The sequence below is a fragment of the Eubalaena glacialis genome, chromosome 5 (genome assembly GCF_028564815.1).
Source record: "Eubalaena glacialis isolate mEubGla1 chromosome 5, mEubGla1.1.hap2.+ XY, whole genome shotgun sequence".
Taxonomy (NCBI): Eukaryota; Metazoa; Chordata; class Mammalia; order Artiodactyla; family Balaenidae; genus Eubalaena; species Eubalaena glacialis.
In genome coordinates, this window is record NC_083720.1 from 95,046,184 (window position 1) to 95,118,272 (window position 72,089).

The window sequence follows — 72,089 nt, forward strand, 5'->3', positions numbered from 1 at the left end:
CATTTACCTAGAGAATATTGAGATCAGTGCTGATCAAGGAATCAAATTCTTGAGGGCTGTATTGAAACTCCTTTTATTGGAAGTAATGTAAACCCCGTTAAGCAAAACGATTTTTATTGGGTCATCATGGGAAGGGCAGGGGCATGCTGGACCATAGCGATTACTGGGACCAGGACAGGAATGGAGCCAGGAACCCTTTCTCCATCTCTCAACACTGTCTCTCTCTGCTTCTTTGTCTTCCTGAAATCCATAGACTGAGAACTAGTCTCTGGTTGCAAGTGCAGAAATCCCAGGGGAGGCTTCTAATTGGACTGACTTGGGTCACATGCCTTCTCAGGTGGCCAGTGAGGCACTATGGTTGGTGGCAGCCTAGAATCACCAACTGCAGTGGGGAAGGGGCAGTCCCCCTCAAAGAAGGGATGCCTTTCCTGGAAGAAAGGAGGGTGCTGGATAAGCAATCAAGTGCATTTCCAGGGACCAGGGAGTAGTCATAGAAACCGTGGACTGAAAGAGAGTGATTGCTGACTAAGAAGCCCTGGCTTGCTCCTAAATGTTCAGAGGAATGCATTTAACTTCAGCAACTGCAACTCTGTGCACTTGGATAAGTAGAAAAAGAGCCAAGAAATAGAAAAATAGCAATATAAATGGTGCAATGAATTCAGCTTGACGTTCCACTTACTGAGTATATGTCCTAACATGAGAATGCATGGGTGACATGAATCTCATTGGTCTCATCTCCCCACAGAACAAATATCTCTTCTCCCTGACTAAGTGTACTCTTTAAATATATATGTTTTTCATAGAACTTGGCACTTAAATTCAAGCCAACTCTTTTATTTAATACTGTGTCAGAAAAGCAGACATCATTTCCAACACTGGAGGGAAACCGTGCTGGGCTTACAAAGAGGCAGTTGCCAAGGTGGTGCCTTCCTAGATTTCTCTGGGCAATTTTGTCTATATGTGATTTTTACCATATACACTGATGGATTTTAGAAATTAAACTCCTATAAGATAAGGTGCTTCTTATGTTTTTGTAGGTGCATCTGAATGTATTATTCAGTTGAAATCTCTTTACTGCAGCTCTTTCCTGTTTGTGTGGGTATCTGGTAGAAATGGGAAGAATGACTAATGAGTGGGTTTGGGAGATGTAAGTTGTGACATTATTGCAACAGAGGAGTTTTTCATTTGTGTAGTTTCTTATATTTTACTCATTCTTTAAAATTCTGGTTGATGCTGTAATGGTGTATTTAAGGATAGACTCACAAGGCTAGGTTCTTTTGAATCATCTGATTTAGTTTTCCAGCCAGCTCTTAAATCCCAAAGGACCATCCAAGGTGGGATTGAATACCCCAGTAACCTAGGACACCTCTCACTAAGAGCAAGCCTCTGATCTTCAGATAATTCTAACCACTGAAACGATGTTCCCCATGTATTGAGCCTGATTCTGAATTCCTGTAATTTATACCCTTTGATGTAGTATATGTGCTCCCAGAGTCACATGGAAATCATCTAATCCCTCTTCCTCTTGGCAGCATTTCAAGCCTTTGAAGACACAAGTTATGTCCCTACACGTCTCATTGTCCCCTGCTTTCTTCTCACCATTTGTTCCTGATGATGCTGGTGATGATAATGACGACACTAGAAATAATAAATAATCAACATTTATTGGTTACATATTATATGCCAGGTGTCATTTTAAGCAGCTTATATATATTAACTCATAAATATCTTCTAACAACCCTATGAAGTAAGTATTGGTATTATCCCCATTTTATACATGAGGCACAGAGAGATTAAGTAATGTGCCCAGAGTTATACAGCTAGTAAGTAACAGAGCCTGACTTGAACCAGCTGGTTTGGCTCCTAAGACTTCCCTCTTAACACCATTGCGAGGTGACACTCCTCTAATGTGATCCAGGCTGTCCGCATTCTCTGTTAGAATGATGTCCAGGAGTGGATACGGTGCTACAGGCGCTGTCTACGGATCGCAGTTTTCTACTCAGTAAATTTCTATTAACGCCACCCAATTTTCCATGAGCTGCATGCGGTACCCTGTAAACACTGAAGCAAAGGGGAGTTCATCAACTCTCTTTACCAGTGTGGTTATGCCTGTGCCTCATTCAATGTGTGAAGTTAACTCAGACCAAGCCAATTAGAACAACCACTACAGCTTTTCCCCCGTATCTGAGCACCTAAAACTAGGAACCACAAATCATAGAAGAACATTCTCATGTGTGTGAGAATCGACCACTTCTCTTAAAGCAGTCAGGGTCCATCATTTTTGGATCCCGGGTAGCTTTCTGTAGCTGCCGTTCAAATCAGGAGAGTTGGCTAAATCACATGGCTTCATCAGTGTTTGGTTCTATAACAAGAGCCTTTTATTTTTGAAATCGTTCATGATCTAATGTCTGACATTCCCTTTAAGGATTTGATTAAAGTTGAGAATCTTTGTGAAAATAGTGACCAATGATTAAATACAATGAACAGAAGCAGATTTACAGGCAATAAGCCCTGGGGTTTTAAGCAAGGCTGGATGTGTATTGAAAGATAAACATACAATTTTCAGAATTAACATTTCATAATGTTGCTATTACAAACATATTAAGTAACTCTGGAAACTGGCCTAAATTGCTGGGACCTAAATAAAATATCTTGGAAGCAAATAATGATGTTCAAGTCAGTAAGACGTCATTTGCTTTGTTTTTGAGTGTTTCATGCAGCCATCCAGAGAGCTATGCTCGAAGGCTCCTAAGCTCACAGTTGAGTTTTATATAAGCCAATACCACTCTGCCTGCACAATAGATTGCACATTTTAGTGTAGAACATAACATTGTAGAAGTGGGGCTGGCAAACTCACTGTGCCCCAGTGATGTCCACGAATAAGAGGTGATGTAGATGGTTAATAAGAAATTGCATATTTTGCCAAATTTTCAAATTTTTTAGTTTCAGTACAGACCACTGTAATCCATCAGTCTCATTCATTCATTTAATGAACAGTTAAGGGCTCACAGGCCTATTGATAAGTATTGGGAATACAATAAGACACAGTGTTCCACCTTAACCACATGATCAAACTTACCAATTCCAATAGTGGACACTGGTAATCAAATCAAATGTCACAATGTCCCTCCTGATGTCATGCACAAGAAAGGGCACAGTATCACCCTGGTAGTTCCTGCCAAACTTGCTTAACCTGAATCTAATCACAAGGAAACAATTAGACAAATCCAAATTTGGGGGCGATGTACAAAACTGACCTGGACACTCTAAAAATGTCAATGTCAAGAAAAGAAAAAAGAAAAAAGGCAGGGAACTATTGCAGGATAAAGAGATTCTAGAAACGTGATAATTAAATACAATGAATGAACCCTGATTGATCCTGAATTTTTTAAAAAAGCTATAAATGTCATTGTTAGGAAGTTTGGGAAGTTTGAATATCTACTCTATGTCATATTATTATATATTATATTCTCTATATTATATATTGTCTATATTACATATATTCTACATTATTGTATAAATGTTACATTTTTGGAGTATGATAATGATATTGTAACTTATAGGAGTAAGTTTTTATTCTTAGAAGATACATATTACTAAAGTATTATGAGGTAAATGTCACAATGCCTAAAGCTTACTTTCAAATGGTTCAGTAAAAAAAAAAAAATGTATATCTGTTAATATAGTAGTATCTATTTTCTTTATACATTGATTTTATACTAATAGCTATATTAATACCTATGTTGTATATGTATATATGTGTATACACATATAAGATTATTTTATTAGTTTCCTAAAGCTGCTGTAACAAATTACCACAAGCTAGGTGGCTTAACACAACAGAAGTTTATTTTCTCATCGTTTTGGAGGCTAGAAGTCTGAAATCAGGGTGGTGACAGGACCACGTGTCCTCTGAATCCTGTAGAGGAGGGTCCTTCCTTGCCTCTTCCGGCTGGACTGTGTGTGGCTGCCAGCAATCTTTGGCATTCCTTGGTTTGCAGCTACATCTTTGCCTTTGTCTTCATGTGATATTCTTTCTGTGTGTCTTTGTCCAAATTTCCCTCTTCTTATAAGGACACCAGTCATTGAATTAGGGCCCATCTTAATCCAGTATGTCTTCATCTTATCTTGATTATTCCTGCAAAGACCCTATTTCCAAATAAGGTCATATTCACAGGTACTGGGTAGACATGAATTCTGGGGGGATGCTATTCAACCCAGTACAGTCTATAAAGGTTTTATAGAGGGAGGGCAAGAGGGAGATGAAGGAAATGTGCACAATGGGGCAAAACGTTAACGAATGGTGAATTTTGGTGAAAGGTATATAAAAGTTTATTGTTCCATTATTTCAAATTTCCTAACGATTTGAAGTATTTCAAAATAAAATAAAATCCGAGAAAAAGTGCTATGCAAAAAAAGGTGGGGGACATTACCCTTGCCTGTGAGTCTAGTTCAGCGTCATGGAGGACACAGTGGAACCTGAGGCCAGCGCAGGAGTCAGTGGCAGGGGTGAAGTTGCACTTGGGGAACTGCCAGCGGGTGAGAATGGTTGGAGCCAAGGGCATGTGTGTGATGGGAGTGGAGCCTGGAGAGAGGCAGGAAGCATGACCTCGAGGATGCTGCATCGAGACAGCTGTTTTTCACCAGGAAGACCAGGAGGAGACAAGGAGAGATTTTCAGCAAGTATAACCAGACCAAATTTTTGTTTGTGTGGAGAAGCCCGGGGAAAAACCAGTTGGGAGTCTGGTGGAACAAGCCAGATAACGAACAAGGGGTGTCAGAATAGGGGAGGGTGTGGGAGAGCTGTGAAAGCTAAAACTGGAAGGGCTTAGTTTGGATGGAGGTTGAGGAAGAGGGAGGCAGGGTGACCGGCTGGTTGGTGCCACCCTTCCCTTCAGGGGATACAGGAGGAAGAGAAGGAAGGGCTGCAGACAGAGGGTGGTGGAGGGGATAAAGGCTCTGCTCAGTTTGGACGTGATGAACTTGAAGGGCCAGGCGGAGGCCTCAGGGAGTTGCCTGAAGCGCAGGAAACATGGACCTAGCCTGGTGACTCATGCACTTACTGGTGTTAAGTGAAATCATGGATTTTGAGATTTCCCAGTTAGAGTGTAGAGGCGAGTAGAAGGCTGGGCATGGAACCTGAGAAGCAGGGCAGAAGGAGAAGCCCCAGCCAAAGAGACCAAGGAGAAGTGGACGGAGAGGTGGGAGGAAGGCCAGGAGCCCGACGTCAGGAAGTCCAAGAGGAGGGTGATTTGGGGAAGGAGTGGACGGCAACGTGAGACGGTACACAGGGCCCAAGGGTAATGAGACTGACATGAGTCCTTTCCATTTTGCAATCGGGAATCCCAGCCGTTTCAATAAGGCAGAGGCCAGATGGCTGAGGACCGGGTGTTTCATTAAGGGGAGGAAGCACAGAGCCAAACAGGGCAGAAGATTCTTACCAGAAACTTGGCCGACAAGAGCAGAGAGATAGAGCAATGGTTAGCAAGAGGCAAAGGGTTGGGGCATATGTTAGTTTTTATAAGAGGAGAGAAACTTGAGTCTGTGTGTCAGCGGAGAAGAAGCCAGCAGGGAGGTCAGGCTGAAGACAGCAGAGAGCGGACATCACTGACACAGCGAGTGCTGGGGACTCGCACCTGGGGCGCAGGTGGAGGGAACCCCGTTCTCACGGAGATGGTGAGGTGGGGGCCAGAGGAGAGGGGAGGTGTGGGCCTGGGACCTCCTCGGAGCCTCATGAGCGACAAGGGAGAGGAGAATGGAGACCAGGCCGAGTCAGAATCCCTGGAGGCTATGATTGGAGCGGACAGGAGACAGGAGGCGGAGGGGGTAACCAAAGGAGGTGAAAACAGGGCTACACACGAGGGCATTTGGAAGCAAAATGATCAGCAAATACAACGTGAAAGTGAAAAGTCAAAATGAAATGTGGACTTGGAGGGAGGGATGGGGGCCTACATGTTATCAACTCAGGGGATCAGTGTTCCCCCTTAATTAATGAAACATGACTTCTCCCTGCCTCATCCCTCAGGTGCTTGGAAAACCCTGGGCTGGGAGTGGCAAAGAGTGGCACAGTGAACAGGAGATCATTGGTGAAGGGGCATTGGGCAGCCCAAACTACAGAATTCACAGCGTCTGGCTCAGGTCCAGGAACTCTTAGTAGGGTTTAAAAAATGTATTTAAAAAAAAAATTATAGGTTCACGGGAAGTTGCAAAAAATAGTACAAAGTGATCCGGTGAATTCTCCCCCCAGTCGCCCCCCATCTTACATAATTACAGTACATTATCAAATCCAGGAATTTGACATTGGTACAAATGCATGTGTATAAATCCATGCCATTTTATCACATATATAAAATCATGTAATCACCAGTGCAGTCAAGATACAGGGCTAGTCCATGACCACAAAGATCCCCCTTATTCTACCCATGTATGTCATATCACTCTCCCCATCCCTAACCCCTGGCAACCACTAATGTTTTCCATTTCTAATTTTCTCATCTTGAGAATGTTATATAAATGTCATTCCCTGTTATTGCTGAATGGTATTTCATGGTATGGATTGTTGACCTAAAAGAAATAGACTGCCAGATTATTTCTCCAGCAAAGATGGGTTTATTTGGTATCAGCAGAGAATTGCATTTTGGGGTTTGCAACCTCGGTGAGCCACGTGCAAGTCCCCAGGCAAGGGACAAATACTTACTGAAGGAAGAGGAGGTTGGGAAGGCTACAGTAAACGGAGAGTCCATGGCTTTTCATTGGCTGAGTCCTTGACAGGAACGAAGAGTTTTTTTCTTCCCTTTGGGCGTGGCTGTCATCTGGGGAGTGAGAGCTCCCCCTTCTGGATTCTATTTAATTGAGGTTTCTGTTTATTAATTTTTTACAGGATGTACCACAATGTGTTTAACCACTCAGCTACCGAGGGATATTTTGGTTGTTTCCAGTTATGGGCTATTTTTAAAAAATTTTTATTGAAGTGTAGTTGATTTACTTTAGCCTCAGATGTCCTCCTGACCTCATCGTCAGCTTTGGAATTGAAACCAAGTCTGGAGAATTGTACCTCTTTTCCAGGATCCACATGCCTCTGGATGCAAAAATAAAGAAATAAAGAAATGCTAGTAAATAAGTAAACAAACAAACAAACAAATAAATAAATGCTAGTAGGTTCCTGTGCATTGTTACTCTGTGCCCCAGCCAGTTTGGGATTTGTCTGCTCTCCCAAAAAGGCAAAGAGTAAATGGGAAAGGGCAGAAACTTAAAAATCTGACATCCTAAAGACAGTGGTCCCCTTTGACTATCATCAGTTTGCAGCCACAGAAAGGAAATAGAAGAATGTGCACTACGAAGTGACACAAGCCAGAAAGAGAAAGACACATATCATATGGTATCACTTATACGTGGAATCTAAAATATGACACAAATGAACTTATTTACAAAACTTTCTTACAAAACTTATTTACAAAACAGGCTCACAGACATAGAAAACAAATTTATGGTTACCAAAAGGGAAAGAAGGTAGGGGATAAATTAGGAGTTTGGGATTAGCAGATACAAACTGCTATAAGTAAAACAGATAAACAACAAGGTACTACTGTATAGCACAGGGAACTATATTCAGTATCCTGTAATAAACCGTAAAGGAAAAGAATATGAAAAAGAATGTATGTATGTATAACTGAATCACATTGCTGTACACTTGAAATTAAGACAACATAGTAAATCAACTATGCTTCAATAAAAAAAAGTTTTTTTAAATGAATAGAAAAGAAGAAGAATGTGGGAGAGGAGGCCTTGAGGAGGAAGTCTTGGGCACACCACACAGGACAACAGCCTTCCCTGACGCACTCGGAGGTCTGGCAGGTTATTTTTAACTGCCACATTGTAAAGTCAATGTTTGCACTTTGATAAGTGTCCTGTCCAGTGGCTTGTTCTAAACTCTGGCCTGGGAGGTGACTGGAAGAGTCTAGGAGTGGTGTGTGAGAGGGAAACCGGGTGAGTGAAATATAATAATCCTGTAGCCACCAGCCCTGATATCCCTGACAGATCGAACAATCAGTGTGCATTGTGTTCGCCTGCTTGCATCACCTGGTCATGAGTTGTTGGTGGAATTTGTGGAATGGATTGTTCTCTTGGAGTCACCCAATACCGCCAAACAGTGGGCGTACACATTCTTAGTTTTATGTAAGAGCTAATAAGGAATGTTCCATGCACCCGATCAGAAGCAGGAAGCTGGTGCCTGACTGCCTGCTGACCTGCCTTCTTCCTCTCTCTTTCTCCCCCTCCTCCTCCCCACACCCTTCCTCCTCCTCCTCCTCCCCTCCTGTCTTTAAGGAAGAAAAGAAGAGGGAGGAAGGGAAAGCAAGATAGATCCATTGCGCAGAGGTCACTGGGAGAATTATGCCACAGGTTGGAGGGAAGATAAGTATGGAAAATAAGGGATACCCTGGGGTTTTCACTTCATAGAGTTTGCTTTTATTCCTTTGTTGTTTTTTCTCACTGAATACTCTTCTAGAAAAAAGGCATTAAAGTATGAGGTAACTATTGTGAGGCCCTGCCTTACTCATACGTTCAGATTTAGGAGCTGAGAAAGTCCCCTCTCCAACTGCAACATTTCAGGGTTTTTCGGTTGCACGTAACACAAAGCCCAACTCAAACTGGGTTAAACAATAAAAGAGATAGATTGACTCAGCACGAGAAAGGTCAGAAACAGTGGTCTCAGAGTCAATTTGATTTAGTAACTTGTCAGACATCTTTTCTTTACCATCTATGGTGACAATTTCAAACTGAGACCGGCTCCATGTTTCAGTGTCCATCTCCAGAGAGAGGAGGCCAGTCCTCAGGGCTGGCTGGTCGCCTATAACCAGCCCCTCTGACCTGGGAAAAGTCATGTGCCAGCTGGCTGAGGCTTGGCTTTCCTGAACCGGTCCCTGCAGTGTGGAGGTGGGCTCACCCGGAGATGCAATCACCACGGCTGCTTCACAGTGAAGGAAGGATGGCGTGGATCCTGGGGTGACAACTGCAATGCCCACCACTACATCTTCTAGAAAGGTCCCTCTGATTCCTGCATTGAGGGTGAAAACTCCTTTAAGAGGGCATCAAGCCTCTCATCCTGAAATTTGAGATAAAATTGAAACAGTAACAGTGAATTTACATTAAAATATATTGAGAGAGTAAGTTTTTACTAACACAAATGTCAATGAGCTGAGGAGTAATTTTATTCTCTATAATTGAATTAAATTAACTCACGAGCCCTAACTTCTACTTGGTAATAGAAAACTAAATTTTTCTAATTCAAGATAAATTCAATTACTTATGGTTTAAATCCTAGCCCTTTTTTTAAAAAAAAAACACACAGGTTAGCTTTTTTTTTTTAATTTATTTATTTACTTTTGGCTGCGTTGGGTCTTCATTGCTGCGCGCCGGCTTTCTCTAGGTGCGGTGAGCAGGGGCTACTCTTCGTTGCGGTGCACGGGTTTCTCATTGCGGTGGCTTCTCTTGTTGCAGAGCACGGGCTCTAGAGCTCAAGCTCAGTAGTTGTGGCGCACGGGCTTAGTTGCTCCGCGGCATGTGGGATCTTCCCGGACCAGGGCTCGAACCCGTGTCCCCTGCATTGGCAGGCGGACTCCCAACCACTGCGCCACCAGGGAAGTGCCACAGGTTAGCATTTAAACAAACCTCCCTCCACGTGACTTCAAGCCCCCATACATACACTTAATCTTCTCAGCTCTTCTGCTGGAGAATTTGCCCCTTGCCATGGCAGTCTGCTTTGGGAGCGTTTCCTTCCCCAGAACTTTGTAGTAGCCATAGAAGAAAGAGAATAGGGTCCTTAATACACCATGGCAGGTACCAGCCTCCTGAGGGCTTTGAGGAAAGGTGCCTGACAACCCACTCCATCTAGGAGCCAGCAAGGGCGTTTCTGATCTGGGCACTACTGGGGGCACTGATTGCCCTCGCCAGTGAATCAAGACCAGCAGATGCTCTCCGAGGCTCCAGCACACCATGACGAGAGCCATCAGGATGTGACTCTAGACACAGGAAACCCAGTCCTTGAGTAAATTCTCAGTCAAGATTTTTCTTCTCTTCCCACTTTTTTTTTTTTTTTTTTAATTTTCTCCCAAAGAATGATCTTGGTTCCTGGCACTCTTATGTATGACCTTAACATTTAGGGGATGAGCACCTGAGAGGTCCTTCTTGGGAAGAGGCTCTTCTGAGCTGGCTTTGGCTTTGGGCATCTGTCCTCACTGCCACCCACTGATGATGTCTGTAGTCTACCCCTCCCTGTGGCTTCCAGGTCTATCCACTATAAGGCTGTTCTCAGTCCATTGTCTTTTTCTCAGCCAAACTCTTGCCCCATCTCAGGGAGAAGGGGAGGAGGGAAGCCATGGGAAGACGTTTGCTGCTTTTCTGAGCTGCTCTGATGCTGAAGGAAATGGAGGGGGGGCGTCCATCTCAGAGGGTCCCTCTGGCTGGACTTGCCCTGTGGCCATTGCTATTCTGGGATGGCCCTGCATGTTGCCACAGGGCTCTCTGTGAGAATGTTTCCTTGCAGGACTCTCCATTGGTATGGAGGCACAAGTCTTCCTGCTCCCAGATCCTCAAACCCTTTGGAGGGTTTCTCTCCCTCCTACCCCTGCAGTTGGACTTTCCATCAGCCATCCTGACCAATGATTTACTCTCTTGTTCTTTTTCTTGTTTTTCTTTCAGCCCAGCAAAAGCAAAGTTTCTTTGTTTTATTTTTTTAAAATCACCTCTCTGTCAAGTTTGGAGGGAGGGGCAGATTTACGTAATTTTCATTCTTTTAAATCTCTTGGTTATGGTGTAAACCCTACTGTTTAGTAGTTTTGCTCTAGGTCTGGGCATTGACTATAGTCATGTGATTTGGAACCATTTTCTCAGCTTTAACAATGCAATGGAACTTTCTCACAAACTGAACAGAATTATACTCCGTTTTATTTCTTACTGATTTTGTTCTTGGAAACACATTTGGCACAATTTCCCCTTTGCTGGGTGGGGCTCCTGATCCAATTCTCTTGAGGTGAGTAGTGATATATATAGATCAGATATTCACTTTTTTCTTCAGAGATTCTCATTTTTCACGTTGAAAAAAATGGCCTTGTCTGAAAAAGCCCCTGCTTTCAAGACAAACCGGAAGGCATTTAGTAGTAAACAAGAACTGTTTCTGTTGCCAGTAATGGGCCGGTTTTCTAAGGCACAGGTTAAGGAGGTGTTGGGTAAACATTGGGTAAAGTCTGGCTAAATACTTTTAGTGTGGGGTGTTGCAACTTTGTGTCCATGTCCCTTTTTCTGCTGGGGAATCGGCTTCATGAAGAGGCACCTCCAAGTTCTAGGCTCCTTGAACAAGGCCTAGGTCAGCTGCTGTGATGGGCAGCTCACAGCCACAGCTTGACTCTCCATCCTTCATGGTCTTGTTAATAGATACACACCTCTTGCTTCCTTCAATGCTTAACTGAGAGTAAATACCACTGAAATGGGAGGAGTTTCCTTAGGATTAAAACTTGTGTATAGTCCTGTTATCCTTAACATATTTAGTTGCTTTTCCTCTTTTCTCTGTTGACATTGAATCTAACATTCTAGGTGAGTAAGCAGTAAACACTCACAAGATGAAAAATATAACTTGGAGGAAGAAAACCCAGGGAAAGATTTTGTCTCCAGGTAGAGGGACAAAGCACATGAGATCTTTAACTTTCACACCCATACAAGCTTCTAGTCAACTGAACACAGAGCAGGGAGGACCAGACTAACAAGTAACACTCAGATGAGAAGCCCTGCTCACATTTTGCGTCTGTGTCCTGTGGACGGGGATGGTCACACGTGGGAGGCTAGATACTGACTAGCTGGTCTTTGGAGGAATATCCTCCTTATCCTCCTACCAGCTTCTCAGTGGACTCAGATGTATAAAAAGGAAAAATTGGGGCTTCCCTGGTGGCGCAGTGGTTGAGAGTCTGCCTGCTAATGCAGGGGACACGGGTTCGGGCCCTGGTCTGGGAAGATCCCACATGCCGCGGAGCAACTAGGCCCGTGAGCCACAACTACTGAGCCTGCGCGTCTGGAGCCTGTGCTCCGCAACAAGAGAGGCCGCGACAGTGAGAGGTCCGTGCACCGCGATGAAGAGTGGCCCCTGCTTGCTGCAACTAAAGAAAGCCCTCGCACAGAAATGAAGACCCAACACAGCCATAAATAAATAGATAAATAAATAAATAAAAATTTAAAAAAAAAAGTACTTAGGTCACTTCTAGGCCCAGTGAAGCTATTTAAAAAAAAAAAAAGAAAAATTGCCAGGGAATGTACTTACTTTCCCAGATTACCTGGGGTACATTAAATTAGCCTGAAGGAGTGATTCCCCCCATCTTTTTAGTGTAGTAGAGGCTGTGCTGTTTGTTTGGCTTTGCAATTTCCACCTCCAATACCCTCCCACTCAGAGTGACCATACAGTGGAATCTTCCTGCAAGGTAGCCAATGAGATTTCCATTAAAACATTAGTCAAATGGTAACCCTAAAAGCACTGAACATTCAAAATATAATCTAATAGGATAACCCAATAAAGTGAGGGTTTGGCCAATGTCCCAACACCAGCATCATAGAGGGATTCAGCTGTATTCACTCTTAAGATAAAGGCAAGTATAATCCATCCTTTGGGGATGTTTGTGAGAATTTTACAACGCCATACATATAATTTGATGGTACACTCTAGTACAGGGTAGTGATTAGGAGCCCAGTTTTTATAGTCACAGCCTTGGGTTTAAAACTCAGCTCAGGGGTGAGTGGTGGTGTGATGAATCGGGAGATTGGGATTGACATAGATACACTAATATGTATAAAATAGATAACTAACAAGAACCTGCTGTATTAAGAAAAATAAAATAAGATTAAAAAAACAAAATTAAACTCCGCTCAGCCTCATTCTTACCTCAGGCAAGATACTTAACCCTGTCCAAACTCGAGCTCTCCCTCCAGTGCACCATGAGAGGTGTACACGTGAGCCAAGAGGCTGGTCCTCTCAGCCCTCAAGGAGGTGCTGTGATGGGAAAAAGATTGGAAACACCGCCATAATCTGAGCTTCCACATCTGTCAGTCATAACTGTTTTATCCTCATGGGGTTGGTTTAAGGCTTAAATGCAGATCCCCCCGCAACGTGTTCAGTAGAGCACTTAGTGAGTGGTTAACAAATGACAGCATATCCACACGGCCCTTGCCCAGCCCTCCCATTTAGCCAGCATTTGAAAAATGTCTGAAAGGTAATTACCTCCCACTCCATTGCACAAAAAGAATACTGAAAGCCATGAGCAAGGCCATCAAAGAAATAATTCCTTTCCAGGAAGGTCAATGTTGATGGCCATTGGAACCAACCCCCGCTCTCTCCATCAACTTGCTCTTGAAAGCTTCCTTCTTTTACAGTAAGTAGCTGGAAAGTATAAACACTTCAACCTCCTGTTGCATTGGGAATAAAATAATTTCCTCAAATATGAGAGTCTGCTGCAGTTGATTTTTTTTTCTTTTTTTAAAATTAATTAATTAATTTTTATTTTTGGCTGTGTTGGGTCTTCGTTTCTGTGCGAGGGCTTTCTCTAGTTGCAGCGAGCGGGGGCCACTCTTCATCGCGGTGCGCGGACCTCTCACTGTCGCGGCCTCTCTTGTTGCAGAGCACAGGCTCCAGACGCGCAGGCTCAGCAATTGTGGCTCACGGGCCTAGTCGCTCCGCGGCATGTGGGATCTTCCCAGACCAGGGCCCGAACCCGTGTCGCCTGCATTAGCAGGCAGACTCTCAACCACTGCGCCACCAGGGAAGCCCTGCAGTTGATTTTTAATACACAGGAAGAATTAGAGCCAGGCTTTATCTTTCCTCATATAGCAGGTCTTGATGAGCTATCGTTTTGTTTTGTTTTACTTATGGACAACTTATAAGAATTTACTTCACTATTCTGTGCTGACTGCAGGGGTATTATTAGGGTCAGAGAGGTGGCAAGTCTATCTATAAAAGGCAGAAGTAAAGTTCACTTGAAATGGACACTTTATAAACCTAAGGGAGGTTTAGTGATTTCCCAGAGAAACCCAAAGCAGATGTCACTGGAGTCAGAAACCCTTGTTCCCATGACTCTAAAGCCTGTTTTCAGGCTGCTCCCATTGGCTCCAAGAGGCTGGCTTCTCCAGTAACTCAGCAGATAGGTGACTGTGGGCAAAAGACAGAGGCGAAGAGTCTCTGGGCATCACCTTAAAGAACACTGCTGTCGGGCTTCCCTGGTGGCGCAGTGGTTGAGAATCTGCCTGCCAATGCAGGGGCCACGGGTTCGAGCCCTGGTCTGGGAAGATCCCACCTGCCGCGGAGCGACTAGGCCCGTGAGCCACAATTGCTGAGCCTGCGCGTCTGGAGCCTGTGCTCTGCAACGGGAGAGGCCACGATAGTGAGAGGCCCGCGCACTGCGATGAAGAGTGGCCCCCGCTTGCTGCAACTAGAGAAAGCCCTCGCACAGAAACGAAGACCCAACACACCCAAAAATTAATTAATTAATTAATTAATTTAAAGGGAAAAAAAAAAAAAAAGAACACTGTTGTGGAAAAGCCAAGAGTGAGCTCACAACTGGGGCAGGATGTTTAAAAGTAACACACCCTGCACAGGTTTTGTATTTAAAAAACAAAGTGATAAGCATATAAAACCAAGACCTCTCTTCTTGACCCAATTGGCTGCTTGAATGTAAAAAATAATAACCCAATATACGCACTTAATTGTTTTAAAAGCAGTTTGCACACAATCTGGGAAGCTGTCAGTTAAGTGGCAGTTAAGCGAGTCTTACTTTAGCCAAGTTTTATTTTTGCAAATGCAGACCACACTCCTGTGTCTGGGTAGTTAGTGTCTTACAGCAGAGATGGGAATCTGGAGACTGCTTTTCTAATGCCTACTCTGCAACTGTTTAGCTCTATGGCCCTGGGGAAAATGAAGAAAATCTTGCATCATTATCCACCTATAATATTATTACTTATAAGGTTCAAGTGTCCATGGAGTGAAATTCAGAGACCTGGGGATCCAGTCAAGGAGATTATGCATAGAAAGACCTGGCCCAGTGTGTGGTATGCAGTAGGTGCACCATAGGATAGTCTTCTGGTGTGAGCGTAGAGCACAGAGTCCCAGGATTTCAGAGCTGGGTGGTGCCTTAGAGGTTATTCCATCTTCATTTGTCTTTGCTTGTCTACTCTGACCCATTGTGCATTGATTTTATAGATTAAACGCTCATGAACTAATCTATTTCTTGCATTTCTAAGCTATTGGGGGTAAGGCATGACCCTCATTGGAGCTCCCAAGTTCAAATATGTGTGCTTACTGTGGTCACAGCACGTACCACATGGCAGAGGAATTGTCTTTTTAGTTGTCTCTTTCCCCTTGGCTGAGAATTCCTTGCCATATGGGGTGTCTCACTATTGGAGCCTCTATCTCCCTGGGACCTAGCAAAACTTCTGACGCAAAGCAGACGCTCAATAACTGTTTATTGTTGTCATTGTTGGTTGAAACGTAAAGAAAGATGTAGCCCAAGCCAATTGAATTTAGACTTACCTGGAGAGACAGTAAGTTGGTAGAAGAGTGGTTTCCTCATGGAGCCTAGACAACAATGGGACACCCAAGGGCAACTTGTCACTGTTACCCCGCAGGGATGGTCAGCATTGTTAGCCCGTAGTTTCTTATGATGGTCACAAGAGAAGTGCAATCTCTGATGGGTGCTCTGCCCATTGTCCTGGGTCTTTGTGCCCTAAAGCCAGTCCTGGCTGACCCCTGCAGGCTTCACTTCTCAGTCTTCCCAGTCAGCTGGCTTCTGGCAGGGTGTAGCCAATGGGAGATGGATACTTGGATTGGATGGTGGGAGGAAGGCAGAGTCAAGGTCCTGTCTCTTGATCTGAGACAAGTGTCTGTGACAATGTTTTGTCTTTTCCATTAGATCCTGCCTGCCTTGGTTCCACTGGGCAGACCCCCTGCCCCCTGGGACTGGGGGTGGGTGTAGTGGCTTCCCGTTGTGCCTGGGGAGCTCATCCTTTACCTACACAACCAATTCCCTGTGTTCCATTCTCTCTGTTTTAAATACTTAGAGTGATTTCCGTTTTCCTAGATTGACTCTGATACGTGAACCATTCTAGCTTCCCACAACTGGCAAGAAATCCATCCAGCAACATGTATTGAACACTTATTTTATGCCACAAACTGTGCTAGGCGCTCAGGACACAAAAATGAGTAAGGTGTCGTTCCTGCCCTGGAGGAGCTTACAGTCTGATGGAGGAGACGGACATATAAGCTAAGAATCTATGAGGCAGTGAAACAAATTTACTAATGACATTTACGAAGTTCACAGTGGTACATGAGCCTGGAGGGAGACATGACTAACTTGTAGGAAGGGTAAGTCAAGCGGGGAGGGTTTTAAAGAGAAAGTAGTTTCATATAGTGTTAAGACATTATACAGGTTCCGGAAACTGCTAGATTCAAATCCTGCCTCTAACAATTTATTAACTATTGGACTGGAAACAAATGGGTTTTTTTATGTCTCGATGCCTCATTATGTCTCGATGTCCTTATTGGTTAAACACGAGTAATAATAATAAATACACCATAGTGCTACGTGAAGATTAAACGTCTTAATAGATATAAAGCATTTAGTCCAGTGCCTAACTCATAGCAAGTCCTAAAAAGTATCAGCTATCACCATGATTATTTTTGCTTGAACAGCGAGGGAAGTGTACGTGTTCAGCTGCCAATACAGTACCTGGCACACAGTAGGTGCTCAAACGATATTGAGTGACTCAACGAATGAATGGACTAAATAAAAAATGGATGAATGAGTTTACTAAGCAAATGGTGAGGGATGGGAAGAAGGGCATTCCAGGCACTGGGCAAAAGCTTGGTGGCTTGGAACATCACAAGTCTGGTTGTTTTGAATATATGTGTCAGTCTTTTATGAGTTTGATTCATATGAGGTTTTCTCCTCTGAACTCACCTCTGGCTGCAATGACCAAATCAAGGTCCTGGCCTGCAAAGTTGAACCATCTCCTTCCCCTTTCCAAAGGTTCTTCTTTTCAGAGTCAATAAAAACATTCAAGGAAGGCAGTCCTGAACTGGATGTGGTGGTGAGAATAGGGCTGCCAGATGTAGGAAACAAATATACTGGACTTTGAGCTAAATTTGAATTTCAGATAAACAACAAATAATGTCTACACATTAAGACAGTTGTTTTGAAGTCTGTGCCATGAACACACAGTCCATGACCCATCAACATGTTTCTAAAAGGAAAAATTGGCCCTTAATATGACACATGCTCCACTGTCCTTGTTTCAATTTCCTCCTTGGGGACCATGGAAAAGATTTACTCTCTGGCCCAAGTTTTATATAATTCAAGAACCCTATAGCAAGTGGCCTAGGAGGTTTCCAGGTACAGGTCAATATCCTCTCCCCACAGAAGACCATCCTAGTCCTGCCTGGCCTCAGTGACTTCTCTCTGGTCTGAACACACACACTGCATTGCCTGTTTCTAATTCATGTTTGTTTGTTTGTTTTTAATTTTATTTATTTATTTATTGGCTGTGTTGGGTCTTCATTGCTGCATGCGGGCTTTCTCTAGTTGTGGCTAGCGGGGGCTGCTCTTCGTTGCGATGTGTGGGCTTCTCATTGCGGTGGCTTCTCTTGTTGCAGAGCACAGGCTCTAGGTGCACGGGCTTCAGTAGTTGCGGCACGCGGGCTCAGTAGTTGTGGCTTGCGGGCTCTAGAGTGCAGGCTCAGTAGTTGTGGCACACGGGCTTAGTTGCTCCGCAGCATGTGGGATCTTCCCGGACCAGGGCTGGAACCCGTGTCCCCTGCCTTGGCAGGTGGATTCTTAACCACTGCACCACCAGGGAAGCCCTCTAATTCATGTTTGACACTTGGATATACTACCCACCTTGCAATGCTGGTTATCTTTCTCTTTTATAGGCCTTTCATTTTCAACTAGATCACAAGGGAGTGAAAATCAAATGTTTTTGTATGTTCTGAGCCCAGGACAGAGCAGTTGCTCTCTCTCTCTGTCTCTCTCTGTCTCTCTCTCTCTCTCTCTCTCTCTCTATATATATATATAGACCAGTACATGTAGAAAGAAATTAATATTTTCATTGGATGTTGCCAGCCATCGGAAGGTGTGTTGCCTAATGGATTTGGAGTTAAACTGAGTCTGAATTCCCCATATTTAATACTGGACTTTGGGGCAAATTATTTCACATTCCTCCTTTGTAAAATGGGTGCAATACTAACTGACCTCTCAAGATTGTTATTTGTGTTAAATTGATTAACTTTAGATTAATTAGTACCTGGGAAGCGTTTCCAACTGGAAGTTATCGTTATATTGATGGCAGTTTGGTTTTTTTTTGGCCGCACCTCAGGGCATGCAGGATCTTAGTTCCCCAAGCAGGGGTTGCACCCGTGTCCCCTGCAGTGGAAGCACAGAGTCCTAACCACTAGACCACCAGAGAAGTCCCTATTGATGGCAATTAATAAAACTTAGGGGACTGCTCCATAATATCCTGACCACCATTTAATTTCCAAACTTCAACTGTCGGAGATAACCAGAAAGGATAAGACATTTTAAATCGGCTATTTTATTGAGCTGATTTAGTGTTTATAGAAAACTGGCCTACAATAGAAACCGGCCTCTCACTGATGGGTCATGGTCATTTAATGAATAACCCATCGCCATTAAATCAGCAGGGAGAGGTTGACCAGGAGGCACGGCACAAACAATTCCGTATAAGTCTCTTGGTTGTCGCTGCTCCCCCCGCATTCATCTCCATCCTCACAGCACAGTTTTTGAGTGATTGAAGTTAGTTTGAGCAAGGATTCCAAACAGGGAAAAGCAAATACATAAGTCAGAGGTCAGGGGAAAAGAACAGGCCGGGGCAAGGAAGAAATGCCAAGCTGATAACTGAAAGATAATGAATGTGGGGATGGGTTACGGCAGCATAGTAACAGGGGGAGCCGGACACCCCAAGCTTCCTTAGGCATCTGTGTGAGACCCAGGCTTACAACTCATCGTTAAAGGTCTACGGAGCGTGGATTTCTAAATATTTGGGCCACCCAGCATGGACTTTTGGAAATGGCACTGTTGAGTAAAGCCATTAACAAATTACTTTCCTTCCATTTCCTTCACTGACAGGACCTTCTGTTTATGCCTCCTTAGCAACTGGAAGGAGTGAATTTGCTGACAAGCATCTGGGTGCAGTGGGCCACTCGATGGAATTTTTATCATGCAAAAGTGATCCCAGATGATTACTTGAGAGATTGCCAGGAATCTCTGGAATCTAATTAACCCACAGTTGAGCACACAGAAGAAGTTTCATTTTAGGGTAGAGTCAAGGTGAAGAATTTGTAAAAATAAGCCATATTGATTTCCTTACTATTGCAAATATTTGAATTTTGTAATGGGCATCCATTCCCAGCTTGTTCTCTACTAAATAGGAAGCTGGATATCTGTGATGTCGTGGGCCAAGGATAGGTTTTGAGGTTCGATTTTTGATTGGATACCAAGCTCTACCATTTACTAGAGATTTGTTAGGGTTATGACTTAATGCCCCTGTACCTTTGTTATCTCATCTGTAAAATGGATATATAATCATCCTCATCCTGGAGGTTGAGGATTAAGCCAAATAATAAGCAACTAGACCCTGGCCTTTAGGAGAACCTCAAAGTTTAAATATCCTTTTTCTTTTCTCTTCTTTCTCTTATTCCAACCTCCTCTAACCCTGCCCCAGCAATTTTCTGATTTGGAAAATCAGAATCAGTTTAGGCTTTGCTAAACTTCTGAAAAAATGCAGGAGACCTGAAGGAGGAGAGGGAGCAAACCGTGTGGCTGCCTGGTCTTTGCATCGAGACTTTGAATCAAGTGCAAAGACCATGTAGTAGATGTGTTCTTGGACAGTTCAGGGAATCTCAGCAAAGCCAGGGTGGCTGAGGTAGAGTAACCCCAAGGGAGAGTGATAAAAGAAAGGTCAAGGAGATACAGAGGGGCAGGTTGTAGGATTGCATAAGGCCTTGAAGGCCATTAAGAGGACTTGAGCTTTTACTCTAAGTGGGTTGGGAAGCCATTAGATGGTGCTACGCTGAAGAGTGACATGTTTGACTTAATTTTAAAATGATCACTCTGGCTGCTGTGCTGAAAATACATTATGGGACATATATTAAATCACCGCATTGTACACGTTAAACTTACGTATGTTGTATGTCAGTAATATCTCGATAAAGCTGGGAAAAATTAAAAAGAAAGGAAGGAAGAAAATACTTTATGGAGTAGGGATGTGGAATCAGTAGACGGGGCACAAGGGCAGAAACAGGAGCACCAGTTAGGATCCCACTAAATATCCAGGTGAAAGATGGTGGCAGGTCAGAGCAGGTCAGTAGCAGTGTAGGTGGTGAGAAGTGGTCAGATTGTGAACATATTTTTGAGGTAGTAATTTAGGCTTTGCTGATAGATTCAGCGTCTAATGTGAAAGAGAATTCTTAAGGTTTTTGGTCTGAGAAATTGGAAGATGGTGATGCTATTTGCCATAAAAGAGGTTCAGGGGGAACACCAGGAGCTTAATTTTACCCTTGTAAAATTTGAGATGCCAAATAAATATCCAACAGCAGGCAATTAGATATATGAGCCCGCAAAACAGAAATAGAGACACAGACGTAGAGAACAAACGTATGGATACCAAGGGGGGAAAGAGGTGGTGGTGGGATGAATTGGGAGATTGGGATTGACATATATACACTATTGATACTATGTATAAAATAGATAACTAATGAGAACCTACTGTATAGCTCAGGGAACTCTACTCAGTGCTCTGTGGTGACCTAAAGGAAAGGAAATCCAAAAAAGAGGGGATATATGTATACAGAGAGCTGATTCACTTTGCTGTACAGTAGAAACTAACACAACATTGTAAAGCAACTATGCCCCAATACAAATTAATTATTAAAAAAAAAAATATGAGCCTGAAGTTCAGATGAGATGCAGGCTATAGAGAGAAAAGGGAATATAGCTGGAGGAAGATGTAGGATTGGAAGGTTGCTTTTTTTAACATGGGAGAAATAATAGAATGTTTTTCAGTAATGAGAATAATCCAATAGAGTGGGAAAATGTGCTAATGCCTGAGAGGGGACAATGGTTGGAATAGAGCTTATGAGTAGGTGATAAAGGATGGGATCTTGGGCACAAAAGGGACCATCGCTATAGCTGGTCCAGCCCTAGCAACAAAAAAGATGATAAAGTAAATAGAGAAGTCCATGTGGAGGTATGAGTTTGGGGCATTGTCTTCTGATTGCATCCCTTTTCTTGGTGAAATAGGAAGCAAAGTCAGTGTGAGGTTGGTGGTGAAGGGTTGAAGTTGACAAAGCTATGAAATTGACCAGGGAAGTGGAAGAAAGAATGGCTTTGGGGATTGTCGAGTGAATGGGTTTAGCATTGCCAGGTAGCATTAAGGGCTGACTTGAGGTTGAAGGTCGTGGATTTAAACTGAGACCAGCTACTTTCAACTGTGCAGATAAAAGTGTGGTGTAGATGGGGAGCTTGATTCTACCAAGTCTGGGGTTTTGCCAGGTGAGTATGAGGAAGAAAGAGAAGAGCAAAAGAGTTGATGGTTTATGAAAATGACTGACTATAATGACAGTCCATGGACATTAAGATGGATAAGGAAGGAAGTGAGCACTTCCTTGAAATGGGTGAGAAACAGTGAAAGAGCCATAGGAACAATGAATGGAATCAAAAAACTGCTGGAGTCAAAGTATTAGAACAAATGAACTGAAAAGAGAGGAGAGGGAATGCAAATCGAAACCACACGAGATATCATTTCATACCCACCAGGATGTCTGTAATAACAGAGACAAACAATAAGTGTTGAGGAGGATGTAGAAAAGTTGGAACCCTCATTCACAGCTGATGGGATTATAAAATAGTGCAGTGACTTTGGAAAACAGTCTAGCAGTTCCTCAAAATGTTAAACATAGGTTACCATATGACCCGACAATTCCACTCCTAGGCACAGACCCAAGAGGAATGAATGCATACATCACATAAAAAGTTTTACACAAATGTTTATTGCAGCATTATTCATAATAGCCCTAAAGTGGAAATAACCCAAATGTCTATCAACTGGTGAATAGATAAATAGAGTATTATTTGGCAATAAAAAGGAATGAAGTTCTGATACTTCATTCTGCTACAATTTGTATAAACCTTGAAAACATGCTAAGTGAAAGGAACTAGGCACAAAAGACCATGTATTGTATGATATGAAATATTCAAAATACACAAATAAATAGAGACACCAAGTAGATTGGTGGTTGCCTAGACTGGGACCAATGGGAGAATTGGGGAATTAGGGGTGGTGGTGGTGAAGGCTAATAGGTATGGTGTTTTTTGGGGGGAGGTGATTAAAATATTCTAAAGTTGATTGTGGTAATAGTTGTACAACTCTTTGAATACACTACATTGAATTGATCACTTTAAAAGACTGAATTTTATAGTATATGAATTACATGTCAATAAAGCTGTTACAAAAAAAAAAAAAAGATAGGAGGAGGTGGTCAGAGAGTGGGATGCTTGAAATTGGGATTATGGAGGGTTTGCACATAGGTAATGACACAGCTAGGGTCTGACTGTAGAAGCGAGTAGCCACGATGGCTTGGAGGAGGGAGTTAAGGAGGACAGAGGATCATCTGAGGTTATGGGCATCGTGTGTTCTGGTAGGAGTAATGTTGGTGAGAGGCTGACAGTGAGCCAGGGCTAAAGATCTTCAGGGAATGAGGAGGAGGGACCTGAGGGTTTGCAGATGACAGCAACAAGGAAGCATCATAGCAGGTGGGAATCTGGTGGCAGGCAGTTCAAATCTGGGGTTGGCTGTGGTGGGGTTAGAAAGACTGTACTGGAATTTGGGTATTTGTGAAGGACAAAGTATCCTTAAGTGTTAAGGGACAATTGTACTTTTCCTTCATTCATTTATTCATTCATGCAACACATATTTATACTTTTTCTGGCACCTTTATCTATTCATTTGGCCATCTCTGTGGATGCAGCCAAGCACGGCAGAGCTAACTCTTAGGAGGGCTGCAGTGTTCCAGCTGTTGTATGATGGGGTCCTTTCAAGGAGTTTCCCCAGAATCTGTTGCTCACTAGTCAGGTGGAGAGCTATAGTGACCAGTACGTAACTTTCCTTGATCACTGATATCACATTGGCCTTCTCTGTTGTTTAGTTACACGAACACAACGACGGCTTTATTTGTTTGAAACGGTAGGGTGCTGCTTGTTTTATAGTTGGGTGGGCGAATGTGTGATGGGTTTTGGCTTTGGACAGATCTGGGTTTGGATTTTGGCTCTGCTATTTATAACTTTGTGACCTTGGGCAGCTTATATAATCTTCTGGGTCTTAGTTTTGTTGTCAACAAAATACCTACCTCATAAGTGTTGGTGAGAATTAAATGATATTATACGTGTCAAGCTCCTAACAGATAGTAGGCAGACCAAAGATGTTCTTTTCCTTCTGTTTTCATTCTTTTGCCTTTCTGCTGATGTTGCTTCTTCTGTTTTATTTCCAGCTTTTAGCAGTTCTAGTGTCTGGCTTCTAATCAGAAGCCTTCTTCTAGGGATGGTGGAAGTTATCGAGCCAACTTCCAGATTGGTGTAGAGGCACTCTAATAATTTACTTTATGTGTCTCAAAGTGTTTCATAAAACTTTTCTAATCCTAACCTTTGAAATAACCTGTGAGGTATATGAAAGAGATATTAGTATTCCTAATTTTCAGAAGAGAATATAAAGTACTGAGAGAAACTAACAATTACTGGGTATTTACTGAATGACATTTTTCTAAACACTTTACATGCATTAACTTAATCCTCACAACCACCCATGAAGGGTATTATTAACCTTATCTCATAGACAGGGAGACAGGCACAGAGAGGTCAAATAACTTGTTGAAGGTCACATAGCTTCCAAGCATGGGGGCAGGACTTGAACCCGGGCAGTATGGTTCCAGAGCTTAATCGCTATATGGCTCTGGTAGAAGTTAAGTAAGTAAATCATTGTTCAGAACTCCTGAGTGAAGAAATCCTTTGGCCAGTTCCTTTTCAGGTATCATTCTGGCCTCGGAGTGTCATGCAGCTTGAAAATGTTGGTAGTTCAAAACGGTGACTAATAGAATACTATTATTATCTTGTATAGGAGGTGAGCTTGTGTGAGTTTTGTTACCCGGTGTCCTTCTAGCTCAGCCAACCCTGAGAATTCTTTTGCAGAGACAAGATAATAGTAATAAGAATAGCCACCCTTGTCACCCTACCGTTCTGCTTGTTGCAAGTTAAGCTTTCTTTATTTTTTTTAACTTTTTATTTATTTATTTTTGCTAAAGCTTTCTTAATATCATAAATCTAAAAACCTAGAGGAATCTTTGGGAAACAAAGTTCATGAGGTTAAAATGAATGTCATACTGTTTTCTCTGGCTCAGGTGGACTTTTCCTTAGGAAGCAGAAGGATATCTGGCCTAAGACTGAACCATTAGGCACCCATGAAACTCATCCTAGAACAGTAGAACTAAGGCATCTTTGCTAAGTGCTAGAGATCTGACAGCTAAGGCATTGTTTTTAGGAGTGGATGCTCAAACATTCGAAACATCTAGACATCTGTCATTTTTCTTCTTGCTGCCCCTGATTTTAGTTTTTGACCACTAGAATTTCTTCCAGACCCAAGAGTAGAAAAAAAAGAGAAGATGAAACTAAAGCCTGATCATTTGAGTATGTCAGAAAGTTTGTATAAATTTGATAAAGGAAGAGTTGGAAATTGTTATCTAAAATGAGATAAAGCATGTATGTTTCATATGTGTGTCCATGTATATATGCTTGTTGGCTTGTGATTCCCATTCCTATTTTATTGATAACAAGAAGTGAACTTCCTCTGAATACTTATGAAATACATGAAACACACATGTGATTTGTAGATTTTATTTATTTTCCGACGATCCTAGCTTTCCATTGATGTGGCTAATGAAAAGAAGTTCTCCTTTCATTTTTGAAAAGTGGTTTATGTATATATTCTCTGTATATGTTCATTTTAATAGATGTTCTATACATATATGTATATTATACATAATATGGTATATTTCCATGAATAAATACAGCAGAGTCAGTCTAATGAATGGAAACACTATAACTTGAATGTAAGCAAATGGGGCAATTAAAAGGATCTTTCTTAGGAACATGGAATAACCATGCTAACTAAGATGCCTGAAATTATTTGAGGAATGGAATAAAATATAAATAAACGCCTGTAGATTTAAAGAAAGTACTTGCCCAAGTCTTTGATCTGAATGGAGCAGAAACAGGGGATTGAGGCCTCGCTGGGGTCCAGTTAGCCTTGGCCTCTTGTTCTCTCTACAGGCCCCTCCCCTTTTTGAAGCTCAGCGGAGTTCACTGGGATGTGGCACAGAATGACTGAAGGGGCTCAGGGACTCCACTGAGAGGGAAAACAATAGGAGCATACTTTCTGAGAAGGCAGGGATTTGCACGATGGGCACACACAGGCACATAGACACCCCCCCACCCCAGGAACGGGAGAGTTTTGCTCATGTTACAGCCTAGGGGTTCCCAGGGCTCCTCCGCGTACTCAGGGGACTCTGAGAAACTGGGTGGGGCTAGAACAACCTCACATGTCTCTTTCTAAGACATGAGAGCTGACTTAGAGAGTTCAGACACCAGGAGCTCAAGGGCTCAACTTGGAGTGCAGTGGTCCCTTGTCTGTCAATCGTGTTTGCTGGGCTTTCCCCTACTTCAGTGTCCCAACAGGGGTGGGCAAAGGAAGGATGGGGGAAAGGCAGGGGTCCAGGCCTCTATGGTGATGCTCATTCTACTGCGTGCAATAAGGGGTGGGGGACTGAGTGTGTATAACCTCTTTACCTACTTCCCCCTGTAAATGATGATGATGATGATGGTAAAGGCTAACATTTTTTTTTTTTAATTTTATTTATTTATTTATTTATTTATGGCTGTGTTGGGTCTTCGTTTCTGTGCGAGGGTTTTCTCTAGTTGCAGCAAGTGGGGGCCACTCTTCATCGCGGTGCGCGGGCCTCTCACTGTCGCGGCCTCTCTTGTTGCGGAGCACAGGCTCCAGACGCGCAGGCTCAGTAATTGTGGCTCACGGGCCTAGTTGCTCCGCGGCATGTGTGATCTTCCCAGACCAGTGCTCGAACCCGTGTCCCCTGCATTGGCAGGCAGATTCTCAACCACTGCGCCACCAGGAAAGCCCCAAGGCTAACATTTTTTGATCGCTTACTCCTTGTCAGGTATTGTGCTAAGCTTTTCATTCATTATCATAATTTACTTTCATTCTCTCAGTAATCCCCAGGGGTAGGTGCTATTATCATCACCTTCCCTGTTTTTCCGGAAAGTAAACTGAGGTTTAGAGGAAAGGAATAACTTTGCCTATCATCACACAGCTAGTTAGTGGTTATGATAGGTAGAATAATGCCCCCAACCCAAAGTTGTCTACATCTTAAACCAAGGAATATATTACATGGCAAAGGGAATTAAGATTGCAAGTGGAATTAAGGTTACTAATTCAGCTGGCCTTGAGATTGGGGAGATTCTCCTAGGTTATCTGGGTGGGCCCAACGTAATCACAAGGGTCCTCATAAAGGAAAGTGGGAGGCAGGAGAGTCCGTGTCAGAGCGAGGTAGCATGGGACTGGCCATCTCTGGCTTTGGAAGATAGAGGAAAGAGGCCACGAGCCACCAGGCAGCCTTTAAAAGCTAGAAAAGGCAAGACAATGGATTCGTCCCTCAAGCCCCCGAAAGAACACAGCTACGATAACACCTTGGTGTTAGCCCAGTGAGACGCGATTTAGACTTCTGACCTCCACAACTGCAAGATGATGATTTGTTGAGCGGCTGCGGTGGCTTCAGTGAAGCTTGACTCTTATCCTACCTTTGAGATAGGGTCCTTCTGCCCGGTGAGCAGTAAATCAAGAATTGTGGGCGTGTCTAGGTTTTCAGGGGCTGCAGCTCATTTGGATGGTCCATAAGGTGTCACTGGGTAACTTCCTGCCCTGGAACCACTCTCCGAAATAAAAGCTTCCCTCCAAAGGAAAGACTATCTCCTGTTTCACTTATAAATCAAGTTAACTCCTGTTCTTTGACTTTAAGTAAATCCTGTTTCCTCCTCCAAGCAAATTTCTTCCCCTTGGTCTCTGCAGTTGCCACCACATTCTTGTGGTGGAAACAGTCGGAAAAGTATTAAACTTATTAAATAAAACCACAAAACCCCGTAATTCAGGAAACACTTTTATGGAGCCCTTGCTTTGTGTAAGGAAACTTCAATGTGTTAGTTTATGTAATCCTCACACTAACTCTGTGTGGTTAGTCTTCTCGTTCCCATATTGAGGCTAAAGAGATGGATGCTCAGACATGATGCATATTTTGCCCAAGAACACTCAGTATTGGAAGTGAAATTCTTATCCACGTGGTCTGGCTCTCGAGCCCCCACTTTTTACACACCACACTGCTTCCACCTCTGTTCTTGGGCTTTCCATCCAGGTTATGAGCCTCAGAAAAGAAATAATATACCTCCTGGGACTTGCCTGGTGGCGCAGTGGTTAAGAATCCACCTGCCAATGCAGGGGACACAGGTTCAAGCCCTGGTCTGGGAAGATCCCACATGCTGCGGAGCAACTAAGCCCGTGCACCACAACTACTGAGCCTGCGCTCTAGACCCCGCGAGCCACAACTACTGAAGCCCGCATGCCACAACTACTGAAGCCCGCGTGCCTAGAGCCTGTGCTCCACAATAAGAGAAGCCACCGCAATGAGAAGCCCGCGCACCACAACGAAGAGTAGCCCCCGCTTGCCGCAACTAGAGAAAGCCCACAAGCATCAATGAAGACCCAACACAGCCAAAAATAAATAAATAAAATAAATAAATAAAATAAATAAATTAATTTTTTTAAAAAAAGAAATAATATACCTCCTATTTAGAAAATAACAAAAGAAAGTGACTATATAATTTTAAATAGTAACTGTTGTATATGTATTCCAATTTAAAATAAAACTGTGGAATTTTCCTTGCTGGTCATCTTAAATGGGAATAGATGACCAACAGGTCATGTTATGGATGAGAGACTCATCCGGGACCCTACAGATAAAAAGGGCCAGAGTCTGGATTAGGGCACAGGATTCCTGACTCTTAACCCAGTGTTCTTTCTTCCACTACAATACACATCATTTTATGACCTGAAAAAGGAGTCTTCAACAGTATAAACCTAACGATTTGGGGTTAGACAAGAAGCAGGTGATGAGAAAGGGAGGCATCATACCTGTATCCTCATGTCACTGAGTGCAACTCGTAGGGATGTCTCTCTGTTTTGTTTAAAGTCCAGCGATTAGTTCTGGGGTCCAAGAAATGCTTGTTCATTTCATAGGACCCGAGAGCCAGATATAGTTCCTTGGAGGAACTTCTATTAATTTCACTTTATTTCATTGTCCCTACTTTATGTACAGCTTAAAACCAAGAATGCCCACCAGGTTGTAACGATAATTCCAAGTGAATAAAAAAGCAGCAGCTCTCCAACAGCTTTGTTTGAAAGATTTTTAATAGATTTCTTTGTTGTTGTTGTTGTTTTCAGGCCGTACCGCGCAGCATGCGGGATCTTAGTTCCCCAGCCAGGGATTGAACCCTTGCCCCCTGCATTGGGAGCATGGAGTCTTAACCACTGGACTGCCAGGGAAGTCCCATAGATTTCTTTATCTACTTATTTTTTTATTCTTTCTGTATTTTCTTATTCCTTTAATATAATTTTTGCAGTTATGGAGAGTGTATCTCTCCTCAAATCACCAATCGCACAAAACAGCAAACAAATTGTATGTTTTGTTGGATTGACTGTGAGTTATTGAATTACCCTTTCCTCCCCATACTCCTCCCTTGGGATCATCCAGGAATGAAAGTAGTCAGGAAAGGAAAAGCAATCACTCAAGAATTCAGACATTAGAATGCAGGTGAAATTCAATTGTGGTAGATGTCTACAGGATGAGTTCGATTTTAATTAAAACTCCAGATAGAATTATAAATGGAAACCATTCCATGTTCAGTTTTACTTGGCCAGGTCTTCTCCTTGTCCCAGTGGCACTGAAATGCCACTCTTTCTCATGTGTAAGCTGTGAATTCTGTTGAACCTGTGAGCTCAATAGCTCTGGAGTTCTTAGGATCCCTGAAAGAGGAGGGTCAGAAGGCAGGCGTGTTGGGTGTCAGGTTTCCTGGGCACGTGAAGGATCAGGCCTACAAGTGAAGAAGTGTTAGTGTGAGGACAAAGACCTGGGGGATTCTCAAGGCAGCAGGCTGGCGAGCGTGGCCTCTGACTTGCAGCCTCAGCTCTGCTGTTTTACTGACTTTGCAACCCTGAGCAGGTCATTTGACCCCTCTGAGCCTTACTGTTTAGAAAAAGGAGATTATAATATCTTACAGAGGCTTTGTGACTTTTAAGATGATGCAGTAAAGTTACTGAAACACAGAAGGCACTCAACAACTGTTAGCAATGATGATGAGGATTCGTTCGCTTATACAATAAATATTGAGCAAGCTCTATGCCCCATGCTGTCCGCTGTCCTGAGCACTGGGGACACAGCAGCAAACAAAACAGACCCAAGTCCCTGCCCCCATGGGGCTGACATTCTGTTGGAGAGACAGGTGATAAACAAGACACGTAAGTAAAAGGTATAGTGAGTTAGATCATGATTGAAGTGCTAAAGAAAAAAAGGAAAGATGGGAACGAAGAGAAGAGGTTGTAATTCTAGAGGGGTGGTCAGGAAAGGCCTCCTCCAGAAGCTGAATTTGTGTAAAGACCTGGAGAAGGTGAGGGAGAAGGGCGAGTGATTGCCTGAGGGAAAAGCATCCCAGGCTGAGGGAACAGCAGGTACAAGGGCCTGCTTGAGGTGGGAGCGCACCTGACAAACTCCACATGCCACCAGGAGACCGAGGGCTGGTGTTGAGTAAGCAAGGAGGAGAGTAGAAGGAAGTGGAAAGGTGAGGGGGCCAAATCCAGCAGGGTCTGTGGTGCACAGGGAGAACTTTGGTTTCTGTTCTGAGCGTGGAGATGAGGGTCATGCGGAGGAGCATGACCTGATCTCATCGAAGTTGCAACACGGTCACTAGGTTGCTGCCCATGACGTGCTTCTGATTGCGGTGATGCTGCAGCTGATGCTGTTGTGATAACATAAGATGAAGGACAGGACTGGGGGGCAGAGAGTCGAGGCATTTGGTTTTGGAGGGCACAAGCCTGGAGAAGCAGAACACAGGACCCGTCCCAATGGCAGCTTTGTGCTTCCGCATTTAGATTGGGCTACCAGGGTTAAGAGAGAAGGGAGGAGATGGGCCTGACTTCTTGCCCCTTCACATGCCTCATCCAGCTGCTGACACAGACAGACAACTCTCCCCTTTACCTGTTTTTTGCCTATACCTGTATTTTGAATATATTTCTATCACGGCATGTATCACCCAGTATTGTATTTCTTTAAAGTCAGCTTCCCCAGATTTGCTCAACACATGTTTATCAGTCACTAATTATGTGCAGGCACTATGTTAGGTGGTAAATGTCCCGCAATGTGAAAGACTATAAATGATTCAAAAACCAACCCCTCACATGGTCGTAAGAGCAAAATCAATTTAATCCTACAGGTGTGGATGCATTTACGATTTGAGAAGGGAAGAAGTGTGCTATTTTCCAGGTGTATAATCGCCTTCTCCCTAATTTGTTAGCTTAGGGATTTCCCACCCAGTTGTACATGGTGCATTATCTGAAGTCATTTAACCTGTGGACAATCACATTCTTGGAATGAGTAAATTCTCTGCAGGTGAAATTGGACAAACAACGCCAGTGACCTCTTTAGCTGCTCAAGTATTGGTCCAAAGGTTTAAAACACTAAGCTTCATTTTTCACTGAGTCTTATTGACGGACAGTATCAGCAGAGCTTGAGGTTAGAGGTATAATCCTCTTTGATGAATCGTTCAAGAGAATTATTGTTAAACCTTTTGTAAATACGAATTTTTAAAAAAAGTTATAATAATGATTTTAGATAAACAGTGTGCACAATCGACATAAACTTAAGATTTAAGCAGGGCTTCCCTGGTAGTGCAGTGGTTAAGAATCCACCTGCCAATGCAGGGGACACGGGTTCGAGTCCTGGTCCGGGAAGATCCCACATGCCGCGGAGCAACTAAGCCCGTGTGCCACAACTACTGAGACTGCACTCTAGAGCCCGTGAGCACAACTACTGAGCCCGTGTGCCACAACTACTGAAGCCTGCATGCCTAGAGATAACGCTCCGCAACAAGAGAAGCCACCACAATGAGAAGCCCACGCATTGCTACGAAGAGTAGTCCCTGCACACTGCAACTAGAGAAAGCCCTCGTGCAGCAATGAAGACCCAATGCAGCCAAAATAATAATAATAATAAAGAAATTCATGAATCTTGATTGGTTCATAGATTTAAGAAAACAAAACATTTATGCATTTAGCTAGCCTCAATAGATTGAACTCAATTATGTTACCACTGCATCAGCAAATGCATCTCAATATCTCAATTTCTCATTTGTGATAGTAAATGGAGACAACAATATAGATTATGGTAATTCACAGCCCTGTTTTAGCCAATAGCTCCAACTTTCTTGGCAAACAGGTGTACTATCTGAGTTAGCAACAGGTAGAATACCCACTGACACTGATGCTGCCAAATAGGAAGGCAGCAGAAGGGCCAGCGGCAGAGGAGGAGGAGGGCAACGTGGGGGTCCCAGGTAATCCACAGACTAATATGGCAGCCCTTAATGTGGTTAGCTGAAAGGAGTTAGATGAAGGGTCTACACTTTGTGTCCAACTGGCTCAATTCAAGGCTCACTTGGGCCTATTGGGTAGAACCCCTGGGTAAATCCTAGCACCAAGCAGACCTGCTAGGACTCCTATGATTCACTAGAAATTGCCTGGCCTCCCAGGGAGAGTTGTGTTTATGGATGAATTGAAACACCCAAAGAACAGAAAGAACCCAGCCTTGTTTGGATCACTATATGTTCTCTGAACTGCCTCCGTGAATGTGCAAGTATTTTAATACAAAGCTATGAAATATACTAAGAACTTACTAGAATGTAAACTCCAAGAAAGGAGAACATAAAGTTTGTTCCCTTCCTTGACATTTCACCAGTCCTAGAACAGCACCTGACACACGGTAGATGCTCAAAAGATATTTGGGATGAAAGAGTTTCTGACCTCTAGGAGTTTAAAACCTAGAAGAGGGGATAGGGCATGGTCAGAAATACCCATGACAAAGGTAAGTGCTGTGGCTTGTCTCCAGGCAGGTAGAAATGGTTTAGAGGAGAAAGAGAGAGATTCAATCTGGGTTGATAAGGAGAAGTTTCATGATGGAGGAGGGGTCTTTGGAGGAAAAAGGAGGAAGAGGAAAAAAGAAACTGAAAATACAGGGTAAGGGCTTAGTGTTAGAGGAAAGGTCTAAAAGTCATCTCCGGTAGGAATTAAAACCTGAAGACAGCATGAATCAATCAGAGAGAGTTTGGAAAGACCTGAGAATCAATTCGTAGAGCAGGTGCCCAACTGATGGTTGGTAAATAAATACCATACCAAAAAATCATCCCAGCCCCCACTTTTTTCAGTTTTATTTATAAATAATTGTTTTTATTTTTCGGCCACGCTGCGTGGCTTGCGGAATCTTAGTTCCCCGACCAGGGATCAAACCCGGGGCCCCGTAAGTGAAAGCGCCGAGTCCTAACCACTGGACTGCCAGGGAATTTCCTGACTTGTTAAAAGTAAGCATTTTAAGCCTCAAAGTTCTGTACAAAGTGAAGAGATTATGAGAAACTCTGTAAATACAAAGTGTTATGGAAATAGTTTATCAGAACAGTGAATAACGAAACTCTTTATGCCGTTCTTCCTCGTAACATTTGCTTTCTCATTAAATCAGTCATGAGAAGAACATGATATAAACTTCACAAATGAGCTTTTCTTGACTTCCTTGTTTATGCAAGAAATTGGTCATTTCCTAGGTCTCATTTCGTTCTCATCTTATTGAAAACGTTGGCAAACAATACAGAGGGGATTCAATTCTACAAACTGGAATTTAAACGGGACTGTTGTATCTGTGGTGTTCGTCGTTGTCCCCTCAGCTTTTAGCTGACACACAGTAGATGCTCAGTGAATCTTTGTTGCATGAGTGAACCAATACGAGGAGGTCCTGTGCACAAAGCTCTGGGGAGGCATTCTGGGATAAGTAAAGATGGAGTCTAGGTTCCTATCTTCAGAGCTCAGAGCCAAGCTGGGGATGGGGTGGGACTATGGACGGGGAATAGGCACAGACAGAAATATCTCCGCTGAAAGACAAGGTGTGATAACCACAAGCAGTATGTTAAAGTAGCATAAAAATAATACATTATTTAGATGTCACTACAGTTTGTTATTTTATTTATTTGGTTCTCTGACAATGGGGGGAAAAGGGGATACTTCTTTTTTTTTTTTTTTTAACATCTTTGTTGGAGTATAATTGCTTTACAATGGTGTGTAAGGGGATACTTCTCAAAAGCCAGATTGCAGGTGCAAAGGGGTGGAGTGGGTATTGATGAGAGGCATGAAAAGGCTTAGAGGAGACAGGATTTGAACTTGGCCTCAAAGAATGGGTAGTCATTAGAGCTCACCTTTATTGAATACGCACTATGTGCTGGGCGCTGTTTAAGCCCTTTACTTGCGTGAACTCACCTGATCCTCACAACAGTCTCTGTGGTAAGTACTATCATCATACAGAAGAGGAAACTGAGGCACAGTAAGATTAGATAACCTGCCTAAAGTCACACAGCTAGGAAGCGTGTGACAGAGCCAGATAGTCTGATTCCAGAGCCCCAGCTCTTAACCATGAGGGTATACTGCAGCTTTTATAGGTGTCCATGGGCGCTGTAGGTAGCGGGGAGCAATCCAGGTAGAGGGAAATCTGAGTTGCTGGTGTGGGGCCTTGAGGTTAGAGTGGGCCCGGTGTGTTTGGGGGAAAGGTGAATTTACAGAAGGTTGGCAGGGATAGTAGGATGAATAGAAAAGCAGGGGGAAATGACCAACGATAAAGAATAGCTAAATGAATCATACCAAGGTGTTAGAGTAGAATCTGATATAAATGGAAGTATCTTCATGATACATGATTTTTGATAACAATAGCTACCACTTTTGTAATCCTATCATAAGCCAGGAACCATGTTTACCAGTTCATGTGGCTCATCTCATTAATCCTCTCTGCAGCGCTGGGAGGCAGTGCTGTTATTATCCTTGCTTCATAAGGGAGACGTCTGAAGCCTAGAGAGAATAAGTGACTTCCTCCTTTAGGCTATTTGTCTGACTCCTCAAACTCTTAACCACCTCAGTTTAATGCCTCTCTGTTAAATGCCAAAAGATGGTTGAGGAAGTGTGTATAGTGTGGTATTTCTGTAAAAAGAAAAATATGTATATACAGGTCTTCTTTGACTTACAATGGGGTTACGTCAAAATAAATTCATTGTAAGTTGACAATATCGTTAAGTCGAAAATGCATTTAATACATCTAACTTACTGCACTTAGCTTAGTTTAGCCCACCTTAAACATGCTCAGAACACTTACATTAGCCTACAGTTGGTCAAATCATCTAAAACGAAGTCTGTTTAATAATAGTGTTGAATATTTCATGTAATTTATCGACTACTATACTGCAAGTGAAAACAGGATGGTTGTAAGGTTACAGAATGGTTATCAGTGTATCAGTCATCCACCTTGGTGATCACGTGGCTGACTGGGAGCTCTGGCTGCTGCCTTGCCCAGCATCATGACTACACGTCGCTAGTCCAGGAGAAGTTCAAAATTCAAAATTCAAAGTACAGTTTCTCAGGCTTCCCTGGTGGCACAGTGGTTGAGAATCTGCCTGCCAATGCAGGGGACACGGGTTCGAGCCCTGGTCTGGGAAGATCCCACATGCCGCGGAGCAACTAGGCCCGTGAGCCACAACTACTGAGCCTGCGCGTCTGGAGCCTGTGCTCCGCAACAAGAGAGGCCGCAACAGTGAGAGGCCTGTGCACCGTGATGAAGAGTGGCCCCCTTTCGCTGCAACTAGAGAAAGCCCTCGCACAGAAACGAAGACCCAACACAGACATAAATAAATAAATAAATAAATAAATAAATAAATAAAAAACCTATGCAAAGTACAGTTTCTACTGAATGAGTATCACTTGCACATCACTGTAAAGTAGAAAAATCGTAAATTGAACCATAGTAAGTCAGGGACCATCTGTATATGAAATTCATAAGCTACACTGTAAACAGTGGTTACCTTTAGAGAGTAACATGGAGGGAGCCAGGGTAAGATTCACTTTTCCCTTTCCCTTTACACACTTTCTGAATTATTTTCATCCTTTATAATAAACTAATGAATATATAGTGATTTAATAATAAATTAGTGAACATTATCTTAAAAATAAAGTATTACTTTTAGCTAAAATAAAAGCTAGTGAGGACCAAATTCACAAAATTATTACAGGAATTTGGTTTATTTTATATATATTGAGACCTATTGAAGGTTTTTGAACATGGGGGCAATTCTGGAGAGTAATTACTGAAAAAAGAAAAAATATGGGTCAGGTTTGTTTCCTTGTTTTTTGTTTTTGTTTATTTTTTCCCTTTTTATTCCCTTTCATCATTATTGACACACCACAGGATCAAGCATTATTTTGCTCTGTTGGTTTCCAAAGCACTTCACCAACTTCTAACATAACACATCAGTTACTTGATAATTATGTTTAGTGCTTGCTTCCTGCCTCTGCCCTAAGCACCAGAAGAGCAAGGGTTTCTGTCTGTTTTGTCCACTGTTACAGCCTTAGCTCCTGGAACAATTTCTGGCATACAGCAAGTGTTGAATCACTTTGTTGAATGAATTTCACTTTTCAATAGACTTTGTTTTTTATAGCAGTTTTAGGTTCACAGCAAAACTGAGCAGAAAGTAGAGAGCGTTTCCATATACCCCCTGCTCCTCACTGCCTTGCATAGCCTCTCCCATTATCAACATCGCCATCACAGTGGTGTATTTGTTACAACTGATGAACCTACAATGACACATCATTATCACCCAAAGTCCATAGCTTACATTAGGGTTCACTCTTGGTGTTACATGTTCTATGGTGTGATGTCATGTATCCAACCTTATAGTATCACACAGAATAGTTTCACTGTCCTAAACATCCTATGTGCTCTGCCTATTCTTCCCACCTATCTAACCACTCATCTTTCTATTGTTGCCATAATTTTGCCTTTTCCGGAATGTCATAGAGTTGGAATCATTCCATATGTAGCCTTTTGAGATTGGCTTCTTTCACTTAATAGCATGCATTTAAAGTTCTTCCATGCCTTTTCATGGACTGTTAGTTCATTTCCTTTTAGTGCTGAATAATATTCCATTGTCCAGAGGTACCACAGTTTATTTACCCAATGAGTTAGTTAGCATTTTAGACAGTAAAAAATAAATGAAGTAAGAAGAACGCAACTTCTAAAGGAATATGACCGTTGCTTTGAGGGAGTTTGGATGGAGGCCGTGAGCGGTTTTGGATGGAAACTGAGTTCTTTCATCCCTTCAGCCTAGGTTTCCGAGCGCCCTCTGTGGGCAGGCTGGGGGCTGGAAGGTGTGGAGACAGGAGGCCATCCCTGCCTTCTGGAAGCTGGCCATGGGGAGTAGGGCGTGGCTGCAGCCTGTGGAGCGGGCTCTGCGGGAGTCCAGGCAGGGCCCCGGGCGACTCACCTGTGGATCCTCATCTTTCCGAGCAGATCGAAGAAGGGGGCAAAGCGGACCTGGTGAGCTCCAAACTGCGGGCCGGGGACGAGGTGGTGCACATCAACGAGGTGGCGCTGAGCAGCTCCCGGAGGGAGGCCGTTTCCCTGGTGAAAGGATCCTACAAGACCCTGCGGCTGGTGGTGCGCAGGTAGGCTGGGCGGGCGCCGGGTTCCTCCTCCGCCTCCCCCTCCCCTAATGAGCTTGTTCCTTAAACCTCGCCACGTGGATCCTTACGGTACCCCCCGCCCCTAGCCCGCGCGCAATTTTCCTTTTTTCTTGCCCATCTTGTAGCTTGTGAAGACATTTCAGACACTACTGTCTTGTGAAACCCTGGCTTTCCCAGCAGGTGCTGGCTTGGCAGGGTTCACTGTACTTTATACATTTCCGGGCTTGATGAGACGTGGCCCTGATCCCTGATGTGGTCAGACTCTATGAGGTGTCGTCTCCCTGTGGGACAGGAGAAAGCCATGGGCTTGGTGCCTTACGAGCATTCCATTAGCCTCACCCACCCCGAGGGTTTGCAGGGTGGGTCGTCAAAACAAGTGAATTCCTGCTTTTGTTTGGTTTGTTTTGTTTTTCTGGTTGTGATAGTGGTGGTTCCTCTGCTGGAAAAGGTTTGGCTTGTGATTGGTTATGATGCTTTAGAGTAAGAAGCTTCTTAGCTCCAGGAAAACAACTCGTGGTGAAGGAATTACATATGGAAAAGGGAAGGAAGTTAAAAAATTTTTTCAATCATCATTACAAGCCAGGGATTGCTGGAGATGTTTTATATTAACATAGGTAAATATGTTCGTTGAACCTGCGCAAGAACCTGGTGAGGTAGCTATCATTATCCTCATTTTATACGCAAGAGGTTAAGTAAGTTACTGAAGGTGGCAGGGCTGGTGAGTGGAAGAGCGACGAAGGAGCCTAGATACTCCTGGTTCCGCTTCACCAGGTCACTTGAGTGTTATTACTTTGACCTAGTAAGTCCTGGGCTTACATGTTTTGCTTGTTCGGATATTTCTTCATTAATCAGGTTTTGGCTGCATCACTTGACAACTAAGTGTTATAATACTCGAGAATGTTTGAGTTGGTGGGAACTTCAGGAGTCATTAAGCAAACCATGCCGTTTTTAAGATGTGAACAGTGAGCTGGTCTTCTCATCATGTCTCATATCGTCTCTTAGGGGACCATCTGCGCCTGCATTCATTCACTTCTCGAGGGTGTGAGCCCTTGCTCAGGGGAACAGCAGCTACTCCCAACCACAGAAACACAGCCGTGGGTGTGGTCCCACCCCGTCCCCAGGCTCTAGTGACTCTCCGCGGTGTGCTGGGCTGTGTCTGGTTTCTCTTCAGGGCTTGCTTCTCTGGTGGCCAGTGATGCAGAGTGGCTCAAAGCATAGGCACCAGAGTCAGATCAGGCCTGGGTTCGAATTCTAGGGCTGCCATCTTCCAGCTATGTGATCTTGGGCAAATTACTTAACCTTATTGAAGATTCACTTTCCTTATTTTTAATTGGGGATTAAAATACCTACTTTACAAGGTGATTAGAATGCTTTAATGAAATACTCTACATGGTAACTCATGGTAACAACAGGTGCTGCTGCTATTATTTTTATTACTATTGGCCAGCTCTAGGCATAGGTCCATTATTTGTGGGTCAAGATTTGAGTAAAGCAAGCAGTCATCCCAAACACGGTGGCCGATTTCTCAAATAGATGGGTTGCAAGGCTCAGAACCATTAGGTCTGTTCCATGTGTCCAGAAGAGTGTTGAAGGTTTTGAACTCACTTTGGCACTGGAACCCAAAGTCCAACTTGAGAACACTGGCATTTATCTGTTGAGGACTGACAGCGGAATCCACACTCTCGGTATGTTTTGATGGGACTCTGGTGATAGGTTAACCTCTGGAGAGGGCTGTCCTGTTCCCTACTATGAAAAGTAGTCATGCTGGCTTCCAGTTATGCCTTCTAGTTGGTGGTGACATGAGATTTGAATGACTTCTTCCAGCAGAACAGGCAACAGACAATCCTGGGGTTGAAATCTGTCCTTGTCGTTCGCAAATTGTGTGACTTTGGGCCTCTTTATAAGCCTCAATTTTCTCATTTATAAAATAATAATAGGAAATAATAATTCCTGCCTCAAAAAGGCATTTTGAAGATTTAATGTATAAAGTGTAAGTACGTAGTAGATGTGCAGTATTTGCTCATTATTATCCTGAATTGGGTTGGAGAGGCATGTGGCGATATGAACTATTGCCATATTACCAAATATGCTGGATGCCTGGTTATCAAGAAGCTCCCACCCTCACCCTTTTATTCCCTTCGTGAATTTACCACCGTTAAGGGGCTGGTCCCCAGCCTTACAGAACTGGTCATGACAAGTACAGAACTGGTCATGACAGTGCCCAGGATCTCACGGAATTTAAGAATGTTAATTCACATCATCCAAACTCATAGGAAATTGAAGGATATACACCAGAATGTCAACTCATTAACTCATTTTGAAGAAGACAACTGTAAGTGGAATAAGTATCCCAAGGGGACCAAGAATCAGTAAACTTTATCCCCACAGGAAAAAGGAAGGACCATAGGAAGTCTGACCATAATTAGGTCAGGAGGTTGCGTGCTGATCTCAGACTCAAGAGTAAAGAGTGGGTCTGAGGCGCCAGAATGTGCTGGCATCCGCGCTGATGGCCAGATGGCCCATCTTTCCATTAGAGACGCGTCTGCCAGGCGGGCCAGACCTTCCTGCTGCTGAATCAGAGCCCTTTCCTCTCTGGACCACAGGGAATCCTTCTGCCAAAGTGCTCCTCTCCAGTCTCGTTTCTTCCCTGCCCTCCACATCAAATCCCCTTTCTGACTGACACATTCTTTCTTTAGATATGCTAATGGGATCGATAAGGTTACTGAAGAGACCTTGCACTCTCTGCTTCTGCTGTGGGAAACATTTTGTCTCTAAGATGCCTTTTGAATATGTCTTATCTCATCTATTATGTGTTGATTTTTATAGTTGAACTCTCCGAGTTTGGGGAGAAGGAGGCAGTCTTTATTTCTCACACATATTTAGAGATGGGGATTTAGGAACATGCTTTGGTGGACATGGATAGACATTCTTCCCCTACGTTACAGAGAACTGGGTCAGAAGCCCCATGCTCTGGATTAATCTGGCTCTATACTTAGTAGAGCTGTCACTTTCCTGAGAAGTCTTACCTTTATATCTTGGCCCATGTCATGTCCAGAGATTTCATTTCCTTACACTTGATTCTAACAGGGTGACTTGTTATTTTATTTACTAGCTTTCCTTTTTTTCCTAAGTGATCTCTATACTTTTAAAAAACATTGAGGTGGCTTCCAGGAAACGTGATTGGGGGGTCTGTTTCCTGGAGAAATCATTAGCCTAGTGAAAATGTGTATATATATCAGCAGTTCCATCTGTACCTGCCTCCTTTTTTCTTAAAGTTAGTTTTGGGTGGGTGAGGGTAGCACCTCAGGTGGGCAGGTTTCCTCATCCATCATAAATATGCCAAGAATGCAGAGCAGGGTAGTGGTGTTTATATAAGTTTTGAGGGTGTCTTACCCAGTGACCAAAAACAATCAAAAGTAAAAACACCTTCTTAAAAGGCTACAGTGACAAGAGAAATGCAAAGTCTCAAGTGAGTTGTGGGTCAGTGACCTTAGAAGATCTGCTGACCCATAAAGAAGGCAGAGTTTAGTCCTCTGGGAGGAGGGAGTGAAGGGGGTGATGTAGAAGCTTATGAGGACAGAGAATGTGTCTGCTGCTGAGTACACAGAGGTCTGCAGCTAGTGGTGGATAAATGGAGAAGAAATGATAAAATGAGAAGTGAGCCAAAGAAAAGACTTTCGAAAAGGAAAACAAACATCTCTCAGTTGAAGGGAAACTGAAGAAGGAAAACCTTCGTGGAATGCAAGGACAGTACAAAGGATGTAAATTAAGAAAGCAGACATGTACACAAATAAGAGTCAATACTCCAAACCCTCTCTAAAATCAACAGAGACTTTATTTGGCAGATAGGTGTAAAATGCATGTCTTAGAGCCAGTAACATTTAGAATGAATGGAAACTAAAGACAAAGGAAAGGGTCTTCAGGTTTAATTTAAATCCCTGAGGGTGATTGCAAGGTGCTTTTAGTACAGGGAGTACTCACTGCTGTTTGCAGAAAACCTAAATTTTAAATTAAAAAAATCAAAGGCTACATTTCCCTTTCAGAACAGACTGTTGGGGTCAATTGCTGGATACGCATCTAACCTCATGTTTTTACCCTGAGTTGCGACTCTAATTCCTGTCTTGACTCAGATCATCAGAAAGGCACTGTAACCAATGGGGCATTGTAACCCCAATAAGAATGCCCCCAACCACCCATTTTTCTTGGTAAATCCAACCTCTCAACCTTCTGCATCAAGTTGCTACTTTTGCCAAATACTATCCTACTCCTAAGTTTGGTATCAATGGTTGGTTTGGCAAAGAAAAATTTGGGGGTATATTTCATGTTAAATGTTTTGTACTCTTTTTGCAAGGCTCATGTAAGCCACTTGAAAGTCAGATTCTTTCTTTCTAGGAGAAAGGATGCATGAGATGGTGATGCAAGTTCGACGGTGCCTGGAAAACAGTCATTTAATTTGATTCTTGCCTCAAAGCATTGTTGTGAGAATTAAGTGAAAATATGTATGTTCAGTATATAGTGTAGGTGATTAAAGGATAAACTCTCCTGAAAATAAATTGCATATTTGTGAAATAAGTTACCTCTTGAAGGAAGCCCATTTTAATCTCTAAAACACAGCACACGATTGGAGGTCCCAGTGAATGGGAATGCTGTGTGGGGAAATGGTCTTTCTGGGCATAGGGGGCAGCATGTCTGATTCAGAACAGTACACAGAGGGTGGGGAAACGTGAGACCCTTTTTAAAATGAAATCTTACTCCTGAACTTTCCCACCATCCCTGCAAATTTGATACTGCTTCTCCCCTTCCCATTCATTTAGCCTATGAGTTGATGTGTTGGAAGGGAACGTTTATTTTTTATTTGACTGAATATATGTGTTCGTGTGTGAGGAGAAGAAGGGGGTAAAAGTAGATCACATTTTACTGGGAAAAGTGAAATTGAGAAAGGAGGGTTGAATTCGTAAAAACAATAAGTATTTGCCTAAAATATGTGTACTCCCAGGCTTTGTGACTTGCCCTGTGTTCAGACTCAGATTTCTGTCCTGAATCGGATCATCAGAATTAGAAGGGGCCAGAGTGAGAATCTAGGTTTTGTCCCTTTCACCCCACGGCTCTGCCTAGAGGTAGAAATGAGGGAACTGCACCCAAAGATGTGTAGGGACTCGACCAAGGCCACATGCGAAGAGCCAAAATGAGGATGGAGGTCTCTGAGAAGCAGGTCTTGGAGCGTCTTGGCATCTCGAGCAGTGAGCTAGTGCTTTCCACCCAGCTGCCTCCTTCATTTAGAAATATTCGTGATGCTTAAAAAACAGGCAAAAAGGGCTTCCCTGCTGGCGCAGTGGTTAAGAATCCACCTGCCAATGCAGGGGACATGGGTTCGAGCCCTGGTCCAGGAAGATCCCACATGCCGGGGAGTAACTAAGCCCGTGCACCACAGCTACTGAGCCTGCACTCTAGAGCCCGTGAGCCACAACTACTGAGCTCGCGTGCCACAACTACTGAAGCCCGCGCACCTAGAGCCCGTGCTCTGCAACAAGAGAAGCCACCGCTCACAACAACTAGAGAAAGCCCGTGCGCAGCAACCCAACTCAGCCAAAAATAAATTAATTAATGAAAAAGAAAAACAGGCAAAAAACAAAACCAAGAAAAACCCAAATAAACTGATTTTTAATTCATCTAGGAAAAACTGAAAGGAGAGGTGATTCCCCACTGACCTTGAACTTCCTGGGGAGTTCAGAGGAAATGCATCTCACTGCTTTGTGCACCCCGCTGACTCGCTGACTCAAGGCCCTCCATCAGCCTCTGGAAATAAAACTACTTGTAGCCTTACAGCTGCTTCCTCCCTCGTAACAAAAATGGTGATGAAATTAAGTTCACCACCGCCCTCAGCCCATGCTCCCCCTGAGGAGACCAGCCCACATTTCTGAGGGTTAGCAGGGTGAGATGACATTATCGGAATGGAATGGGGTGGGTGGCTCACACACTTGCTACCTCCGTGTTAGGTTTCTGTGACCTTTTTATGTCTAGATTGAGTTGTGAGTCTGTAGCTCACCCAGGATTTGCAAGTCAGTGATCTTGTAAGAACTATCTGGTAATGAACGGAATGCTTTAAAGGCCTTCTTAAAGAATACAAAATTAACTATTCATAAAAAAAGGATTTTGCAAGTCAGTTCCTTTTCTAACTCATGGTTACATTTTATAAAACACACACACACACACACACACACACACACACACCTGCCTGACTCTATTTCCTTAAAAAAGTAGCTGTATTCTTAAATCATCTTAATCTTGCTCTGCTTAACCACCTAATGTCTCTTTTTAACTGTTTTAAAGCAATTTAAAGAAATAGTTCATTAAGAGCTTTAAAAAGTAAGTTGAACAGAACTCCCTACTTTTAAAGCAGCAAAGTTTGAAGGGAGGGTGGAAACTTTTCTAGAGCATAAAAAGCATCTGGTTTTTTTTTTTTTTCCTTATAAATTGGCAATCTCTAAACCAGCCTGTGCAGCACCAAGTTGCCGGTTCTCAGATGTGAGATGGCAAACAGCCTGGGAAGAGAAGTCCACATCACGGGGATTCCAGTTGGAGCTCGGCTGTGTGCTGGCGTGGTACCATGAGGATAGCTCAATCCCTCTGAGACTTTAAGTTTCTTCTTAAAGTAGAGAACAGTAATAATATCTTCCCTACTGAGTTGCTGTAAGGGGAAAATAAGATAGTGTATATGAAAACGGTTCATTGGAATAAAATATTGAGTCATTATTCCATGAGAAGCTTCTGTTGTAGTCTCAGCTCAAGAAAATTTACCCGACTGCATACTCTTATGATGGTTCTATTTAATGCACTAATTTGACTTGTTTGTGCAGATGAGAACATAGGGCTTTAAAGTTTCTGATTAGAACCTTTTCGCTAAGAAGAAGTGTAGTTTTAAAGATACTACCAACGAGGCCCAAGTTCAGAATGAGGATTTAAAGAAAAAGGCCGTGTTCCCTGGAGAACTTGAGTAGGAAGCGTTCTGATTCTGAAACAAGTCAAAGCTCCTGGGCGGGACGACTGCATAGAGAATAGGACCCTCTGACTGCAGAAGGGGGTTCTCAGGCAAGTGTCTTTCATCTCCTGGTGCATTGAATTAAATGGTCAGGTGCTATGGGCACACGTGTGTAGCACAGGCTGAGCAATTGGAAAAGGTGGTGTTCTTTGGCACAATACGCAGCGTTTGGGGAAATTATGATGTCAGAAAACAATTCTCAGGTGGGCAGGCATGAGCCGAGGACAAATAGAAAAGGAACAATAATCTTTTGATAGACAGCTGCAAAACTGTTCTTTTTTAAAATATTTATTTATTTATTTATTTATTTTTGGCTGTGTTGGGTCTTCGTTTCTGTGCGAGGGCTTTCTCCAGCTGCGGCAAGCGGGGGCCACTCTTCATCACGGTGCGCGGGCCTCTCACCATCGTGGCCTCTCTTGTTGCGGAGCACAGGCTCCAGACACGCAGGCTCAGTAGTTGTGGCTCACGGGCCTAGTCGCTCCGCGGCATGTGGGATCCTCCCAGACCAGGGCTCGAACCCTTGTCCCCTGCATGGGCAGGCAGATTCTCAACCACTGAGCCACCAGGGAAGCCCTGCAAAACTGTTCTTGAAGCTCCAAGTACTCACTAGGTGCACAAAAAATGTGGCTTCTTCTACCTCGCCTGGACACAGAAGCCACGTGAGAAAGATTTTTGTCCCCTGTAAGTTCCAAGAATTGTCTCTCAAGATATAAAAGAGGGCCCCATGCTGTGCTCTATGGCTGAGTCCTCTGTGGAGGTGCAGGTAGGGGGTGTGCGAGTCCCAGTGCCCTCTGACGAGATCCCTGAGCTGTGATGGCCGCCAGTATGGCTCTGAGCGTCTCGTATGGCACCTCCCACCTCCATGCCTCCCTAACGCTTGTGATGACCCTCTCACCCCCGCTGCCCACACCGGTACTTCACTTGTCCTTTCGCTCTTCTGCTGTCTTCAGTTTTTCACTTGTGCAAAGGCTGCAAATATCTGGGACGTGAATACAGATCCCAAGCTGCAGTACAGTTTGCATCCCATCTGAAGACCCAGGATTAGACTTCCCCAGAGGGGAAATCAGGATAACTGAGAACTGTGGTAACTTACCCCTTAAACATTTTTTCCACTTGAGCAAGTGATTGAGAGGAGGGGAAGAAGGCAGCTGCAGTGGCCTTCGACCCCCAGAAACTTTTCCAGGAGGCCTGGCATCATGGGAATTTGCTCAGTATGCTTTGAGGAGGTATTTCAATCCTGCTGGGACCAGACTCAGAGCAGTTTTTGGCTTCCCTGGAGTCTTAGGTTTGAATGTCACTGTCTAGAAGTATAGTATTTGATTTCCTAACCAGTTGTTCCTTCCCGTGGAAAATTCATGTAACACATTATTAGGTTTCCTAAGAGGTATGCAATAAGACTCCCTTGCTGTAATGAGAAAAGGGACATTTTTCCTGTAGCACATAATGATAACTGCTATTTTTATTCATTGGGTTACATATGCTCACTGGCTACGCATTGAACTCTAGCCACATACAAAGGAATGCTGTATTGTTCCCCACGAAGGAGGTTTGATGATAAAAGACCTGGTTTCATTCCTGGGATAACATAGTTTTACTTCAGACAAATGTATTCCAAACAGGAGTCACCCCTCCATGCCCAGCCATTAAGGGCTCTGTTTGAGCCTTTGTAGAGGATATGAAGTCTCAGTCCTGAGATCACACAAATGTTATGGTGGAATCCTTTTCCCCAGTTCTAAATCAGGGTGCGTTAGCTAGAAAAAATTAGTTTGGATGATTCTGATTTAGAATACGAGCCAACTTATAATTCTGCATCCTTGCATCAAAACAGCTTAAAGCTGGTCTGTCTCAAACTTGGCTACACGGAATTACCTAGGGAGTTAAACAAACTGATGCCTGGCCCCCGCCCCCAAAGATTCTAATTTAATTGTTATAGGGTGCAGCCTGGCTTTGGACATTTTTATAGCTGCCCTGGTGATTCTAATGGGCAGTGAAGTTTGAGAACTGCTGGTTTAAGCTGTAAGTTGAAGTGGAAAAGAGAAACAATGAGTTGGTAGAAACTGAGAGGGAGAAGAAAGGCAGAGTGAAAGGGGTCATAAGGATAGTAGCGGGAGGAGAATCAAGAAGGCAAATCAAGAGAGGCAGTGAGTAGAGCAGAGCCTTGAGAATGGGGGCAACTAAGGTGCAAAAACAGAGCCCCTGCTGAGGTCTCTGAACCATCCTGGACCCAGAGAGGCCTGCAGGGAAGGGCTGCTCCAGCAGTGGCTCCTGCTTTTGCATTTGTATGAGATCTGTTTCTCTATTACTGCTATATGGAGGTGTCTGCTTCTTTTTTTTTTTTTTTTAACATCTCTATTGGAGTATAATTGCTTTACAGTGGTGTGTTAGTTTCTGCTTTATAACAAAGTGAATCAGCTATATGCATATGTATATCCCCATATCCCCTCCCTTTTGCGTCTCCCTCCCACCCTCCTTATCCCACCCCTCTAGGTGGTCGCAAAGCACCAAGCTATTCTCCCTGTGCTGTGCAGTTGGTTCCCACTAGCTAAAGCTCATCAAGTGATGTCACTACTGACAAATGGGCGTGGGCAGGGGAGCACTTGTCTGGCCTTCCCTGGGAACACCTGTGACCTGAGCCGTTATCACGTGCCATTGCTCCAGGAGTTCATTTTTACCAGCAGGTGTTGGGGCCGCCATTTAGAGCGGGTAGACCCATACCCATGGCACTGCAGTTGCCGTGTTCACGCTACATGCCGTCTCTGGATGGTGCCCCCATGAAACAAACCATGAAGGAAAGATGGTTTGACGCCATTGAACTTATTCAGTCTAATGGGATGTACTACGTGAAGGCAACGTCAAGAGGTCCGAGTGAAAGAAGCATATGAGCTTGTTTCATTTACTTCATCTGTCCCCGGTTTTTAAAAATCACACTTTGGGTAGCCTCAGCACCAGTCCCCCATTTCTTGAGACCCAGGGGTAGAGAAATAGTTTCTGGAAAGTATTGGTAAAAACCACCCACTAGGGCTTCCCTGGTGGCGCAGTGGTTGAGAATCTGCCTGCCAATGCAGGGGATGCGGGTTCGAGCCCTGGTCTGGGAAAATCCCACATGCCGCGGAGCGACTGGGCCCGTGAGCCACAATTACTGAGCCTGCGCGTCTGGAGCCTGTGCTCCTCAATAACAGAGGCCGCGAGAGTGAGAGGCCCGCTCACCGCGATAAAGAGTGGCCCCCACTTGCCACAACTAGAGAGAGCCCTCGCACAGAAACGAAGACTCAACGCAGCCATAAAAAAAAAAAACAAAAAACCACCCACTACACATGTCCTTAATGGTACATCAGAGCTTTGAAGGTCCTGGCAGTTTTGTCCTGTTCTAGATAATTCCACTGTCTTGCTGACCCCTTTCCTTTTGGATTATATATTTTTATGTCTTATTTAATTATAACTGCTCCAAGATCACAGGTATCCTAGTGAGGTCCTGGCAAGAGGCTTAAAGTATAGGTTTGGGAACTCTAAGAACCTCAGGTGCTTAGCCTTCCAAAGGCTGGGAGCCCCCTGGGTCTGTCTGACTGGACATGACCCCTAAGGCTCTTTCTCCTCTGACCATTGCTAATTAAAGTGGCAACCTCAAGTATGTGTTCATTGCTACCTGTCTTCTCACGGTTCTGTTACCTCTGGCATCCTAGCGTGTAGAGCCTAGTGTGTCCTTGGTAAAATTATACCCCTAAGACCAGCCTTATTATGCCTCTGCCTCTGTCACTAACATGTTTGTTCCACTGCCCGCTGGTCTAGAGCCACACGTCACTGTCTCCCCTCGCTGCCAGATCATTTGTACAGTTCGTTGGTGCATTTGAAAAATGCAGCTTCTCCACTCGCCCGTCATTCTGCTGTCAAGCCCCTGTCTGATGCTGCGTTGGCTTGGTGGGTGGGAGGTGTGCAATTATCCTCGGGACGGTTGCTTGATTAGTGTGTTTATTGTTTACGTGGGAGGGTTGCTATGTTGTTTTCATGAAGACTGTGGCTCTAAGGAGCATTTTGAAAGGATTCTTTGGAATGTTTCTTTAAAGGTGACTCTTAGGAATCAGCCACTGTTATTTATTGATTGTAAATAAGTGGGGCCTGCGAGCCCTGGACACCTGAAACAATCTTTCACGGAGTTGTCACGGGAGTGAGATGTGTTTCCTAACCTTCCGTCCTTCACCCTCATAACTTAAAGGAGCAAAAGATGAAAGAGAATCATTGTTTTTCACTAGTGGCTGCATATTACTTAAGTTTTTTCAAAAAGTAAGGTAAAAAATTTTAAATCAATTATACCCTTTTGACTTCCTCCCTTGCTTCCTTCAAGTATTTGCTCAAATATTAGCCTACCTTGTACAGCCAGTTGAAAATTGCCGCCCTCTTCCTACCATGTCCCCAACACTCCTTATATTTTATTTTCACCTGTGAGACATACACTCATAAAGTTATTCATTCCGTTTCCTCTCATTAGATTATAAACTCCTTAATGGCAGAGATTTTGTTCTGTGTGGTGTCCCCAGTGCCTGGAATGGTCCTAGCACATGATATGTACTCACTGAATATGTGTGAAGGAAAACATACCCAGTGAAAACAAAAGCATACCCAATAGCATCTGTGTGGCACAGTGGACGGGAGCCCACGCCCGGAGCCCGGTTGCCTGACTTTGAATCCCAGCTTTAGCATTTGCTCGTCGACTGCTTTAACCTCTAACATGGTTTCATCATCTGTAAAATGGGTGTAATAATATCTCCCTCACTGGTGTTGTAAGTTGCTATATAAACATCGGCTGTTAAGAATCATGTCACTGCACGGGGTTAGTCCTTGTGCTTGCGTTAAGAGTTTGTCAGGGGCACTGTCTCTCAGCTGAGGTTTTTTGTTTTTTTTAATAAGTCTAGTTTTATTTTTATTTTTATTTTAAAAATTTTTTAAACATCTTTATTGGAGTATAATTGCTTTACAATGATGTGTTAGTTTCTGCTTTATAACAAAGTGAGTCAGTTATACATATATACATATCCCCATATCTCTTCCCTCTTGCGTCTCCCTCCCTCCCACCCTCCCTATCCCACCCCTCTAGGTGGTCACAAAGCACCGAGCTGATCTCCCTGTGCTATGCGGCTGCTTCCCACTATCAGCTGCAGTTTTAAAGCTGGTCGGATGCAAGCTTGCTGGCCGTGAGCCACCTTTACCATCACATGGTGACCCCTATCTGGGAGTCAAGGCAACCCAGAAGGACACCGAAACAAGGATGCAGATGGATTCCTGATGACATTGTTTGAGACCCTGGACCCAGTCAGATCCAGTCAGACACTAGTCTTTTTGGTTGTGTGAGCCAGTAAACCTCCTCTATGCTTTAAAAAGAAAAAAAAAAAAAGAGAGAGAGAGAGTTCCTTGGGATGGGCGCAGGCTGAGCTCCTCCTCCCTGCCATCTCTGTTCCGTTATGGTCAAGAGTCTCATCACCAAACTGACCATGCTTTTCACCAAAGCAGGATCCTGTTTGAAGGCATTCTCCCCTCTGTGAAATGAGACCAACCAGATCCCTCCTGCCTTTGCAGCCCCGTGCCTCGGTGCGGTAGCCATCTCCAGCCCTCCCTTGGGAGTTAGGTCCTGGGAGCCTGGCTTTCGGGATGCTCCCAGTGGCAGGGCCCGCCCTTCACTGTGCCCCCAGCTTCTGCGAGCCTCACTGGAGCCAGGGCCTCTGCAGTCGTCTGTCACGTGGAGGCTGGGATCCCTTTCCAAGCCCCGCTCCAGCGGCAGTGCTGTGCACTGGTTGCCGGCACTGACTTCCAGTCGGGCAGGACTTGGTCTGCAGCCCTGCCCCTTACTGGGAGGGCTGGGCCAACTGCCTTCACCTCCCACCTTCCTTGCTTTTCCTCTGGGAAGTGAGGACACTCATCCCTACTTTGTATGAAGGTTGTGACAATAAAGATGACACGTGTGAAGAAGAAACCTGGACTCTGGGTTTGCTGCCCCTCCCTTCAGTCAGTGACTAGCTGTCCAGCAAATGCTTGTGAGTGGAGGCGTTTCCATCTTTCATTAAGAGAAGTGGTTTCTTCCCTACGTCTCGCCTAGTTTTACTGCCCCAAAGCCCAAAAGATGTGGTGAGAGAGCACGATTCAAGGCGGATGGGGATTATGTTTCCTGCCAGTGAAAGTCAAACTCAAACTGGACAGAAATCAAATTTGTCAGAAGAAGAAAGCAGTGGGCAAAGGTGACCTGCTGATGACTGTAGATGTAAGAGAACTTTAGTATAGAGGTGGGGGTCAGAGGTCGCTAGCAAAGCCCCTCTCTTGACCCCCTGAGGGGCAATTCTGGAGAAACTGCTGCCTGCTTTATGGAAGTCAAAGCACCCAGAAATGGAAGGTCTAGCCATAGGTCCCAGGACCAGGAACACAGAATTAGGAAAAGAAGCCAAGTTTGCTAACATGAGTCAGCTGTGTCAGGGCACACAACTCCAAGGCCAGGCTCTTCTTTCCTTTCATCATATGGCTTTTCCTTTCTCGTTGGTGGCAGGAACTGTAATTTGGTTTGTTTATGTTTTATTTGATGATTCTCCCTTCTCACTCTTCAGCATCTTTCATGTTTCATGTTATCTTCCTGTAACAGTTCTTGCTCAACGTATGAAACACGTTTAAACACATTTAAACAACTTGCATCAAAATCAGCTGTCGTCCCTGTTTAATATGCAAATCCCTGTACGCCCCTAAATCAGATTCTCTGCTGGGGGAGCCTGCTTTTTAGCAAACTTGCCAAGGGATTCATTTTTTTTTTTTCCCGCAGTTGCATTTTTAAAAATTAATTAATTAATTTATTTATTTATTTATTTATTTTTGGCCGTGTTGGGTCTTTGTTTCTGTGCGAGGGCTTTCTCCAGCTGTGGCGAGCGGGGACCACTCTTCATCGCGGTGCGTGGGCCTCTCACTGTCGCGGCCTCTCTTGTTGCGGAGCACAGGCTCCAGACGCGCAGGCTCAGTAATTGTGGCTCACCGGCCCAGTTGCTCCGCGGCATGTGGGATCTTCCCAGACCAGGGCTCGAACCCGTGTCCCCTGCATTGGCAGGCAGATTCTCAACCACTGCGCCACCAGGGAAGCCCTTGCCAAGGGATTGTAATGCCCACCGAGGCACACAGCCCGCAGCACTGGGAGGTGCGACTCAGCCTTCCTCTGGCTGGGAGGTCATTCCTATGGATCTTTCCTTGTCTCTTTGGCCCACATTGGCTCAAAGGATGGGATCGGTGTCGATCTGAGCAACTCCATGGTTATTCCTTGAAATGAAAGACTAGCTCCACACCTCTTCTTGGCCATGATATATAAGTAAAATTCAAAATTCAGATTTTCAACTTTAAATAGAGATCGGGTATGGTTCTTGTCTTCTCGGAGCTCCTTCACAAACATTTTAGAACACAACCCTGATGCACAGAAATGTTCAAAAACAGCAGTAGTGTGTGGCCTACCTTCTTTCCAAGGGCATGAAGGCTTGCAGCAGTTTCTAAAAATAGAACTTTCTGATCCAGGTCACTAAGCAGGAATGGCCTCTGTGTCACTCTGTTTACACAGTTTTACATTTGACACCTTCATAACAAGAATACTGACTTGATGAGGCCTGAGGGCCCTCATTGGTCTGTGGGAATTCTTGGTGAGGGCCGCATCCCCACGAGGCCAGCGGTGTTTGGATTCAGGGCCCTTTCAACCTTTGCTTCATGATTCCTCATCCTCTTTCCATCACTGTCTCAAAGTCAGGGGCAGAGGTCAGAAACTCCAAGTCATTCCACGAGATCCTAACGAACAGAAAAATAAGCTCACGTTCAGGAATGTAAGACCCACACTGTTTTGTTTCGTTTAATCTGTCTTGCATTTTTCCTCTTTGCACACTTGTGAGTTTACAAAGCATCATATAGTTGCAAATGTAACTTCGAGACCTTTCAGTAGAATGTTCAGAAAAAGCTTGTCTTTGATTTTTTTTTTGGAACAGCTCTGCGATAGTGAGAGGTCTTCTCTTTTTGTACAATAATTCATGGCACCCCTAACCTGTCCCCTAAATGCAGATGACATGACTGGTATTATCAATAGAATGAAAATTTCTTGGGATTAACATTCTAAAATTAACGACATGGGATAAAAGAATGGGGACACTTGACATTGAATATACGTGATGTGATTGAACTGGCCCACTGGGCCTTCATAAGATTCATAGTATTAGGTTCTGAAGAAGTGGATTAATTTGGATCAAATGCAGAAGGTTATCTCTAGGAATCAATTCTGATTTACAAGTTAGCTTGCCACCTCTAAAGAAATAATTCTTGTAAGCTCTCACCTCTTAGCTTTGGGTGTTCTAAGCATTTCATTATCTCATTTAATTCTTACAACAACTCCATGAAATAGGTATTATTATTACTCTGTTTTACAGATGAGGAAACAGACTTTTTAATAGGGTAGCCTGGCCAAGGGGACACATCTATTAAGTGTGGATTTGAACTCCGATCTATCTTACACAAAAGCCCAGGCTTTTGAGTCAGGTGAGCTGGTTTTCTGTGGTTGCTCAAACCCCAAACCAGTGTGGGTTCTTCAGCCCCTGGGCAACCACAGTTGGGTTCCATCAGTGCTTTCATTTGTTTTGCTTTAAAGATAGTACTCACTGGTGCCTTTTGTTTTTCCAGCAGTGTTGATCCACATTCCCTTAAATAAATTAACCCTCCCATCTTGTCTAACTCATTTGATGGGAGCAAGTCTACATGTCAATAAAAATAGAAATAGGAGAAACAGCACAGCAAGAAGGGAGAAGTGACAGAGGGTTTTATGGTTATTAAGATATGAATATCTTATCATTATATCTCTTATCATATTATATATGATATCTTATCATATCTCATCATTTTCTATTCTCCCCCAAACAAGACAAAAGAGCCCCACAACTTGATTCCAATCACAGTTTGTTCTATACTTTTTAAATGGTTGAAATACGTGATTAATATTGAGATGCTGGAACATCCATTGTTTTATAAGAGAATGTTTGAGATTTTATCACTTATCTCCCAAATAGTAGATGCTTGATAAATGATGTTGAATTTAAGTGCTAGACTTATGAGTACTTACCCAAAGCCCTAGAAGACTCTTGTCCATGGCAGGATGGGCTAATCCAACTTCTGAAGAAGGTACAGTTTGTGTTTGTGGTCTGTTCTGGCCAGCACCCGAATGAAGCCCCCTGGCTTCTCCCCGTCTCAGTACCTCTCAGCGCTCTCTGCACATCCTACCCCATCTCTCTCAAATCTCTCCTTTTCTAGGAATTGTTCCTCCACACCTGCCTCTTTCCTGGCTCCTCATTCAAACTCACCTTTCCATTTCCTGTTCCCTCAGAACCTTGCTGGGGGATGACTTGCAAAGCTCCAAAGACATGGGCAACAATAGTTGAAGTCCTTTGAGAACAATACAATCTTACACTCATATAAAATGGCAGTAATAAAGCTATTGTTCATATTTTTTAAAGTGATTTTTTTAAAGGTTATCAGTATCTTACCATTAAGGAATGTGTTCCCAGTGGTGCTATCTCTGTGACAAATTGGTTGGAGCTATCTGTGGATAGGGGGATCTTGTCATTAGAAGCCTTCAAGTCATGGACAAAAGGTGACCTCAGCCTCAAAAGGCTGACTTTGGTCATTCAGCTAGTGTGGCTGGCACAGACCCCCGGAGGACTCCTCCCGGTGCAGTCAGCAGGGAGCCTTAGTGGCCAGGGAGGGGGGACCCTGGGGATGAGGGTTAGAAGATACGTCAGCGATCTTGACAGTATAATTAAAATGCTCATTTCACAATTTTGGAAATCATCCAAAAGGTGTATTGTGATAATTTGAATGTGAATATCCACTTTTGAATGTAGTGTAAAGAAAGTGATCGGTATGTTTCAGGTATGGATTTGCCCCTTTGTAGCATTGTCTGCAGGGCAGGTTTTATCCTGAACTAATTTTTCTCTGCTACTGGATTGTTTCTGAAATATTAACACATACTTGAAACCCAGCATGTGCAAATTGGGGTTTAGCTCTGTCAGTTGCCCTCGGTTGGCACAGTAATGAGACTGTTAGTGACTGAGATTTGTGGGCTGAAGTAGGCAGTGCCATGCAGGAACACTAATAACTTTATCGCCATGTATACCCATGCAATAGTAGGTCCCATGTAGGGTTACCAGATTTAGCACATCAAAAAAACAGGATGTTCAGTTATATTTGAATCTGGCAAATAATTTTTTAGTGAAAGTATGTCCCTGATTTTATCTAACAACCCTAGTCACATGACAGCTTAGATACAGGAAAAAAAAATGCAGGTTCTTTATCTAAACTTCTTTTTTTTAATTGAAATATAGTTGATTTACAGTATTGTGCTAGTTTCAGGTGTACAGCATAGTGATTCAGTATTTTTGCAGATTATATTCCATTAGAGGTTATTACAAGATGATGGGTGTAATTCCCTGTGCTGTACAGTGAATCTTGTTACTTATCTATTTTATATATAGTAGTTTGTATCTGTTGATCCCATACTCCTAATTTGTCCCTCCCCCCTCCTTCTCCCCTTTGGTAACCACAGATTTGTTTTCTATGTCTTTGAGTCTGTTTCTGTTTTGTATTTGCATTCATTTGTACTATTTTTTAGATTCCACATATAAGTGATATCATATGGTATTTGTCTTTCTCTGTCTGACTTACTTCACCAAGCATGATATTCTCTAGGTCCATCCACATTGCTGCAAAGGGCAGAATTTCATTCTTTTTTGTTGCTGAGTAAATATATATGTGTATATATATATATATATATATATATATATATATGTCACATCATCTTAATCCAGTCATCTGTTGATGGGCACTTGGGTTGCTTCCATGTTTCCATGTCTTGGCTATTGTAAATAGTGCTGCTATGAACATTGAGGTATGTGTATCTTTTTGAATTAGTGTTTTCATTTTTTCCGGACATATACCCAGGAGTGGGATTGCTGGATCATATGGTAGTTCTGTTTTTAGTTTTTTAAGGAACCTCCATACTGTTGTCCATAGTGACTGCACCAAATTACATTCCCACCAACTGTGTACGAGTGTTCCCCTTTATTCTGCCAAAACTTAATCTGGGCTTCCTCACAAACTCACGCTTGCTGGTTAGCAAGGAAACAAAACAATAAATTTTAGTCCTAGCCAAGTAAAAAGCTAGCCTGGTCTAATCGTTTGAATAGTCAGTCCATTGAGGTAATACTCAGTCTCTAACATAAAATGCACCCTCTCTCAGACGTAATCTTCCGTCTTCACTGCCCAACTGCTTTGCCAAAATACTGTCTGGGGGGTTGGGCAGTGGTGAGTACAGGTCTTTGGACACACTATCCCCTGGTCCCTAGGCTCTGTCTTGGTCTTCCTTGTCACTGCTGGCCTCTACCATTGAATTCTGCAGCTAGTGAATCCATGGTCAGCATTGGCCTGGGCAATGCCCCTGGGGATACCTGGCAACCTCCCACTGGCAGACTCGGCCCTTGCTCAGCTCCCATTAGCTTCAGACACCTTAGCGTCTACCAAGTTCTCCATCCCAACAACCCCTGATCCAGGGGTCCACCCCAGGATCATCTCACCCATCATAGCTGCCCCATTCCACGTGTACTGGTTGGCATCCGATGTCTATCTAAATGGAGCTGAGCCAGGCCCTCCTCACAGTGACCTTCTGGAGTTTCCAGCAGAGCAATGGAGCCAAGCTTCGCTGACACCCTGGATATTCCCCTCACTTTCCTTGCGTGCTTGCCCTGTTCTCCCTGAGGCCAGAGAGGTGAAACCAGAACTTGGTTCTGACAGTGTGACTTGCCACCAATCTCGCCATCATTCCCACAATACCCTGGAATGGCAAGGACTGGACTTTCTTGCTATTTCTTACTCTGCTCTATGCTTTCCTTCTTCTATAACTGCAAGTCTCCTGTCTTAGGTGGGAAAACACTAATTCTAAAAGATACACACACCCCAGTGTTTATAATGGCACTGTTTATAATAGCCAAGACGTGGAAGCAACCCCAGTGCCCATCAACAGATGACTGAATTAAGGTGACGTGACATGTATATATATTATTACACAACTACTTTGTACTATAGGAAATCTTTGGTAATTGGAATCCTCCAGGCTTAACCCTGAGTGGATCACAGTGGTTCCCAAAAGTGTGTTCACTGACCAGGCCCTCCTATGAAATGCAAATTCTGGGGCCTTCCTCTAGACCTACTGTATCAGAAACCCTAGGGTTTTGGCTGAGTAATTGATGGTTTGTCAAGCTTTCCAGGTGGTTCTGATGCACCCTAAAGAACCACAGCTTTAAAGATTTCAGCGGATCATCTCATTCCCTCTCTTATGGTTTCCAAGCCCTAAAGTCTTATTAAACAGACCAGGACTTCCCTGGTGGCACAGTGGTTAAGAATCCGCCTGCTAATGCAGGGGACACGGGTTCAGGCCCTGGTCTGGGAAGATCCCACATGGCGCGGAGCAACTAAGCCCATGAGCCACAACTACTGAGCCTGCACTCCAGAGCCCGCGAGCCACAACTACTGAAGCCCGCACACCTAGAGCCCGTGCTCCGCAACAAGAGAAGTCACCACAATGAGAAGCCCGCGCAACGCAACGAAGAGTAACCCCGCTCGCCGCAACTAGAGAAAGCCCGCGTGCAGCAACGAAGACCCAATGCAGCCAAAAATAAATAAATAAAATAAAGAAATTTATAAAAAAAAAAACAAAAAAAACCAGACCAAATACTCCCCCTCAATCTAGTTGTTTGATTAACGTGCTATATAAACTTGAAACATTTTATGGTTAAGAAAAGGAATTTGCAAAAGGAAGGAAATTCTGACACATGCTGCAACACTGAGGAGTCTTGAGGATGTTATGCTAGGTGAAATAAGCCAGTTACAAAAAGCTACTGGGCTTCCCTGGTGGCGCAGTGGTTAAGAATCCGCCTGCCAATGCAGGGGACACGGGTTCGAGCCCTGGTCCGGGAAGATCCCACATGCCGCGGAGCAACTAAGCCCGTGAGCCACAACTACTGAGCCTGCGCTCTAGAGCCCACGAGCCACAACTACTGAAGCCCACGCACCTAGAGCCTGTGCTCCGCAACAGGAGAAGCCACTGCAGTGAGAAGCCCATGCACCGAAACGAAGAGTAGCCCCCACTTGCCGCAACTAGAGAAAGCCCGTGTGCAGCAACGAAGACCCAACGCAGCCAAAAATAAATTAATTAATTAATTTAAAAAAAAGACAATTACTGTATGATTCCATTTAGATGAGTTACCTAGTGTAGTCAAACTCAGAGATACGAAAAGTAGAATGGTGGTTGCCAGGGCCTGGGGGAGGGGGGTGGGGAGTTATTGTTTTACAGGTGCAGAGTTTCAGTTTTGTAAGGTGAAAGGAGTTCTGGACATGGTTGGTGGTGATGGTTGCACAACAACGTGATTGCACTTAAAACCACTGAAGGGTACATTAAAAATGGTTAAGATGGTTAAATATTATGTTATGTGTATTTTACCACAATTAAAAATTTTTTTAAATAAAATTAGAAAAAAAATTTGGTGACTAAAGCAAAGATTAAAGTTGTGAGTTAAAAATGGCTTAAGTTCTTAAGCAACAGGTATTGATTTGAGGAAAGGTCGCATACCTAACTCGGCTGGTTATCCATGGACCGCAATCCTGGGCGTTAGAGTTCAGATCTAAATTTTGAAACAGGTGCTCCTCATAAATTTGGGTATTTCACCAGATGTTAGTTGAGTTTCTGAGCTACCTAAAGTAGAAGAAGCTGATTCAATAGCTCTGACTCTAGAGTTCAAATAGGATAGGTGGTCTCACTGTGGCCATTGAGGTAAAAGGTAATATATGTACTTGGAAGTTTTGCATATATCAGACTAAAAAACCTTGGGCGCGAATGAACTCCTAGTGGCTTATATCATTCTACATGAGAAGTATTGGTAAGCTTCTCCCCATTTGTTGAAAGGATGAGCCACCGGGAGAGCTCTGTCTCTTGATTTGAATAGTCGACCATCTAGCTCCCTTTATTGTTGTCGTTTGGCATCAGGTGAATGAGCCCATCTTCCCTAGAGGCAACAACACGGGGGTGGTATTGGCAGATAGTGGGGCTTTTAGTTCCTCTCTCCACCTCCCAATAATATGCATTAGTTGCCCACCCAATAAAATAATATTCTTTGCTATAAACAATTGATGTTTTCTCAATCTTGTTAAAGGATGAATGAAGGCATCTTTAGAAAATGGCTCTGGTCTTACTATGCGGAGCACAGCTTCAAGACAAGTTCCCTGTAACTCCTGCATTATCCCCTTGCCACCAAGGGAGCCCCTCTTAGAGCAAATTTTGTAGCCACAACTGTTCTAATCCCATTTTCGCGCTACACAAATTTCCTGAGAGAGAGAAAAGTCTTTAAACATCCAAATCTGCCTTCTGTCTCAGAACCATATTCATACAAGACAATGTTCTCATAAGCCCCAGGAAATTAGTTTAGGTAAATAAAGATAGATAAGACCTATGCTAAATATATATATTTATTTATATATTTATAAATTTATATATTACCATTGAGTTCATTAAGTTACTTTACTTTGACAGAGGAAGATTTGTTTATCAAATTTGTGAGTAATACAACAGCACAAAGGAAGGACAGATTATAAAATTATAATGTCATTTTATTTCTTAAATGAGATGTTAGCATGACTTGCTCTCAGCAAGCCCAAGGTGGCTTCTAGTGACCACAGATGACTTTCTGGGTGTTCATGAACCATCAAATTAATCTCCTACAGATTTTTTTTTTTTCTAGAGGTCTATACGAAATCCACCTGTCCACTGTTTCTAGAATCTATTACCATCTACTCCTCCACTTTAAAAAAATCATGATTTTTTTTCAGACTCTCATATTTTCCACTATTTCTTGACTATTGTTCACCCAGAATGGTTCCAGCATCATATCTTCAAATTGCTTCAACATCCTGGGAAGTTAATTTGTTGGGCCTCGTAATCAGGTTTGTTTTAAACATCTCATCATCATCATGATGATAACTAACATTTATTGACTTTTTTTATGTGTCAGACAATTGAGTGTCTTTTTTTTAATATAGTTGAATTACAATGTTTTGTTAGTTTCAGGTGTACAGCAAAGTGATTCAGATATATTTATATATATGTGTATAAATATATATATATATATTCTCATTAAGTTGTTTAAAAAATAAAAGTACCTAGATAATAAAGGTCAGCTTTCAAACCACCACCACCAATCCTTATGAAGTGAAGCATGAACTCCTAGTCAGATGCTAATTCAATAAGGTTCATTATGTTCCTGGTTAAGAACTGAAATTTATGATATTCTTGTGGAAGAGTTAAGAAAATACACCATTTGGTAATTTTATGGGTAGGCCGTGTGGTCCAGTGGAAAAGTACCTGGGCTTTGTAATAGCCCTTTCTTTGAACCTAGACATTGTACAAGTTGGCTGTGTGGATCCAGCTGCATACCTACCACGGTCAGGTTTTCTTTAGCTGTATGGTTGGAATACATTTTATCTAAATTTGTATCTCAGAGGGGTTTTGTGATGCTTGAATGAGATACTCTATGCAGAGTGACAAGTACATAGTTGGCCTATGTTATTCGCACAGGAAATGATAGTTTTCGGAAAGCAAAGGTGCATGTAAGTCAGAAGCATCAGAACTTGAAAAGCACTGGGCTAAGTGTGTGGTTCCATCGTGGTGTTGGGTTTACTGGGACTCTTTTTTGGTTGTCCCTTTATTTGTTTAAACCCAGTTTTCTTTCTTTCAGACCTGAAGCAACTACATCTGGTATCAATTTCTTGTGATTAAGATTTGAACTAGGCAACAACAGGCAAAGCTAATTGATGATGGAGGTCAAAAGTGAGGGCAGGGAGTCTGGAATAGGCTGGAAAATTCCGGAAGAAGCCGCATGAGGATGCTGGAAATATTCTATATCTATATCTATATTGCTGTTTACATAAGATAAGTGCACCTGATACACTCTGTGTATGTTACGTCAATAAAAAATTTTAAATGATCTAAACTAGGTGTACATAAGGATCTGAAGGTCAACATATACCAAATCCACTATTAAAGCTAGTCGACTCAGTGAATTTAATAAAGTTCTTTGATTGAACTTTAAAACAGAATTTGAAAACTACATCTCACAAGTATTTAGCCTGCAGACATTTGTTTGATCTAGAAGTATTTGGTCTGCAAACATTTGTTTAATCCTCATTAAAAATGTGGGAGTTTGACACAAGAATCTGGCTTCTGGAAAAATCAGACGATATGACAGCAGTGGGCTGGAGCCGGGTATACCCATATCAGGTGAGGTGTACCCCCTCCAGTTTACTTTGGGACGCCGGTGCTTCCTATGATCTGACACTGCCACTCTGCCCATTGACCCTGCCTGCCTGGCCCAGTTGGCATTTGAGTTTCCCAGCCCAGTAGCTCAAACACTGGTTGCCCAGTTATATTTTTTCATCTCCAGCCAGTTGTCCAGACTGAGTCTTTTCCAGGAGAGGGATGGTTGGCCATTTCCAACGCTAAACTGGGGTAGGAAATCACTGTGTCTTACCCCCTTTGATCTCTCCAGTGCCCACCATAGCAAAAGCACTCATGAAATGTTTGCTGACTGGGTGAAAATTCCACATAATGGGCTGACTGCCTGCCTGTGTGGGTCTCCTGTCATATTTCTTTCCAAGGAACGTGTGTTTGCTAGCCCCACGGTGATTGTAGACAAGATGGAGGGTTAGGAAAGCAAAAGGAAGAATGTTCTCCGCACTGTCCGTTTAAATTATGATTTGAAGCAGGTTTTATTATACCAAATTATCATCAGGCTAATTGCTTGACAGCTTCTCTCATTACTGCTGGCTGGCGCCATTCAACTGATCTACTCAGCTGATATGTGGCTGGGGGCTGTGTGGCATATTCTCCCTAAGGAAAAGTCTGCCAGCTGGAAAAATACCTCAACATTGTACATGCCATACATATCCCATTTCTAAGTCACAGCAGATCTGGCATGGACAGTAGTGTTTAAGGGCATATTCTTTGAGGAACTTCCCTGGTGGTCCAGTAGGATCCCTGGTCAGGGAACTAAGATCCTACATGCCTTGGGGCAACTAAGCCCGCGCACCGCAACTACTGAGCCTGCACACAACTGGAGAGAAGCCCTCACCTGCAACTAAGACCCAACGCAGCCAAAAATAAATAAATTTAAAAAAGAAAAAGGAGCATATTCTTTGAAATCGGACTGCCCAGGTTCAAATCCTGTTACCACCACTTGCTAGTTTTGCGATCTCAGGCAAGTTTTTAATCTCTCTGTGCCTGAGATTCTTCACCTGTGAAGTAGGTGTAATAATACTACCTCCCTAGTTGAGCTGTTGGAAGAGTTAAAATATGTAAAGTACTTGGTATCCTCCCTGATACAGAGTAAGCACCCTGCTAAGAAACTAAATATAAATATAAGTCTATAAATGTAACTGGTATTTGTTGTTACCGTCACACCTTACTCATTTTTTATATTAGCTGTGTAATTTTCCTAGAGATTGAAATGAGGCATTAAGGATACCGTAATTTGTGTTCCGCAATGCTCCTTCTCCAGAGTTTTTTTTTCATCCCCGAGGGTAAAAGGTGAACCCAAACGTAATTCCTCTACCTGTTATTCTTAGCACTAAATGGTAACTTGGGGTTCCCCACTGGGAATGTTGGGACTTTGAAGGAATGACTGAATCCCATGCCTTTATTTGCTACCTTCTGGCCACTAACATTCTTCTGAAGAAATTCCTTGGTTTCCCCAAAGAATTAGAGAATGTAAAGAGAGAAAAAGAACAAGAGTGATGCTATTACTTTAGGCCTGTTGGTCTCTGTGGTCAGAGACAGCACAATACGAGCAGAATTAAACTGAAGAAGTGTGACTGTCATCAGCAATGTTAACAATGAGAAAATATCATGCCTTCTGATGTATCATAAATGCTTTATGTCCTGCAATTATTATACAGGAAAGGTATTGTGTAATAATACTTTGGACTTAACTGACATCTTTTATGACACTCAGAGGACTATAGGCATTACTTATCAACCTTGATGTCAACGTGTGCTCAGACTGGGATTAAAAAAATGTTCCCTTGAATACAAAGTGAGCATGGCTCAACTGCTCTGTCTCCACTCTCCTTGGAGTGTCCTCAAGGATCTGACTCCTTTAGACACACTTGGAGTTCTCTACCAAATACCATTTCCCATGAAATTGAAGGAAAATGGACTAGGAAAGAGAACCTGAGCTTATTGTTTCTCTCTAGGCTCACTGCCCAGTTTTCTTTCAGCCTGGAACCTCTATGTGGGAATTTGCAGAGTTGGGCTAAACTACTGAACCCACATGTTTGTTTATCGTCACCTCGGTCATTATCACTATCCTTGTCGGTGTGATCTTTTGTACAATACCTCTTATTTTTGACGACACAGTATGATTTCTAAAAGTGAGATGTGTAAGGTACAGTTCTACCTGAATCGTTTCCATGATTTTATAAAGTTTAATTTATTTATTGAGCATCTACTATATGGCCAGTCATTGCTCTAGGTGCTTGGGACTCAGCCATGGTCTGATACGTCTCTGTCCTCATGGAGTCGACATCCTTGTGAGGAGAGGAAATGAATAATGAACGTAATACATATGTAAATTATCCAGTATGTTAGAAGGTGGTGAGTGCTCTATGGAAAGAAAGTAGATCAGAGGCCAAGAGGCTGTTTCCATCTGCTCCATTCATAAAATTCTTTTAATTCCTCCTGGGAGTATTGAGGACAAACTTTTTTGTGGGGGGGATATGGGAGGTGCCTATATTATTTATTTATTTATTTTTATTGAAGTATAGTTGATTTACAATGTTGTGTTAACTTCTGCTGTACAGGAAAGTGATTCAGTTATACGTATGTATACAGTCTTTTCTTTTTTTTTATAAATTTATTTATCTATTTATTTTTGGCTGCATTGAGTCTTCATTGCTGCACGCAGGCTTTCTCTAGTTGCGGCGAGCAGGGGCTACTCTTCGTTGCGGTGCACAGGCATCTCATTGCGGTGGCTTCTCTTGTTGCGGAGCACGGGCTCCAGGCACGCGGGCTTCAGTAGTTGTGGCACTTGGGCTCAGTAGTTGTGGCTCATGGGCTCAGTAGTTGTGGCTCGCAAGCTCTAGAGCACAGGCTCAGTAGTTGCGGCGCATGGGCTTAGTTGCTCTGTGGCATGTGGGATCTTCCCAGACCACGGCTCGAACCCGTGTCCCCTGCATTGGCAGGCGGATTCTTAACCACTGCGCCACCAGGGAAGTCCGTATACATTCTTTTTTAATATCCTTTTCCATTATGGATTATCACAGGATATTGAGGACAAACTTTTAATTTTAAAAAACATGCTCTGTGAAAGTACTTCGAGCTTCTGGAGTGTGCCATAAAAATACAGGCAAGTAAGTGCCCTACAGCAGCAGTCCCCAACCTTTTTGGCACCAGGGACCGGTTTTGTGGAAGACAGTTTTTCGACGGACCAGGGTGGTGGTAGTGGGGGGATGGTTCAGGCGGTAATGCGGGCGATGGGGAGCGATGGGGAGCGGCAGACTTCGCTGCTCGGCCTCCGCTCACCTCCTGCTGTGTGGCCTGGTTAGGAACTGGGCTGGGGGTTGGGGACCCCTGCTCTACAGGCATCCAAGTCTACCTTACACAGTGGATGTCTACCTTACAACTGCTGGAGAACAGTGTGACTGTTATGCACAGACACAGACACAAAGAAATTGAAAATAAGTAAGGAAACCACATTTTCTTCATTATTTAGTGAGGCTTTCTCTCCATAGACCCCCATCTCTAACCACAAACAAGCACCGTACAAGGACATGTGCAAATCATTAAGGACAAATACCATGGAAGTCTGGTGTTCTGAAATCAAGGCCATCTATCTTGGTCTGCAGTTTATCAACAGAGTAAAATAAAACTCTCCTGCCTGTGGGTGTTTAAAAGGTAATCAGAAGGAAACAGGATGTGACTGAGTAGATGCGCTATTAGCTTTTAGAGAAAAGGAAAAAGAAAAACTCCACATTTCTTCAAAAGCTCATCTAGTATATTCTTTTTTTTCTCTTCACCACAGATATTAGTACTGGGAAGAAACTTAGTGATGTTCTAGATTAGTGAGGACTTGAGCCCAGAGACGATAAGTGACTCGTTCACAGTCACTTAGCAGGTCAGTGGCAGAACCAGAAGGAAGTCTGGCCCACCACCTCCTGGTCCACTGCTGTGGGTTCCACAGCTCTGCTTCCAGATGAGATCATCAGTACTTCTTCAAACATGGATTGCCTAACCGTCTACAGCTGATGGCCAAAGAAGCTAGGAGGTAATAAACGAGAAATCTAAGGTGTCGGTGAAAGCGTTCCAGATTCTTAGTAGAAATCTGAAGTAGAGCGAGCAGGAAATAGAAGATGGGGCTGAGGGCAGGGTTTGGGGGGCAGCATGGCGAGGAGAGTCTCTCTTCCACATGAGGGGGTTGCGGGGTGCTGCATATTCCAGTGTGAAGAACTTTCTATGCGCCAAAGTAACCATTGCTGACTCTGAAGGGCAGTGCTTCCAGACTTGAGGACCCAGGCTACACTGTCCTTCCGCCCATGCGTGGCCACTGCACCACCAAAGGGTGATGGGGACACGTCGTGGGATGTCACTTCAGGTCCTGGTGAAGGTGGCAGAGTGACTGTGCCGATACCACCACTATGAGGTAACAATTGAGGTCTTTTCCCGGGCCGGGCACTGTGCTAAGTGCTTTGCTTACGTCATCATGTTCTGTCCTCACATCAGATAGGTTCTATTATCAGTCCCATTTCAGAGGAGAGAAAACTGAGGCTTGGAGAAATTTAGTTATCAGCTCAGGGTCACAAAGCTAGTGAATGCCAAAGTCAGAATTCAAATTCTCCTTCGTAGAGGGCAGTGGTTCAGAGCATGGGCTCTGGGGTCAGATTGCCAGCGTGGGAATCCCCCCCCCGCCCCCCCCCCCCGATGTTTGCTAGCTGTGAGGTGTTCAGCACATTCCTCAGCCTCCCCAAGCCTCCCTTTCCTCATCTGTAAAGTTGTAACAATAATTATAGTATTTACCTTATAGAATTGTGGCGATTAGAGAATGTAACATAGTAACTGCGTATTGACACATAGTTAATTAGTATTTGTGTAGTAGATAACTAGTTCAGCTACAGGTTGAATCACATGAAATTGCTATTGTAGTAGACCAAAAATTGTCAAATATTGACAATTTCATGTGGTTCAATCTAATACTACATAGGCATTCATCTTTGTAAACATAACAGTGACTTTCTTATTCATCTCATAATTTGTGAAAGGACAGGTGATTTGATTGCTTCAATACAATTTTTTTTTTCTATACTTGCCTGCTCATTTTAGTTTCTCTGAAGAACCACATAAAGATATCTTTTCTTCTAATGTAACATAGCACCCATGAGAACATACACAGTGACATAGTTCCTGGAGCCACTAATCCCTTGAGGATGTTGTCATAGGGAGCTCGGACGGGAATAGATATGAAGTGAGCTTAGACTGCACAGAGCTGGACTAGGAAATGACTGGTGAAATGAAGAGGGGGTAGATGTCTGGCTTCTTTAAACCTCTGGGCATGTCCCGCTGGTTGAAGAAATGGCATTCCCATACTAGATGGCTGGTTGTGATAACCAGATGTCAAGCAGAGCCATTTGTCACTGTGCACTGTGGAAACCAGCTTCTGGTCAGTGGCAGGAGGTTGTTAAATCTGACACATTCAAAATGAATTTTGTGGCCCGGCTGCCCTTGAACTCTGGTTTGGTGGGAGTAGCCTGTGATGGAAGGACACGCAACTCAGTTGTGGTGTGTGGGAAGGCGATAGGGTGGGAGAGGAAAACATAAAGCTGGGATAAGAATTTTGCCTTCTTCAAGGAAAGAAGGCTACTTCTGATAGAATGCATCCAGGGTGCAAGATCTAGTGGAGGTTCCTCTTTTGAAAGAGGGTTCTCTGCCCCCCCACCCCCCACTGTTCCTATCCCACACTTGCCTCAATCCTGTTTCCTTAGATTTCATAGTATAGGCATAGAGATAGCTCTGGAATTCAAGGGGAGCATTCTGGAGAGACAGCCTTGCTAGTTAACACAGGAACAATCTCTAAATACAATTAGTCTCACCTTTGAAATGTACTAACATCCTCAAGGATGCTTCAGACTTTCTTGGTGTCTGGAGTAGAAATTACTACTGTGTTTAGAGTATAATGCCCCCTGTGATGTCAGAATTTTGCTGTGTGTGTGTGTGTGTGTGTGTGTGTGTGTGTGTGTGTCTGTCTGTCTGTCTACATGCTCCCTTTCCTTCTTTCCACATCTTAAAAAATTAATCTGGAAGTCTTTTGAAGCTTCTATAGCAAGGAGGTTTACAGATTATGCGTGGATCCCGTGATCTGTTTTTTCCCACCATGGCAGCCGTAAACTAATGAAAATGCATTTGCATACCCATGAATTGAGACACACTTGGAACTGTTTTCTTTCTGTGTGCCCTATTGCTTTTCTCTCTCTGTGTGTCTGTGGTTACTGTTAAGCTGACCCCTACAGTCTGGGGCAAATACCAAAACTTGAAGAAAGCACTGCTTCTCCATACAGCTGCAAAGGCCTGCCGTTTCAGAGGCTCAGATGATAGTTGTAAGTGAAATTCCTTTAACACGGTTGCAGTTCAGGAAACCTGTCAGGATTCCATGCACAAAGGTGAGCTGCGTGGCACTCCACTGGGCTGAATTTTCAAATGCAGTGTCTTGTTGTTGTTGTTTTGTTTTGTTTTTTACAAGCACTACTTTTATAAATTTTTGTGTCTGTGGGGGTGGTTATAATATTGAACATGATCCCTGGAAACAATGACTGTAGAAAGATTGTCCTTTTTGAGTCTCCCTCCCCTCCTCCTAGCTTCTGTGAGAAACTGTTGCTTGCAAAAACCATAGCTAATTAAAAATTGAACTTATTCAGCTGCACAGAAGCCCTAGTGGGGACCAGCGAGGGGAGGGAGGAAGAGCAGGCAGGGGAGCCCTATGAGTGAAGCTGCCAGCGCCATTCATTCTGTTGTCCTTCGCTTCGATTTAACCGTCATCACGGTGCATCGAGTTTTTGTGAGTCCAAGGACCCTAGAGCGACCTTTGGCAGGAGAGGGCTTACCCGTTGCCACGGGCTCTGCTTGCAACAGGCTGACAAGCAGCTTCTGCAGAGTGCGGGCCAGAGCGCACAGGGCTGCGTGCCCACGGCCACTGTAGAAACTGGTTCTCGGGTTCTGGCCGCGTGTACTTCCCCTTTCATCAGGGGGCCCGCTGCTGTCAGGCAGGCCGGCCGGCGATTGGTTGGGAGGAGGGCAGTCATCTGAACTGCCTTTTGTACTTGGCTAATCAGGGCAGCCGTCTGACTGCAGGTTCTGAGCGGAGGTGCCTGGGTGGCGTCTGACACCTGTGTCTTAGCTCTGGCCTTCCCGGCGCTGCTTCCCGGGGATTCTTTCCGGGCCGGAATCGTGCCTCTATGCCACCTGCCCCAAGCCACTGAGCCCCCTCGGCGGCCGGCTTGACCCAGTGTCATGCTGGACAGAGATGTCCAACAGATAACTGAGGTCAGTGGAAATGCCGGCTTAGACTTCCTTAAGGTAAGTCCTTTTTAAACCAGGTATTTCTCAACATGATTTCTATATATACCGCGACAGAAATGCCAGTATCAGGAAGGTAAACTAAAGAGAGGCAAGGAAGTTATTTTAGTTTAGGCCTTTATGATGAAATTCCTAAGTGATTCGGCTGTCAGATGTGCCAGCAAAATGACACCAAGGCAGAAATCAAGATGTAAATGGAGAGAGGGGCACTTGACAAATCACTGTCATCCTTGCAGGCAGTTGGCATCTCACTGTGCACTCCTTCCTGTTTGACGAGAAGCTCGAGTGATGAAAAGAAACTTTTCATCAAGGCCAACAAATATATATGCTTGTGCCATAGGCTCCTTCCAACCATGGATTTACTGTCTAATTCTAATTATCGCTTATTTTTAAAGCTATCTTTAACTTTTTCCTCTTGTGATGGGAAAGCAGTTTTTCTTTTTAAGGTTTGCTCAGCAAGGGGGAGTCAGTGCCTTTCACTGCAGCAGGGGTTTGACTGTACTCCTCGGCTCACTTTTCTCCACCCTTATGTTCCAGAGAAAAGTCAGATTGTAGATGGAAGCACCTAAATTTGAGCAACAGTGAGATGCTTAGGAATATGAAGCCATGATTCTGATTAAGCTTAAGCTGTACTCTGATTTCATTTTATGTACTTTTAAGTTGATTGACAAATACTTTGGGGACCATTCTGTCTTCCTTTGGGGACCTCCTGTTGGATTGCTGTGAGCATACTTTCATTCTAGGGTTTAGTAATCCAAGGTTGGTAGAAAGACTAGTGGTTCAGACTAATGCTTACACTCTTGCCTGTTTGTCGTGACAGAGAGGAAACGATTTTTATTTTTTGGATGAAAAGTTTCTCTAAATGGGTTAAGGTCCATTTCTAAATCCAAAGAGGTTCTGAGACTACTTTTCCCACCATATTCCAAAGATAGTAGGAAGGTGTTCCCCAATTCTGAATGATTCTATTTAAGTAGTAAACAGTAATAGACCAGACAGAGATGGTGAAAAACAGGGATAAGCATTCAGAAACCACATGCTTGCGATCTATGTTAAGCATCCTGAAATATGTTTTTTTCTTCCATTATTTATAGCCAGTTGGAAATCTCCATCTTTCTCAGCTGTTAACTAACTCTTGTTTATAAAGACATTTTCCTGTAATAAGATCAATGTATTAATAATACTAAATATAAATAGTAAAAATGACTGCTCTGATGAATAGAAGCATCAGAAATGACATTGCCCGTGGGGTGAGATATGATCATCACACAAGTCTACAGAAATCATTTAAAATATAATGTGTGTGCAAATAGTACAGATGGTTGGCGATAATTGAAAAATTAGATCCGTTGGTAGGTAGATACTAAGTGAATTTATAAATGTTGAGGGAGTTAAAGGAGAGATGAATGTTGGAAAGCTAAATAAATATTGAATATTTAGCATTGATTTAAATTTCAGAATTCTACCTTTGCTTATGAATTACAACCTAGAGAGGGTATAAATCAAAGATGATTTCCTGGGTTAAGGATAAGTCATTGTTGTATATGGAGGGATAAATTCCATCTCAGCCCTAATCACTATCTTAAAAAAAAAATCACAATCCATAAAAACCTCAGTGTCCTAAAAAGGTACAGAAAGGAAGAGAGAGCTAGTTGAAAAACCTCTATCTCTCGTTAAAAAGGAAATAAAGTCACGACAACCGCACATTTCATATTGAGTGTAGAAAACCCTGTACCTATCTGCAGAGCACAAGGGGACCCACAAATGTGTAATTTAACACAATTGTTAATAACTAATACACGCGTGCGCACACACACATTTCCTCCCGAGAACAGTATCATTAGAGTTAGATTGAGACAGGGAGTTAAGTATCTTATATTTATTTTTTTCCCCAGTGTCTCCTTTCTGGAGCTGTGGAATGCCTGCCAGGCTCCCTCGTCTGCGGCAGGCAGGCGTGGTGGCGGTCCCCCTGGTGTCGTGGGTAGCACACAATGGGACACAATAGAGTGCACTCAGCCTTGCCCTCCCAGACGCACAGTGTGTGCCCCATTGGCTCTGCTTGAAAGGGTCAGCTATGCAAACGAAGCCGTGCACGTCAGACACTGCCCTCCCTTTACCTCTCCCTCTCTTCTTCTCCTCCCTCAAAACAGATTCCAGCCTTTGCCCCAGACTTTTTTGACTGGCGGATGGAGGGTAGGGGTGCTGTGAGCTCAGAAGCTGAACAACTGGGCAAAACGTCCCTTTGCTGGATGTGCTTCCGCAGCCCTAGACAAATGGAAAAAGAAGCAGCTTCATCTCCACACTATAGATGGCTTCATTAAAATGTCCCTGGTTAATAGGAAAAAGTGGGCACTCCTTGTTAGGCCACACCTATAAAAGGCATGTTTTGGTTTGGTTTGGTTTTTAATTGCTTCCAGCAACCCTAATGTTCGTATTTTGGAGAAGGGAGGGAAGGTTTACGTCAGAACAAATGGGTGATTTTGGAAGGCAGGAACCTAAGCAGTCTCAAGTCATTTTGCTTCTAGTTGCACAGATTGGATTAAAAAACAAACGTCAAATGATGGTGGCAGTGACCTATCATCTGATATCATGGGGAGAAAAGCACAGACGAACGTCTGTGAACTGAAACTGGTAGGATTGCTCTGAAGTCCTGTCAAGTGATCCAGTGACCACTGGCGTCAGACACTTAAGTAGGACTTTGCTTGTACGCTCTGGGCCTGGTTTTGCAGAGACAACTCAGGGGATGGAATTTAAATGAGCCCCACCTTGAAAAGCTATTGCTGTTTAGAATCACTTGTTTTTTTCCAAGTCCCGAAGCTCCTCAGTGACCGATGAAGCTGCCGGTAGACCTTTTCCACCAAAACCCCGTGGTCAGCAATCTGGACCAGCCCTCCAGGGGTGGTGGTCCCTGCAGTTAGACCCCAAGGTGCCCGTCTCCAAGTTCCTCCCTTATCTTTTCCCTGGCAGCAGTGGAGGCTGGTCCTGTGAACCTGATATTTATGCAGTGATTTCACAGTTGTTTCTTACTCATGGTTCATCAATTCCTCTATCTGATGCCATGTAGGTCAGTATCATTATCGCAGTCTGGAAGAGGGAGAGAAGTGATGATGTGGAATGATTTGTCCAACAGCATCAAGAAGTTAGTGAGAAAGTAGAATCTGACATGCCTTGCTTTTCTCCTTTCCTTTCCGTCTTTCTGTCAAAAGAGAAATCAGGAATTTTTAAACCTCTTCCGCAGCAACTCTGGGCACTGAAAAGGCTTCAGTCCAAAACTCTGCTGCTCTCAACTGGATCACTGTAACAGGAAGGGCTCAGAGGCTTACAGACAATGAAATGAATTGGGTATGGATTGCGTGTGCGTGTGTGTGTGTGTGTGTGTGTGCACGTGTTTGTATGTCTGCACACACATGTGCGCCCCCCCGCTCACCAGAAGGACTCAAGACCCCAGGGGTGTGTTGGTAAAGTTTGTCCAAAGCCTCATCTGAGGAGAGGCAACATCTGTGCAATGGCCTTTTCCTAGAGAGGCCTGATCATTCACTTATAACAAATCTCAACCCAGGCCCCATGGCCAGGGAGGCCAGGCCAGGAGCTGCGGGTGAGCTGGTCTGAAGGCGGCTGGCCCGCATTCGCCTCCGAAAGTATTTCAGGAATGTTAATGGTATGCCTGAGTGGAGGGCTTCAGAGCCCCGAGCTGGGGCTGAGAACTGCTCTGTGGCCATCTGTTGAGGCCCAGGAAGTCTCATAGCAACAGCTTCTCAAGAATGGTGCCTTTTTTTTTTTTTTTTTTTTTTAATTAAAATTAACTAACACAAAACCAAAAACTGCTCCACTGCTCAGGAAGAATCAGGACAGGGTTCGGATTCTTTCTACAGAGTGATGAGCTTTTAAGGAAGAAAAGCCCCCCACATCCTTCATTCCTGTTCTTTAAATGAGCAATTTGTAACTTGGTTTGAGGTCTTAATTTTTTTTCCCCCGGGGTAGAATTCTCTTTTGGAAAAGGGTAGAGGTGAAAACAAGTTTCCAAAGCTGTGGAGAAATCACTGGCAAAATTCTGGTTGAGAAAAAAGTGGTCAGAGTTTTGAGATTTTCCTGGTATTTTTTGCTCTCAGTGATCCTGTCAGCAGCTGCCTTCTTTTTCCCTCTGTCATAATGTGAGCTTTATAAACCTGGATGTTTAGTTAGTGAAATGAACTTCAGACAAAGACGTTGCTTTTACTGTGACGATGTACGGGCTCCACTGTGAGTCGCTCAAATCTGTGTAAGAGCAGACCTTGGAAAAAGAGAGAGGCCAAGTATTAATAATATTTGTATCTTTTAATTTTTCAGTTGATGGGG

General features: G+C 43.5%; 1 long non-coding RNA gene and 1 other non-coding gene across 2 annotated transcripts; both read right to left on the reverse strand.

Annotated features, from left to right (window-relative positions):
• Positions 1-6,600: 6,600 nt before the first annotated feature.
• On the reverse strand, positions 6,601-42,809 carry LOC133092707 (uncharacterized). Its single transcript, XR_009701115.1, has 3 exons — positions 42,726-42,809; positions 8,945-9,103; positions 6,601-7,078 (listed from the first exon to the last, which is right to left on the reverse strand). It is a non-coding gene; the product is annotated as an uncharacterized LOC133092707 (long non-coding RNA).
• On the reverse strand, positions 9,903-10,030 carry LOC133092812 (small nucleolar RNA SNORA3/SNORA45 family). Its single transcript, XR_009701167.1, has one exon. It is a non-coding gene; the product is annotated as a small nucleolar RNA SNORA3/SNORA45 family (small nucleolar RNA).
• Positions 42,810-72,089: the final 29,280 nt, after the last annotated feature.